The sequence below is a fragment of the Euphorbia lathyris genome, chromosome 2 (genome assembly GCF_963576675.1).
Source record: "Euphorbia lathyris chromosome 2, ddEupLath1.1, whole genome shotgun sequence".
Classification (NCBI taxonomy): Eukaryota; Viridiplantae; Streptophyta; class Magnoliopsida; order Malpighiales; family Euphorbiaceae; genus Euphorbia; species Euphorbia lathyris.
This window is the reverse complement of record NC_088911.1, coordinates 30321962-30394050: the sequence shown is the minus strand read 5'-3', so window position 1 is coordinate 30394050 and position 72089 is coordinate 30321962. Positions and strand designations below refer to the sequence as shown.

The 72089-nt window shown below is 37.0% G+C and overlaps 4 protein-coding genes across 8 annotated transcripts in view; 2 read left to right on the top strand and 2 right to left on the bottom strand.

The window, feature by feature from the left end:
* The window catches only part of LOC136217615 (probable glycerol-3-phosphate acyltransferase 3), a 4945-nt gene extending 3377 nt beyond the window's left edge, over positions 1–1568 (top strand). Inside the window, exon 2 of the mRNA XM_066004214.1 lies at positions 552–1568. Coding sequence (XP_065860286.1) covers positions 552–1454 — 903 coding nt within the window. The 3' untranslated portion in view covers positions 1455–1568. The remainder of the gene's footprint in view (positions 1–551) is intronic.
* A 10392-nt stretch (positions 1569–11960) lies between these two features.
* On the top strand, positions 11961–16611 carry LOC136217614 (probable pre-mRNA-splicing factor ATP-dependent RNA helicase DEAH2). 5 transcript variants are annotated; one of them, XM_066004212.1, is made up of 7 exons: positions 11973–12426; positions 13430–13632; positions 13737–14821; positions 15229–15354; positions 15454–15692; positions 15834–15952; positions 16113–16611. In XM_066004212.1, exons 1-7 carry the CDS (start codon positions 12127–12129, stop codon positions 16237–16239), a joined length of 2199 nt encoding a protein of 732 aa, XP_065860284.1. In that variant the 5' UTR covers positions 11973–12126; the 3' UTR covers positions 16240–16611. The 5 variants fall into 5 exon arrangements, 2 of the variants coding, with proteins under 2 accessions (XP_065860285.1, XP_065860284.1); XR_010683511.1 differs by lacking the exons at positions 15834–15952; positions 16113–16611 and having other exon boundaries at positions 11961–12426; positions 15122–15354; positions 15454–15476; XR_010683512.1 differs by lacking the exons at positions 15834–15952; positions 16113–16611 and having other exon boundaries at positions 11963–12426; positions 15128–15354; positions 15454–15476.
* A 237-nt stretch (positions 16612–16848) lies between these two features.
* On the bottom strand, positions 16849–18890 carry LOC136220364 (pentatricopeptide repeat-containing protein At4g16835, mitochondrial-like). The gene has a single exon (XM_066008179.1). The coding sequence runs from the start codon at positions 18853–18855 to the stop codon at positions 17236–17238; it is 1620 nt and encodes a 539-aa protein (XP_065864251.1). The 5' UTR covers positions 18856–18890; the 3' UTR covers positions 16849–17235.
* A 9116-nt stretch (positions 18891–28006) lies between these two features.
* Positions 28007–32511, bottom strand: LOC136217613 (long chain acyl-CoA synthetase 1-like). The gene is made up of 19 exons (XM_066004211.1): positions 32181–32511; positions 32035–32098; positions 31841–31930; positions 31553–31609; positions 31417–31465; positions 30826–30902; positions 30688–30727; positions 30520–30614; positions 30264–30431; positions 30057–30167; positions 29876–29963; positions 29721–29787; positions 29521–29596; positions 29326–29443; positions 28995–29240; positions 28773–28912; positions 28492–28674; positions 28297–28416; positions 28007–28218 (listed from the first exon to the last, which is right to left on the bottom strand). Exons 1-19 carry the CDS (start codon positions 32324–32326, stop codon positions 28177–28179), a joined length of 1977 nt encoding a protein of 658 aa, XP_065860283.1. The 5' UTR covers positions 32327–32511; the 3' UTR covers positions 28007–28176.
* Between the last annotated feature and the right edge of the window lie 39578 nt (positions 32512–72089).

Sequence of the window (72089 nt, the reverse complement as noted above, 5' to 3'; positions counted from 1 at the left end):
GGGTAGCCTACCCGTTTAGAGTAAATTCAACGAAAAAAAAAAGTTCGTTTCAAGTTAAATTCGTTAAATTTCAGATTATTGGTTAATACGAAACTTAGATGTTCAAGTATTTTTCATTGTTTTGGAGGCATGATTTTTCTTCGTTTTGTTCTTCGGAGTTGAGAGAATTTCATTTTTTTAAATGAAAATGCAAAAATGTCAAACAGGAGGCGACGGTAAGGAAAATAGGAGCGATGAATAGCAAAACCCTAATTAATTCGATTAGTTTGAGCGTTTCTACATATCATATACCTAGTTTTCAAAGCTATTGAATTTTATTTTTTTCAAGAACAAAGCTATTGAATTTTTCACAACCAGGTCAAAAATTTGGGTCAGGTCCAGCTAAATCGAATTGATCCGACCTGATTGGACTGGTTTTAACAACTTCAATTTTAATTTATCGTTTAAGTGTTTACTTGGATTCAGTTAAAAAAAAATAAAAATTACTTAACAGTTCAATAATTAAGCTTGTATTATTACTAATCATTGATTAAAATGTGTTGTAATTACAGGAAATTTACTTGGTTAGAAAGACAGATAAAAGAAGCTGGCAAACCCTACCCAAACAAAATTACCCAAAAGCCCTTATTTTCCACGATGGTAGATTGGCAAGCAGACCAACACCACTAGCTACTCTAGCATTGTTAATGTGGGTCCCATTCAGTTCCATCCTTGTTCTAATCAGAGCCGTTGCCGCCTTATCTCTCCCCCACTCTATCTCCTTCCCCATATTAGCCTTCTCTGGATTCCGCTGCACCATATCACAGCCCATTTCTTCCACCACGGAATTAAATAACAATAACAAAAACCCCCCTCAAAAAGGCCTCCTTTACGTGTGCAACCACAGAACATTACTCGACCCTCTCTACCTCTCCTACTCATTAAATAAAGATGTAACTGCGGTCACGTACAGCTTAAGTAGAATGTCGGAGATACTATCACCAATCAAGACCGTCCGATTGACACGTAATCGCGATGAAGATGGGAAGATGATGGAGAAACTATTAAATGAAGGTGATCTTGTGGTGTGCCCAGAAGGAACCACATGTAGAGAACCGTACCTCTTGAGATTTAGCCCTTTGTTTGCTGAAATGAGCGACAAAATTGTTCCCGTCGCCTTAAATACTCATGTGAGTATGTTTCACGGTACAACTGCGGGTGGGTTAAAGTGTCTTGACCCACTGTTCTTTCTCATGAACCCTCAACCTACTTACACCATTCAGATACTTGATAGCGTTTCTGGGCTGTCCGATCGAGATCAGAATTCGAGATTTGATGTTGCTAATTATGTGCAAAGTGAGATCGGGAAGACTTTGGGATTCGAGTGCACCAAACTTACGAGACGAGATAAGTACTTGATCCTGGCCGGTAATGAAGGATTTACAACTTCTCAAAGTAGTAAAAAACTTCATTAATGTGACAAAATTGAAATCAAGTCTGCAACTCTAATGGAGGCAGATGGTATATAATTTGTTTAATCACAATTCATAATTCTTAATTAATTAATTAATTAAATATAATTTCTTCAATTTCCCATTCTTCATTTTAATGTTGACAAATTGTACCCAAGAAATGAAACATATATGTCATGAATATAACTATAGATGTACTTTGTACTAACTCTAATATTAAATGATTTTGTGTATCTATCTATATAGGTTTTTTTTTTGTGTTCTTTTAAGCCGGTGTTCATATTTTTTTCGGATTTCTTTGTCTGTCTAAATTGTATTTGTTGTCTATTATATTCTTTTATTTATATCTTTCCGGATTTAGCAAAAGTCGTAGATCAACATATATATGTGTGCAACAAAAAAAATGACTTAGAACTAACTGTTCAGAATGACCTAAATGATATAGATTGAAATGCAATTGCTCTCTCGTGTATTTGGATTTCAAAGAAGTATATGTTTTTTTGTTTTTTTTGTACCTTTTATGGCTTTGTTTTTTGTATTCGTGTTCGTCATTTCGTGAATCTTGTGAGATTTTATTCCTTACCATTTTCTTATTATACTTATCCTTATTTCATCTAATAAAGATATAAACATTTTTATTAAAAAATACTTTTTATTATATATATCTTAAAATCTCTTAGCATGCATTTTATTCTAAGGTTAATACGCATATTTGCCTATGTATTTGTTCGTTTTCACACATATATCCCTATATCAAATAAACACACAAATGTATCCTTATATTTTTTAAATAACACCAATAATGCTTTAATCTAACAGGAGAAATTCTACTATGGTCCCGGTTCATTGGACCTTACCAATAGAAACATGAAAATTGTGGACTTTCTTTCCTTACACCAATCATCTCCCAATGAGGTAGCATGATTCTTTTTTTCATTGGCTGGGTCCATTGCACCCGGTCCACTATAGAAGTTCTCATCTAACAAACTAAACTTATTTGACCTAACATCATTAGTCTAGTCATTAAACCACTGCCATATCACAAACTAACACACTACACATCATTAAATAACACCAATAATGCCCTAATATGCTCAAGAGATGAAACTATCATCATTATTATCATTTCGCAAGTTTAAAGCATATAGAAACAATCCAGATCTCAGAACACAGACATTCTCCATATCTTTGGGCATAACAATAGATTTAAAATGTGGGCAGCGAGAATGGAAGATTGGGAGGGTGTTTTACCTGGTTCTCCTACTAGTAAAAAAACATCAATGTTATTGACCCTTATTATCTTCATGGAAATTCCTCAAATTTTGTAGAGAATTGGCTCTGTTTTCAACCCAAACCCCAACTTTTCACCAGCGGAGATGGAGGAGAAGCCGCAAATTTTTAATCTCGCTCTGTTATTGAAGAAGTTGATCTGATGTTGTTTGTGAAGATCATCTTTTTTGAGATCCTGCTATAGGTACTGTTAATTTGAAGTTTGACCATGTTTCAAGAAATTAAAATAAAAGAGAGCAGAAGACCTTCTACCATTTTTCCAAGCAAATATTTCTCCTTCATCAGTGAATAAAACACTACAAAAATTCTGAAATATAATTCTTCATTCTATCTTTGCTTGAATCCATTCCGATGATAGTCGCCAATTTCTTCCGGCCGGAAAATCTCTGTTGCCTCCCTAGTGGGTATCGACAGAGATGGTGTACTTGGTGATTCCGTCTTCCCCTCTCTTTCCCGGACGTGTTGTAGAAATAGTAATTGATTTTTTTTAATTTAAAAGTGGTACAGGTGTCATAAGATGAATCAGATGTCTTTTGTGTGAGATGGAACTCTGTTTGTGCCACATTTGATATTCTGTTAGATTGGGGTATATTTATTTGTTTTTAAAAAGTTTCAGAGTATATTTGTGGATTTATTTGATATAAGGACGTATTCTTTTAAATTTGATGAATCAAAAAAAGAGGGTTATACTTATGCTTTCTATGTCCTGACAAATAATGACTAGCTCTAGCAAAACAATGTGCTACCGTTTTTGTTTAACGACTAATAGAACTGACTTTCACATCAATAAATACACTTAATAAGAACTTACAATCATCAACCAAAAAATCATATGAAGATTGAAAACTTGACCCAGTTAAATGAGCAGCAAATGTCACAACATCCGACTTAACGTCAATCACATCCAACCTCTTAGTTGTTAACCAACTATTCGTATCTTGATTGCTCATACTATTTTGCATATCTTGTTGTACATTAAATGGATGTTAAAACTGCCTTTTTGAATGGTGATTACTGAAGGCTTTGTTGTTCCTGATCAAGCTCATAAAATGTGTAAATTAGATAAATCTTTGTATGGCTTGAAATAAGAAGTTAAGAAATGACATGAAAAGTTTGACAACCTCATTATATATCTCACATGGCTTCAAAGTGAATGAAAGTGATAAATGCATTTATTATAAATCTAAAAATGGCATAGGAACTATTAGACACCTATGTGAATATAGGAGTATGACCACTCCTTATGAAGTTTGGTAAAAAATTATAGAGCGTTCACTATATCGGGATAGACGTGCATGACTATAAAAACACGAGCTTTTTTAACTATGCTCTAAAAAGGTTTGTCGTGATACAATGTTAGAGATAGATTTTAAGATTATATGTCACTCTAGTAAAATCTAAGTTGTAATCACTATATAAATGTTCAAGTTGAAAGATGTCTTTGTTTATGCTCGGTCTTGCATTTTGAAGTTGATGCACAATGAAATGTTTTAAAAATTCAAGTGGCGGATATTGGGTTTGACCAAAATTTGGGACTTAATAAAATTTGACTAAGTGTCTAAAGCCTATTTATAAACCCATTAGAGTCCCATATGAGATCAAACAAGTGTTAAAAGTCCCACATAGAAAACTTATCATTTGTAAGAAGAGTTTATAAGGTGGCGCCTCATACCATTGGAGTGTGTCCAAGAGGTACCCACTTTTGTAGAAGGGAGATGACCAATATGGTTGCTTGTTTGACCTTTCAATATCACACACACATATGTGACTGTCGTCATCCATTCGACCAACAGTTCGGATTGACCCGAGCTTGGCTACACAAGGATGGTATGCTGGGGTGTAGTGTATACATTTTTATTTTTAGAGAATTTTTTCATTTAATTGAATAATTGTTTTTGTATTAATTTATTTTAATTTTTTTATTAATTATTTAAAAAAAAATTATATGATTATTATCTTTTTAATGAGTAAAAACATTTTTAAATGATGAGTTTCAATAAACTTGATTTTTTCCTAGAGAAATCTCCTATTAAGAAAAAGTTTATGCACATTCTTTTTTTCTTCCTTAAATATTTGAAACAAACTTTTGTAGAGAAAACACGTTCTTTTCAATTTCGAAAATCTTTTGAGCAATTTTTTCTTAACCCTTAGTGGTTATTAAACAATTCTAAATCGTGCATATCATAATCGATTTACAGATTGACATGGCTGTTTTATCCTCGAGGAAATCGACTGATAGTGTATTTACACATATTTGAGGTAGTGTCGTGAACGTTTTAAAAAGTGCGACCTCATCCACGACTCATACTAGACTTCATGTTCTGTATTTTTTCTATTCTTCTAAATATGCAAATATAATTCTTAGTAATTCCATAGATAGTTTTTATTATGGGAAGTTTAGGGGTTGGGTCTTATGAATCTCATGTTGAATGTGATGTCGAATGGAATATATTGGTTTGTTATGTTTGGAACTATGTTGTTTTAGAATTGGAAATGGAGGAGTGACAATGTCTTTGGCAAGACTCGTGAGTTTAATGTGTATGGTATTAAGTTTCTTAGAGCTCAAGCAACTTAATTTATCGAGGCTTTTTAATCTTTTAGCTCTCTCTAGATTGATTTATAAGGAGGTTTTGGTGGGCTAGAAGCCTTCAGGTGCATGGTGGATCAAAGTGAACTGTGATAGGGCTTGTAAGGTAACCTTAGTGTTGGGGGTTATTAGGGATAATATTGGTTAGTTGTTATCATCATTTTATACAAAGTCTTAGAGTATAGTATAGCACTATTTATATGTTTTTCTCATTGTTTTTCTCTGGTTTATAGTGTCTTGCCTTATATTTATATGATAAGATTTTCGAGTTATTTTATGTACAATCGGACCTTAAAAGGAGTGAAAAGGATAAAAGTCATAAGTGCAACTCGGTGAGCTATAAAAGCAACTCGGTGAGCTGGAATATTAATTCGACGAGGAGCCATAGTTCAGATTCAACCAAGGATAGAGAAGTCAACCTTCGAAGAATACGAAATACCCAGGTAGCTCGGCGAGCTGGTCATAGCAGCTCGGCGAGCTATGGCAGAAATAAGAATTGCTTCCTATCGAAACTCTACTCCAATAGGTTCGATCTTATCTGACTTAATCCACTTTATTCCGATCAGAAAGGGGGCTAGAAGACCTAATAAGATCAGAGGAAGACCAAGAGCATTATAAATAGGAGTTTTCATCATTATAATAGTATCAATTAGTTAACATAACTTAGATTTACATTACAATACACTTCTGTCTCCATTCCGTTTTAGTTTATATTTCATTTTACTTTAGTTCTATTGAAGTTATTTCGTTCCATTCATCAAGGAGCTAAACATTGGTTTGTCTTTCATCCCTTCTTATTCAATTTTAAGTTGTTATATTCAGGTTATCTTCATCTCAATTCTATCTCGTCTTATAACCTTGAATTGACATATACGTTATGAACCTATCATTAGTGATTTGATGTTTTTGTTCTTAATTTGGGCAGTTGCACTGTTGTTCTTGCTGAGCTCTAAGGGCTATATTTTGGGTTGGATTTGGCTCAGCGGCATGGTTTTTTAGCGCGTGATATCTCTTACCATGGTTCACATCTTTAATGATATCGAGTCCTAATTGGCCAGACTCTTCTAGATGCTTTATGAGTGTCGTCGATCTCAAGAGATTGGGATTGTGAGGTGATTGTGGTGCAGTCGTGTCGTGAAGTGAATATGATAGATGATTGGATGGGAAAGTTTACAAGAACGTGTTCATTAGGTTATCACGAGCGTGATATGCTGCCTACAGACATCCATGATTTAATTTATTTTCTTTATTATGATTTGTGTGGAATAATTTTCTCTTGTTTAGTTCGTTGTTAGTCTTTTTTTATTTCTTTGTCGTTTTGGAGCGTTCATCATTCCCTTATAAAAAAAACCTAATGGTTTTCGTTAAAAAATTTATCTTTGCAAATTGAAGAAATCTTAAACATATGTTGAAAAACTTCTAAATCATATGGATGTCATTGCAAATACACAAAATTAGAAGATTTATTTTTATAATTTTTCACTAATTTATATGTACAATAAATGAAGAGTATATTAGGAAGATAGAAAAATTATTAGTTTTTTTATAAAATAAGACCTACCAAAATGATAATGTGATTTATGTTTTGAGACGAAAGCGATATTTATTTAACTAATTGGTGGAGACAAATTATACTGGGTAAATTACATATGTGGTGTACAACCTTTATCTGTTTTCACACTTTGGTGTATAACAAAAAAAAAATCAAACTAAAGTATACAACCTTTTGGCGACCTCCCACTAAAGTGTACGTGTTGGAGTTTAGTGTCCTAAAGACAATTGTTTTAGGATATTAATATTAATGAATAAATTATTTATTTGATCATTTGTTTAATCAGATATATAGCATTAAAATGTAACTATATATAAAAGCACAAATCTTTTATAAAGAAAGTAACCCTAAGTTTATTTAAGTAGTTATAAAGTGTTCATACAAGCATGAAGTGAGACTGTACTTTATAATAGACCAATAGACTTAAAGTTAACCCAAGTCAAGTAATATGTTATAGGGGTTGGCATATTACTGTTGAGACTTGCATGTAACAGTGTTTTCTGTCGAGACAGAAAGCTGATCTCACAAGCTTTAGATATTCAGATATCTAGACAGTTACATGGATCCGGTGAAGGAGTTCATTAGGATTGGGACCCGACTTGAGATAACAGAATGGATTGGTTTATCTAATGTGTCAACTGTTCATCTCATTGGTATTAGTAGGTATAACTAATCCTCAGACTCAAACATTCGTTAATTAGTGATTCTGGATTATGGAGTCTGATACTTTGATTCTGTGCGAGCATGATCCAACAGGTGAGAGCCTGGGGTGTGTAAGAGCAGGGTTGGGTATCACACAAAGTAATTGCAGAATAGTTAATGTCAGATTGAGCATTCGTCACTCCCGATAAGTGGGAGATATATCCAAATGGCCGCTTGTGGTGAATTGACTGAAATCCTTGCAAGGTGATAGAGTTAAGAGTAGAAATGAACATTTCACTTAACTTATCTTTTCAGAGTGAATTCAACCTGTACAAGTAAAACCGGACTCTTCGTTATATGTAACCTTGACACGTTCCATGGTTATAAGGAATTGACCTACATGATATAGTTGATGAAGGATCATATTATACTGTACCTAATGCAGAAAGGTTAACGTCAGTTATCAACCTGACTTCTTAATTGCTCTGGGGGAATATCATAGGTTCTGCTAATAACAGCTCGCGATAGTATTCCGTTATATATATGTTGGAATTAATCATGATGAATAATTCAAAGGATATATACGGCTAGTGGCAATAAAGAACCTAATGGGTCGCATATGGGACTTGGAATCGGAGGACGAAAATGTAATTAGTGAGACATGTATATATGGGCCGAAATTTGTATATTAATTAGGGGATAAATTAATTTGATTAATAATTATAATTTGATTATGGTTATGATTTTTTTTATTAGAACTAGGTGTGGAGGTTACAGAACAGAGAATCCCAACTAGGTTGGCACCCGCTGCGACACTGAAAACCTCGAACCTGCTTTATTAAAAAAGAAAAATAAAAGTTTACAAAAGAATCGAAACCAAAAACTAAACAAACCGATAAACAGGATGGTCGTTAACATTCTCACAAATAAATTCTGAACAAACTGGAGGGGCGTTCTCCCACCATTGATTCGTTTGACTGGCCCTTCCCAGATTGGCTAGGTAGTCTGCCACTTTGTTGCCCTCACGAAAGATATGGGACACTACGACCTGCATTTGCTCTAAGTTATCAAGACAGTCTTCTCAATCATCTTTTAAAATCCAGGGTACCACCTTCACTCGATAACGGATCTGCCTTACAACGTAGGTTGAATCGCTTTCAATCCAAAGCGGATTAAAGCCGTTGTGCCTCGCGAAGATGATAGCTTGCATTGCCGCTTTTAGCTCGGCCAGATGCGCAAATGGCAAATCAGAAACAGCAGCAAAAGCTCCGACCGGGTGCCCTGCTTCGTTCCTGAAGATCCCGCCATAGCCCGATGTGCCGTTGGAAACCGACGCATCTGTGTTCGCCTTAGTCCAGCCCAAAGGAGGTCGATTATGGTTATGAATTAAATTAAATGATTATCTGATAATATTAATTAGAAGTTTTTATGTGATTGAAACTCTAATTAATTATCCCTAACATTAATTAATTATTAATTTGATTAATAATAATTATCTAGATATAATTAGTTATTATTTAGATAATAGTAAAGTGATTATTTAATTATCTAATTAGGAATCATATTCGGAATAAGATCCTAATTAATTAATTACCTAACACAACTAGGACTAGGGTTTTGAGAAGTCTATAAATAGACTCCCTAGCCTAGGAAATTCGGCCAACACACAAAGAATAAGAGGAGGAATCGTTCCGTCATCGTCTCGGCTAATTTACTTTATTTTTTACTCCCTCCTTGATCTCGTATCGATTTCTGTTAGAGGCAATCATTGCGATTTCTATACTTTAAAGGTTGATTACTGATTAGTTTTGTTTTTCTGTGTTGAACAAAAACATTCGTTGCTCACGGATTGATAATAAGAAGTTGTGGGCACTTCGTTTGCAACCGTAGATAGTTCTTCACTGAAGGTATTACTTTCTATCCCTCTTTATATGAAATAACAATTAACAGATCTTGGAAAAATGAAATATATAAAATAGATAAAATTTTATTATTCCGCTACGCCTAGGCTTGTCTATTTTCCTACAGTACGACCGATAAAAATGATCGGTCAATGGAAATCAAAGTTGCCACGCCGGCATTTTGACAACTTTAAAAGTAAAAAAATTACACCCCTAATATGGAATTACTAAAATAGCCTCATCCTTTCCAAATTGAAAAAAGTAAACTCACTCCCTCATTCCCTTCATTTTTCTGTATCTCATCTCTCCAACTTTTCAATCCAAGGAGCAAGGTTATCGAAACAATCCATCTTCCCTCACCTTGCAAGCCCGATGATAAGAATTGTGAGTGCAAGAGAAGTATTAGATTTTCTCACTGCTAATGTCAAAACAATAGATGTCTGAAAAGCAATAAATCTCAGAAAGCTCACCTGTTCAAATTCCAAAAAACCATCTTTGAACCTCACAGATATGACGAGATATCCCTTTTGTTTTGTCCAACAGTTCATCATTGAGTTTACTTGAACACTAGATTCCTTTGAAATACTGCTCTATAAATCTTCGGTCTTTCAGTTCCCCAAACATATTTTTTCATATACGATACCAAGGATTTCTGGGTTCAAAATGAGATCAAATAGTTAAAAAATGGTAGATACTTGAGACTTAAAATCTCATGCTAGAGGGTGTTGAGGTGAAGGATTTGAAAACAACACCACCTTCTCCGCCACCGATGACGACTCGACCGCCACCGGTTTTCACTAAGAATGAGAAAAAGAGAGGTAAGAATCTACTAATGACTCCGTTCAGGAAAAAGAAAAAGAAGCAGAGACAAAAGAGTGTCGAAAATCTCGAGAGCTTATTCGATCCTCAATCTTCATTCTATCAATCTTCGATTTCGCCACCATCTCCGGCTCCACCACCTCCACCGCCACCGCCACCATCACATTTCCTCCAAAATCTCTTCTCTACAAAGAAAAGCAGAGCTAAGAAAGCACATTTATCTCCAGCTCCTCCGCCGCCACCTCGACCAGTTACTTCGTCTTTTAGGGGATCGAGAACCATAGTGCAAGTAGTAGTAGTGACGATGCATAAACCTCCTAAATTAGTGAGAACCAGTGGTTTCATTGGCGCGGAAGAGAATGTGGAAATTGGAAATTTGTCACCGCTTAATCCAATTCCACCGCCTCCGCCGCTGCCACCGTTTAAGGTGAATTCGTGGAAGTTTGTGCGGGACGGGATGACAAGGAGAGAGGGAGTGGGTTTATTTTTTCAATTTGGAAGGGATGAGAGTATTTTAATAATTTCATATTAGGGGTGTGAATTTTTGACTTTTAAAGTGGGCTGACGTGGCAACGTTGACTTGCGTTGACCAGTTATTTTTATCGACGGTGCACTTCAGTGGGAGGTTACCAAAAGGTTGTATACTTTAGTGTGAAATTTTTTTGGTTAGACATCAAAGTGTGAAAACAGGTAAAAGTTGTACACCACGTATATAATTTACCCAAATTATACTTCCACGAGTTGTTGGGACTCAGTTGACAATACAATTTGAATTTGTAGTGAAATTAAATAAATCAGTGAACTTAAACAAATTATACCCCTAATTCTATAGATTTTTTTTGAAACAAACAACAACTTTTATTAACTTAAATCAGAAGATAACACATCAATAATAAACGGTGGTGGACAGACCCACTCACCACGAACAGAACTAGAAGTAACAGCTTTAGCTAGGCTATGGGCTGCTAAATTCGCTGATCGTTTAATAAAAGAGATCGAACAGGAGTTCAAATCTCGCAACAAATCACAACACTCACGTATCACATCAGATAAATAAGATAATTGACTTTTTTGGAGCTGAATAGCCCGTACCACCATCAGACAGTCGGACTGAACTTCAACATGGCTTAAGTTATAATTCTTGATCCATGATAGCGCTTCGCGGATTGCCATTGCCTCAGCCAAAGGTGGATCCGTTATCTCAGCAAGGTAACCCATGCTTGCCGCAAAGCATCGCCCCTGATAGTCGCGTAAAAGGAAACCAAAAGAGCAGAAATCATTTAACCCATTTACCCCTGCATCGACGTTACAGATGTAGCAGCCTGCAACCGGTTTCTTCCATTTACACAAAGCACTCGTGTATTGATTTTGTTGATCAGGGTGATGTCTTTGCACTGCCTCCCAAGCCGTCAGTTCAGCCGTGGCGGTTTGAAATATTTCCTCAGGCGTGTAAACTAATTCTATAGATTTATTATTGATGATAAGTGTAATTTACCCTAATGAATTTTTGTCTACCATAACCAAAAAAACAGAAGTATTGGGCTTACCTTCTATTAAAAAAAGAAAAATTAAAAAAGAGTATTGGGCTTAAAGTCTTGAATGTAAACGAGAAAAATATTGAGGGCCCAAAAGTAAGCCCTTCAAAAGAGAACACTTTAGGGACTAATCAGCAAAATCTCGACAGTTCATGTACCAACGTACCAGCTATATAACAACACGAGGCTCAGCTGCCGTCTCTCCTTTTTTCTCTTGCTCCCTCCTTTTTTTAGGGTTTATGCTGATTTAGCATCCAATATCATCTAGTCTGTTCTTATAGATTCGGATCCAAGTCCGTCTAATCGAGTCTACCACGGCTCTCTCCGATTAGGGTTTTCTGGGATTTGGATGGGTACGGAGAGGAAGAGGAAGCTGAGCTTGTTTGACGTCGTGGACGAGACATCGGTCTCGAAGATCAAAACGAACGGCGGTTGGGGAGGAGCTACAACAACGATGAGTCTCAATGGAAATACTAACAGCTCGGTTAATCCCTGGAATGGGAGGCCCTTTTCTCAGAGGTATTATGATATATTGGAGAAGAGGAAAACTTTGCCTGTTTGGCAGCAAAAGGAGGAGTTCTTGAAGGTTTTGAAGAGTAGCCAGGTTGTTGTTCTTGTCGGGGAGACTGGTAGCGGAAAAACTACTCAGGTTTGTCATGGACTTGGTTGGATAATGCCTTTTTCCCCATTTGCCCAATGCTCATGATTGTTCATTCTTTTTTTTTAATTATTGTGACTGAGCAGCTGTATTATTATTATTATTTCAATTTGATAAATACTAGGATGTTGTGATCGATAGCTGTCTGTTGTTGTTTCAATTTAGCAGTTCTGGAATCGGATGTTAAGGTATCAAAATTAAGATAATTTTACCTGAGGAATTTGAGCTGTGAGCTTCGCGTTGGCGAGTTTATTGTTTGGATATTCAGTAGAATATGCTCTGCTTAATTGGGAATCTCGGACTTCCCATTCTTTTTGTCACTGACTGTTAATGAATTCTATCACGTGAACATATAATTAAATTCCTTGCCGTTTCTCTTTTAGCACATGTCTGTCATTGGCACAGGCTTGGACAGTGAAGTGAACAAAACAAAATATTTCTGTTTTACTTTTTATGACTTAGGTGGATGGTTTTGTTCTTTACCCACTCTCTGTATTGTGACGTTTAACCTGTTCCTATGTTGTGGGAATTGTGCTGTGTTGCATTTTATTTTTTCTGTTTATTTAAAGATGACTACTGATTGCAGATTAGACAAAGCAAAATGTGCTTGCACGCATCTATTTTTTTTATTCCTTCTGTTGTAATGTACAAGTAGAAATCCTGAAAGGAAGTTTGATGGTAGTTATTAGTTCTCAAGAAAATCTTTCACTTCCCTTCTAATTCTCAAGCCTTTATGTTATTAAATGTATTTAATGATTGGATGCTATTGTTGAATGTTCTCAAGCTATGTTGCACGGACACCAGGAACCTTTTAAACATAGCCTGGAAACAGAAACTGAACTGAAACAGATAGGGGCACGAAACGCATAAACACTACTAAAGAGGAGTGCCCGTGCAACATAGTTCTAAAGCCTTTACAGTTTACAGAACTTCTAGCTGCTTGTGATTACTGATTCAAAATAGAAAACTTAGTGGGCCATGTTACATGTTGCAGATTCCTCAGTTTGTTTTGGAAGCAGTGGAGATAGAGACACCTGATAAACGTAGGAAGATGATGATTGGATGCACCCAGCCCCGTAGAGTGGCTGCAATGTCTGTCTCTCGACGTGTCGCTGAGGAGATGGATGTGACTATTGGTGAAGAGGTGGGTTACAGTATACGTTTTGAAGACTGTAGCAGTGCGAAAACACTTTTGAAGTGAGTTATGAATACAATCTGTTCTATTTGTCTTTCTACTATGCTGTAACTTTTGGTGTAAGACTTTTTTAGATTATTTACACATTCTGCTGCTTTTGTGGTAGGTATCTTACTGATGGTATGCTTTTAAGAGAAGCAATGACTGATCCGCTATTGGAACGATACAAAGTAATAATCCTTGATGAAGCCCACGAAAGAACATTGGCCACGGATGTACTATTTGGGCTTCTTAAAGAAGTTCTAAGAAATAGACCTGATATGAAGCTAGTTGTCATGAGTGCAACACTAGAGGCTGAGAAGTTTCAGGGTTATTTTAATGATGCTCCTCTAATGAGGGTTCCTGGTAGGCTACATCCGGTAGAAATTTTCTACACACAGGAACCAGAAAGGGATTACCTTGAGGCTGCAATTCGTACAGTTGTCCAGATACATATGTACGAAGGTCCTGGGGATATTCTTGTTTTCCTTACTGGTGAGGAGGAGATTGAAGATGCATGCCGCAAAATAAATAAAGAAGTTTCAAATATGGGGGAAGGGGTGGGTCCAGTGAAAGTAGTGCCACTTTATTCAACTCTTCCACCTGCTATGCAACAGAAAATTTTTGAGCCTGCCCCACCTCCATTGGTAGAGGGTGGTCCTGCTGGAAGGAAGATTGTTGTGTCAACTAACATAGCAGAAACTTCTTTGACCATAGATGGAATTGTTTATGTTATTGACCCAGGTTTTGCAAAACAAAAGGTTTATAACCCACGAGTACGGGTTGAATCCCTGTTGGTGTCCCCAATATCAAAAGCAAGTGCACATCAGAGGTCAGGACGTGCTGGAAGAACTCAGCCTGGAAAATGCTTCAGACTTTACACAGAAAGAAGTTTTAATCAAGATCTTCAACCACAGACATATCCAGAAATATTGCGCTCAAATCTTGCAAACACAGTTCTAACTCTTAAAAAACTTGGAATTGATGATCTGGTGCATTTTGATTTTATGGACCCTCCCGCTCCTGAGACATTGATGCGGGCTCTAGAGTTGTTAAATTATTTGGGAGCATTGGATGATGATGGGAACCTGACTAAGCTTGGGGAAATCATGAGTGAGTTTCCCTTGGATCCTCAGATGGGGAAGATGCTAGTTGTCAGTCCAGAATTCAACTGTTCTAATGAGATTCTGTCTATTTCTGCAATGCTCTCAGGTAACTATCACTTGCTATCTTATATCCGTATATGTCTCGAGTCTGGTCTAAGTAATTTAAAGAAATGCCATTGGATAGCATTTGTATGAATGCGTCGTACCAAATCTGGCACGTGCACAGTGGACATCCTGTGCATTGTATTAAGTTGTCCAACTGCTTGCATGTTAATGCAAATCTACATGCTGGCAGTTGAAAAATTGATGTGTCCAATTAGGTTGTCATCAGCCACTGTCTTGTATGGGTTCCATGCCCCCCGTTGGCATGCACCATCGGATTCTAAGTAAGTGCTGATGCCGATAGTTGCAGTTTCTCAGTATTATCTCATGAAGAAAATGGTGTCGTCTCGCCTGTATGCATCTGCTGACCTACAATGGGCCTCTTCTGTGATAACCAAATTCTTTCTTTAGTACCCAATTGCTTTGTCCGCCCTAGGGAGGCTCAAAAGGCTGCTGATGAAGCAAAAGCTAGGTTTGGGCACATAGATGGGGACCACCTGACGCTGTTGAATGTGTATCATGCCTACAAGCAGAACGGTGAGTGCTATCCTTTTTTTTTTTCAATCAATTTGTCTTTCTAACTGTATTGTCTAAATAGCCTGTATAATGCCTGACCTTTTCCTTACTGGGTTGTAGATGAGGACCCATCTTGGTGCTATGAGAATTTTGTCAATCAACGGGCTCTGAAGTCTGCTGATAATGTCAGACAACAGCTTGTACGCATCATGGCGAGGTTTAATCTCAAGTTATGCAGCACAGATTTCAACAGCCGGGATTACTATATCAACATAAGGAAGGCTATGTTAGCTGGATATTTTATGCAGGTTGCCCACCTTGAGCGAACTGGGCATTACCTGACAGTGAAAGACAATCAAGTACGCAAATTTAACTGAATCTTTTTGTTGTGTTCTACTACCATAAGTCTGCTTCTTTTCTGGTGATGGCCTTTTGTCTGCTTGTAGAGTTCGGTTATATGAGAACCTGATATGTTATCTCCTGCCAATTTATCCTTGCAGGTTGTGCACTTGCATCCATCAAATTGTCTGGATCACAAGCCAGAATGGGTTATATACAGCGAGTATGTACTAACAAGCAGGAATTTTATTCGTACAGTGACAGATATTCGCGGTGAATGGTTAGTCTTCACTCGAAAATGTGCTTTATTTTTCAAACCAGTTTTTTAGAGAGGAGACCCTAATATGCTTGTGATGGCGAACCTCAAAATTATTGTTTCACTATATGGATTACGAGATACATAGTGTAATGAAGTGCATGCAAATGTTATTTATTTACAGGCTTGTAGACATAGCACCACATTACTATGAGTTGGCGAACTTCCCAAATTGTGAAGCCAAGCGAGTTCTTGAGAAACTCTATAAGAAGCGGGAGAGAGAAAAGGAAGAGAGCAAGACCAAAAAATGACGTGGATACAGTCCGTGTATGCTGTTGAATTCGGTTTATTATTATTCCAATATCTTACTAGCTGGTGACGGTCAGATGGTGCTTGCGATTGCTATTGTATCAAAAAGGCCACAATTGTGTCTCACTTGGTTACTGCCCAGCTGTTCGAATTCTTCCTTGTATTTCTTTCAAATAGTAGGTTTAGTTATGATCGTTTTCAGTTGTACCCTTAGCATTACTACATTAATTTTTGGACGTGGTTCCATTGATATTAAAGTTTAGTAAACGTTTGATAAATGGAATGTGTGAATGTGAGCAAACAGCTACTCTCTGTCAGATTGGTAGACAGACTGCCATTTCTTTTTATGGAACTATGATAAGTTATTATATGAATTCTGGGGTTCATCATAGAGTCAGTCGCTTATGTTTGGGTAATGCTTCGAGGAGGATATAAAATTTATTTTCTCAATAAAATAAGGATTGATTAATATTTTATTGTATGTTAAATCAGTGTCGGTGTTATTTAAATTTTTTTTTTTCATATTACTTATTTTATACTTTTATAAATATAGGAAGACAGACAAAACATGAGGTCAGTGCAGTTTTAGCACTTTTGGCAACATTCCAACTTCAAATAATGTCATGTGTGATCAAACTATCAAGTAGAAGTCATTACAAAACTGACTTGATATCGTTGAGAAATGGCACATGCCGTTTCCAGATCTCGAGCATAGCCTTCTTCTTGAGCGCTCATCATAACCATGTCATCTATATATAAACATTGTCCCCAATATGTCCCTCATAAGTTGCACCCACATTTTTCAGCTCAAAGGGCACAAATGTTTAGCAAAATGTGTCTTTGCTAGTAACAAAAACTGTTTTCTCCGCGTCATCAGGATGCATGGGTATTTGGTAATCTCCTGCGATGGCACCCGGAATGGAAAGAATCTGGTGACTTGCCGGATGAACTCCTGAGCAAGAGATTCTGTAACGGTCCCATCCTGGTCCATATGGACACTACACAACTGGCTGGTATGTATTGCTGTAAGTTTGAAGCCAGCTACCTGCCTTCTCGTTACGGATACGTCGATGTTTCATCAATTGCCTCAACTCCATTACACCATTCCATTCCCCTCTTTCACCATGAATTTTTGACAACATTAAGTAAGCTGCAGGATGATCTCTTTTCAGCTTGTGAATTCCCTCTGCTGCAAACTCACCAAGTTCCAAACTTGAATGTAAACCACAGGCTCCAAGCAAAGCACCCCAGACAATCACATCGGGCTCAAACGGCATTCTCTTTATAACCTTTTCTGCTTCGTCTATCTGACCTGCTCTCCCATATAGGTCCACCATACACGTATAATGTTCAAGCTCTGCGTTTATTCCATACTTCGGTCCCATTGATTGGAAGTACTCTTCACCTTGTTCAACCAATCCTCCATGCGCACAAGCTGACAACAAGTTAACAAATGTAACTTCATCCGGCCTAAAACCACTGCTAATCATCCTCTTGAATTGCTCCAACGCTTGTGTTGCAAGTCCATGCCTAGCATAGCTTCCTATTATCGAATTCCAAGACATCACATTCTTCCTTTTTATAGACTCAAAAACACAAATTGCAGCATCAATGTAACCACATTTCCCATACATATCAACGAGTGAAGTCAATAAGATGACATCGTCGCGTACGCCAACCTTCAACATAAGAGAATGAACTTGCTGCCCTGTGAGAGGACAAGAACACCCTGCACAAGCATCTAAAACAGTTGATAAGGTAAATTGATTAGGTTTAGTCCCGGAATCCACCATTAATCGAAACAGCTTCAAGGCGTCCCAAAACCTCTCATTTTGTACATAGCCACTGATCATCACTGTCCAAGAAACTACATTTCTTTCACTCATCTTGTTGAACATAGACCTAGCCTTATTTATCCTTTTATTGGCAATGTACCCATTTATCAATATAGTCCAAGAAATGACATTCCTCTCAGACATTGTGTCAAAAACCCCTTGAGCTTCACTCATACATCCCAACTCCATATAACTCGAAATCAGTGCGTTCCAAGAAGTTACATCTTTCACCAAAATCTCATTGAATGCTCTATTTATTGCAATTTGATCTCCCATGGAAGCATATGCTCTTACCAAAGCAGAGCCGACGAAAACACTCGAATTAAGCCCTATTGAAATCAGATGAGCATGGATTTGAGGGACGAGAACATTGAAATTTATATCCACAACTGCGCTGAGCACAATTGAGATTGTGTACTCATTCGGTATGATTCCGAACCTTTGCATTTCGAGGAAATATTTATAGACTGCTAATAGGTTTTTACTTCTACTAAAGGCGGATAACATGGTGTTCCATGAAACAACATCTTTTAGAGGCATTTTATCGAACAGCTCCTCGGCGTGCTCAATTTGATGGTTTTGCACATAGAAAGAAAGTGTTTTGTTGAAAGACGAAATATTTTGGTTTTGCACATTTTGTCCAGAAGACGGACCTGCATTATCCAAATCACTGGTCTGGTGGAGTTGCCCGTCGACGGCGAGGTTGTTGAGATTGGCCGTTATATATCCACTGCATATCTGCCGGGAAAGTTTCAGACGGACGGCTCTCTCTAATATTCGCATTTTGCAATAGTGTTTTTGCTTTTTCAGTTTGTAGAATGCTACACAACGTAAGCGGTGTCGTTTCAACGTAAGTTGTGTCGTTTTAAATAAACAACGCAATTTCTCACGCATTAGCTAAGAATAACTTTGTGGGATAAAATGTGTATCTCCAAGGGGTTTGGAGGCTTGGATTTTCGCAAACTCCGTGAATTCAATCTAAGCCTCTTAGCGAAGCTGGGCTGATCTATTATGTGTGACTCATCCTCTCAGGCAGCCAAAGTTCTTAAGGCTCGATACTACGCTTATGGTTCCTTCCTTATTGCCTCTCTTGGATCCAACCCGAGCTATATTTGGCGCAGCTTGATGGCTGCTCAACCTCTTCTTTTAGCAGGCAACAGGATTCGAGTTGGTTAGGGAATAACTTTAACATTTGGGAAAGCCCTTGGCTTATGTCAGAAGGATCAAGCTTTCTTCAAACTCCTGTTTTGTCGGATCTCCAAAATGCAAAGGCTAATGACCTAATGAATGACTCTAGGACTGGGTGGAACGAAGGCATTCTTTCTCGTCTTGTTAACAAAGACCGTGATTTGATTCGTCAAATTCCTGTTGCAAGTCGGCCTAAAGAGGATGGCCGGTTGTGGCTATTTGATCGGAGGGGCACTTTTACTGTCAAAAGTGGGTATGATTTTCAGATGAGATCTCTTGCCGCCCGTTATGGTCGTCTATTTCCTTGGTGGTTTCAACTTTGGAATGCTGATGTTCCGTCCAAATTTAAAGAGTTTTGTTGGCGTGCCTCCTCCAATTTTCTTCCAACGACCTCCTCTCTTATATCCAAGGGTGTGAGCCTTGATCCTCTCTGCTTATTTTGTCACTCTCAAGTTGAGGATTCTTTCCATATTCTGGTGGGGTGTGATTTTGCAGGCTCCACTTGGCGTTTGGCGAATTTGGACATCAATTGTAATTTCTCTTGTCTCTCGGAATGGCTTGCTTGTATCTTCACTTCCAAGCCCAAAGAGATGATTTGTCAAGTTATGTCTATCCTATGGCATATTTGGCAAGCTAGGAACAAGAAGCTTTGGCAAAGGTTAACCCTCTCCCGGAATCAATCCTCCACTCGGCTCTTGGGGCCCTATCTTCATGGTAAGTTGTTCAGTCCCATCCTCCCGGCTCAGGTGTTGTTTCATCTCCCCATTCTCCCACTCGTTGGATCGCTCCCCCCATGAATTGGCTCAAATGCAACTTCGATGCGGCCTGTTTTAGCAATCTCAATTGCAGCGGTTTCGATTGTGTCATTCGAGATGCCAACGGTAGTTACATTGCTGACCACTCTTCTTGTATTTCTGGCCTTCCCGATACTCTTACTGCTGAAGTGATGAGTGTCGAATTCACCAAAAATAAAATACATACTCTTGGAATCCAAAAACTGTAGTAAATATGGAGTAGGGTCGAATCCTCAGAGACTGGTAGAATTATAACTTTTCAGAATTAACAATTAAAAGTAAAAAGGGAGTTTTTGGTTTGTAGAATGAAATAAATAGAAAATAACAAATAATAATAAAATAGGAGAAAAATTAAATAGTTGAGAAATATATATGAGAAAGATTCCAGCTAGAGGTTAGGTTTGAGTCTTGAATTGAACAATTGATCATCGATCATAGAAAATATAAATTTCAACCCTTCAAATAAATTAGCTATGGTTATTAAAAAGCATTAACAACCCATCTCTTCTTACCGATTGGACAATTAAGAAAAGCTCATTAATTTTCCATAATCAATTAAATAATTCCAAACAAGCTTCAGAATTTAATTTGATTGAAAGCATTAAAGTATGAAAGAGATACCAATTCTACTCAATAATCACTAAAGCAGGATTATTTAAAGCATATCAATTACATTCACAACATAGGTTAAAAGCTTGTCCACAATTAATTATGTTGTTTGCTACTTGCATTAGATGAATTAAACGATTACGTATTTAAACATCTAATTAGCAAAACGATTACAAGTAAATAATCAAATCAAGGATTCAATTAAATCATGCAATACGAACAAGAACAGAATAAAAATTGATTACTTGAAATAGATGAAAAAGATTAAGTACAGAATGATCTCCTAATTGATTGTTCAAGACCTAAAAACCTCTAGATAGAAATTGGAAATTAGTTCATATTGGAGGAAGAAGAAGCCATAGAAAAATGATGATGCATGAAGAGCCCTTGATATTTTTCTTGTTCTGTCTGTGTGTCTTCTTTTATGTGTGTGTCCTTCTCCCCAAATGTGGTTCTGATTGTCTCTTCTTATAGCTTTCACAATTGAGCCTCTTGGCTTTCAGGAGAGAGAAAACTGACTTTTATTAATTCCTCATAAAAATATTAAGAGAAACTCTCATTTAAAATTAAACTCTAAAAGAAACTCCCTTTTAGAATTAAACTCTAAAAGAAACGCATCTTTAGGATTAAACTCTAATTAGGAATATTTAAGAAAATCCTAATAGAGTTAAAATCTTATAAATATTATATATGTTAAGAATCTAATAACATAAGTCATCAATTCTCCATTAAATGCTCATTGATCCACAGGCATAGGTTAGGACAGATCATCATTTGAAACTCCTTTTCAGCACATGACTTGACAAGTTTCTTCAAATTCTCTTTAAACTCCATAGAATCACCATTTTAACCATCAATTTGAAATTGAGTCTCAAAAATACATACAAAACAGAAAACAAGGTAAACTTGCACCTAAACAATAAAACTAAAACTAAACCCTAAGGAATTAAGATATAAAAATATGTATAAATATGGACCTATCATGAAGCTCTGGGTTTTAGAGGCACGCTCAATTGGTTAAAAAGCTATAATCTTGATCATATTATTCTCGAAACTGATTCTCAGCTTCTGGTTTAAGCTTTTCACAGCAACAACTATACTAACTCCTATGTAGGAGTTGTTCTAGATGATTGTATATTTCTTTTGCAGTCTTTAAGATTTTTCATTGTTAAGTATGTTAAGCGGTCAGCGAACCAGGTGGCTCATGCTCTTGCACGAGCTTTTGGCTCTCAGTCTAATTCGTGTTCTTGGGAGGAATACCCTCCTCCTTGTATTATTAATCTTCTTCCTTTGGTATTTTAATGAAATATTTCTTTGTGCCAAAAAAAAAAAAAAACTTTGTTAAAAAAATATATAGACAAGTATACATTTGATGATTTGATGCTGCACACTAGTAAAATCATGCTTCAATTCTTAGGTTTTTTTTTTTTTTTTTTCTAGAGTTTGGAGGTTAAGGGAGTTATGAGTTAAATAAGTGATAGAAATAAAGTTAAAAATTAACCTTATTTGTAGTTTATGAAATGTAAATGAGAATTAAAAGTTTTAATTTATTTGAGAGTTTAAATATGGTAGAAAAAGGAAGTTAAAATTTATTCTAGAAAGATAAATATTTTAATTACTTTCATTAAGAGCATCTCTAAAGGACTTTTAGTCATCTCTCTAAAATTAATATAAAAAATCGATTCTTAGGGTCGTTTGTTTTTCATACTGTTTGCTGTTAGAAAAACTGATTTTCGAAAAAGCAGATATTTTCTGCTTTTATAAAAGGCTGTTTTTCAAAGATAAAGAACAAACAGAAAGTCAGTAACCAAATACATAAAACTCTTTTTTTTTAAAGTGAAAAGACAAACATGAGCATAGAAATGAGTTACCAAACACCCCCTTAGTGATTTAATGAGCGACTAATATATATCATTTCCAACAACACTCATCATATCACTCTTTATTTATTATTTTCAATAGTGAGAGGAGAGAGACTCTTCGATAGTAAATTATTAACAAAAAATGAATTAAGAGGGACTAGAAGTGGAGATATGCTCCTCAATAATAGAAAGGATGATGCTCTAACTCCCAATTTAGATACAGTAAAACCTCTATATACACTTGGGACCAGCCTATTTGTATAACAATTCGGAGGTTATTACTAAATAGAGTTTGGTATAATAAAATTTCTAATAAGAACTCTCTAATTATTATCATTTAGAAAATATTTATATAAAGTTGTTTGACACATTGATTTAGTTTTTATATTTGCTACTAAATCTTTGAACTTGCGGGTACTTAGTAACTCACTTGCATGAATATCTTCTTCTTTGAATCCAAAATGTTTCTAACCTTTCAAGAATATTGAAAGCTTCTTGGCATGTAACATTTTCTATTTCTACACTATCATCATATATATATAATTATTACTATATTGAGGCATAGTTTCTAAAGGTGGGACTTGAAAAGTGTATAACAAATAACGTTTGGGAGATTATTTCTATTTATAACTGGTCCAAGTTGGGACTGAGTTTTTTATAATAAAATAGAGGTTATTCCTATATAGAGTATTCATATACAGAGGTTTAACTGTATTAGAGTTTAAAGGCTAAAGAAAGTAAAAGTTTAACTTTCATTAACCTTTATTTACTCTCCAAGAAACGCTCAAATAAGGTTATTATGACATTTTATATTCTATTACTCTCATTTACATCTATTAATTTCATCTCAAACAACAGCTTAATATTTATATCTAAAATCTTAGATTGAATGATTTTTTTTTACTCCAAAGTCAAATAGTAAATTTCATCTGTTAAATTGGATTAGCGGGGTCATACACGTGTCCATCCAATATATTCACTAGGATAATGATTTATAAATTCATAATAATTATTATGAAAATACTATTTATAAATATATTTAAGGTTAAATGAACTAGGTTGGCAACATTTGTGTGCAGCGAAGAAGTTTGGAGGAATGGGATTCAGAAGGCTCCATCAGTTTAACATTGCATTACTCGCTAAACAAGGCTGGCGTTTCCTTACTTGCCCGGACTCTCTTGTTGCCCGTGTGTATAAGGCAAGGTATTTCCCGGATTGTTCGTTCTTTGAAGCGGACCTCACTGATCAGCCTAGCTTCATTTGGCGAAGTGTCGTAGCAGCAAAAGATCTTCTGACAGTAGGAATGCGTAAATTGGTCGGAGACGGTTCTACAGTCCATGTCTGGGAGGACCCTTGGCTTCTTGACAAAGAAAATCCAATGATTGAAAGCGAGAGGTTGGTTGATTTGGATATTAGTATGGTGGCGGACCTAAATGATGTAGAGACAGTCACTTGGGATACTAATCTGATTCGAGGTATCTTCACCGAGCGGGACAGTAATCAAATTGTGCAAATCCCTCTCAGTAGGAATCGGACTGCTGACTCGTGGTTCTGGTCGGATGAGCGTAACGACATCTATACTGTAAAGAGCGGCTATAAACGCCTGACAGCAAGAGTTGAAGAGAACCCGCCAACCACGCGAGCTAAGGTGTGGAACCTATTATGGGGGCTTCATCTTCCTCCAAAAGCAAAAAACCTGATGTGGAGAGCTCTAACTAACTGCCTTCTGGTTATGGCTGAGCTGCGATATAGACATGTGCCGGTGTCGGATGTCTGTCCTATTTGTGCTACCATGGAGGAAAGTATACATCATGCGTTATTTGGTTGTTTATGGGTTCGTCAGGTCTGGCGCCGTTCCGCTGTTGGAGAAATCGGAAGATCACGGGCGGACGTAATGGACTTTTGGCTGGCGGTGTCTACAAAACCGAGACAGCAGCTGGAGGTGGCGGTAATGCTGTGCCGGAAGATCTGGCTCAACAGAAACGAGCTTGTTTGGCAACAGAAATTAGCGCCTTCAGCAATCGTGTATGAAGGAGCTGTTGCGTTTTTGAAGGCTTGGAAGGAAGCTCAGAACAGGCTTTCGGTACTCGGGAATCCTTCGACTACGCCTGCTAGGACAAGTAAGTGGACCAAACCAGCGTCAGGCTTCCTTAAACTGAACGTTGATGCTGCGTGGTCGGCAGAAACGAACAAGGCAAGCTACGGCTGCGTTATCCGCAATGATGAGGGCGTTTTTGTCGCGGCCTGTAACGGCTTCCTACCGCATACACCGGATGCCACTTTTGCCGAAGCTCTGTCAATCCGCGAAGCCCTGAGCTGGATCAAAGACAATAATTGGAATAAGGTAATTGTCGAGTCTGATGCCCAAATAGTAACTCAGTCAATGGTCCACACATCGAAGGCAGTTTCGCCTTTCTTTGTCATAATCAGAGATTGTAAGCAGGCTCTCGATAACCTCTCGGGATGCTCTTTAGTTTTTACTAGGCGCTCTGCCAATAATTCAGTGCATATTCTTGCCAAGAATGTAATAGACAGTGATCACTGGGGTGTGTGGTACTCAATCCCACCTCCTTTCCTTTGTAACAGTCTTTCCATTCTTTAATTCCATTCATTCTTTCATTCAAAAAAAAAACTAGGTTGGCAGCATCCGTCAACTTGTAAAAAATGATATTGTTGAGAAGTGAAATAAGTATAGGGTTCCTTTTAGATATTTTTTTATTCTTGTCAGATAACTCAACATATCGTGCTTGAGTATAATACTATTGTAAGATATATTTCCTTTTTTTAACCAACTTCTTCTCTCAAAGTTGCAATATGGTATCAAACCATTGGTTGAGCTCCATCCAAGTGTGCTTGTTCTTCTCTCGTAATTAGGGATTATGAGAAGAAAAAGCTCTACAAACATAAGACGAGAAAGTGGAAGTCGATCCAATAGAATTCACAAAATCTGTTGAATCTACATAAAATTCAAGATAAAAAACAATGACCACAAATCCAGAAAAACATGATTGCATTTCTTCTCACTCTCATCACGACAATCCAAGCTTAGTGTTTGTGAGTTCGGTTCTTACAGGGAAGAATTTTATATCATGGGAACGCTCTATGTTATTCGCATTGAGGGCAAAATGCAAGACGAGTTTTATCCTCAAAGATGAAGCACCAGCTGGCAAAAACTCTGTGGAACATGCTCAGTGGAAAGAGAAGGATGATTTGGTTTTTTTTTTTTTTTTAAGACCATGATTCTCTGAGTCGCGAATTAGCATATGTTTTCCTCTTCGCATCATCTTTTAAAAATCTATGGAATGAAATAGATGAGAGGTATGGGGAATGTAATGGACCTCTTGTTTTTCATTTACATTATGAAATCTATAGAATTACTCAGAGAAATACGTCGATTGTTGAATTTTTTAACAAAATTAATCGGAAGTGGGATGAATATGCTTCTCTAAAATCAGTTATATCCTATACATGTGGTGAGGCTTGTAAGCTAATTTGGGAACAAATTGAAGAGGAGCGTCTTATGCAATTTCTGTTCTGTCAGGCTTGAATCCAGTTTTCGATCACATTCGAGACCAAATTCTTCTTATGGATCCTCTGCCACCTGTTATTAAGGCGTATTTGATGTTTCTGCTTATTGAGAAGTAAGGAAATGTAACTACAGAGATTCAACAAGATTTTGCTAACATTACAATGACATCAACTAAAACTTAGAATAATCGTTTTAGTTCCGACAAACAAAAGAGTTTTAAGCCAAGGCAAAACAGGGATGATAAGTTTTGTTCTTATTGCTGCAAGGGTGGACATGAGAAGAGTGAATGTTTTTTATTGGGAGATTATCCTGATTGGTATAAAGGAAAAAGAGTTTAAGGACCTGGATCTGTTTCAGGCATTCAGGATAATCTAAGTTTTGATCAAGCTACTCCACTACAACAACAACAACAACAACAACAAAGCCTTAGTCCCGAAATGATTCGGCCTAAGTTTTGATCAAGCTACTCCACTAGAGGATACAAATTCAGATGCAGAAACGGAGAATCAATCTCCAAACACTCAAATATGTAAATGCTAATTCAGAAAGAAGTTCAGCGATGTCAGAGATTAATATAAGATATATGATTGAGCCTTAACTAAAAGCTCGAGTTTTTAGTTCAATCGGTTCCATGACATGGTATCAGAGCCTCGAGGACCAAACGGTCGAGGGTTCGAGTCCTGGCAACCTCATTAATTTGTGGTATTAAAAACATAAGGCGGGTTGGGCCTATGTTGTACACGCTGCAAGCCCAATGGACATTTGCGTATGGGGGTGTGTCAGAGATTAAGATATATGATTGGGCCTTAACTATCAGCTCGAGCTTTTAGTTCAATCGGTTCCATGACAAGCGAGTTATGAGAGGCAAAAGAAAGCATTCAGTTGATTCTTCTCTACCTTCTGCATCTAAAACAAATTTTACAACATTTGTTGGAGATTTTTTGTGCAGGTTAGTCTCACTCTCATTTTACTCCTGAATCTGGGATATCAATACTGATGCTACTACACATATAAGCAACACACTCGCAGGCATGCAAAACATTGTTAAACTTGCTGGTGGTAGAAAAGTGTTCTTGCTTGATAATTCTATATATACTGTGTATTATACTAGTGGTGATGTGAAATTCAAAACATGACTTATTTTTAATCATGTCCTTTATGAGCCAACCTTTCAAGACAATTTATTATCGGTAAGTTAAATATTTCAGATGAGTGTTATGTTTTGCAGGACTAGAGTTCTAGAATATTCTTGGCTATAAGCAGTTTACACAAGGGGCTTTATTATCTTACCAGTTCATCCTTCGATAATAATGTTTTACATGCTTTCTCTAGGTAAAGGCTATGATTACTTTGTTTTTTACAAAGTAAGCCTTACTTTGTGTGTTTTCACCATTAGATTAATTTTATACTCCATCATCCAATGGTGAAAACATACCAAGTAATGGTACTTTGTTAAAAACAAAGTAAGCCTTACTTTGTGTGTTTTCACCATTGGATTAATTTTATACTCCATCATCCAATGGTGAAAACATACCAAGTAATGGTACTTTGTTAAAAACAAAGTAACCATAGAAGACACCGCTTTTCTCTATTAGTGGAAATGCATATTTTACTTCAGTTTTAGTCAATGTTGTAGCTACTAGTGTTGATTTTTGGCATAAAAGGTTATGACATAGGTTTAATGTCAAAATGCACCAGGTCAACTTGTTTAAGACCAGGCATTGTTAAACTTTAACACCAATTTATTTAATTTGTAGATCAAATTGTGTGGTAATATCATAACCGATCATGACAGTCCCTAACCCACCCAAGTTATATAATTGTCATCTTATCATAATAAGTTCGAAGTGTTACCTCAACATTGGATTGACTTCGAAGTGTTACCTCAACATCGGATTGACCCGAGCAGTCGTTTTTTTTCTTTTGAGATGATATTTTTTTTAACACCAATATAAAAAATACTAATATACACATTTTTACATATAAAACTTATGCTCACAAATAGGAATACTTAACATAAAAATCCATTATTGTTCACATAGAATTTTATAAAAGATGCAAAAACTGAAGGCAAAGTAGCACAATCCGCAAGCAAGACTTTGAGATAGATAACAGATTACACTCATTTTGCACTCAATTTCTTATAAAGCTGATCAATTTCCTCCTGCAATATTAATATTCGTTACACAATATTAGCGACGAAACTGGAGCTAACATAACAGAATAAGTCTTCACATTTTACCTGATAATACTCGAGCAATTTATTTCTTTTCTTCTTCAAAGTTGCAGTCACTAAATCTCGTTCCATGTCGAACAGGCGAGATTCGACTATCAATCCTTTCACCGATTCAAAGCCTCTCAGCTGGATATCATACATAGAATTGAAGTTACATACATGTAGAAAAGTAAAATGAACCTTCAGAAAAAGCATAGATACCTTTTTGCTTAAAGCTGTAGACTTCAATTCTGAGAGAATGTATTCATTTAGCTGATCAAGAAGACAAAGCTCAGAAAATGAACCCATATGACCCTTTGAATGTGCCCATTTTTTGGTGGTTTCTTCATGGGGTTTAACTACTGCTACTAGCATTGATTTGAAGCTGTTTCCATATACCCATATCTGAGAAGATTAAACACAAATGAATCAGAATTTCGATATCCGAAAGAAAAATGAAAGCAAGGAAAAAGATGTTTTTATGATTTATGTTTTATGTTTACGTCTTCAACAATTGGGGTGATTCCATAAACGTTCTCCAAGTACTCAAGTGCAACATATTCTCCTTGAGAGAGTTTTATCATATTCTTTTTCCTGTCAATGATCTTCAGTACTCCATTCGGGAAAAATTCACCTATGTCTCCTGAAGAGAGGGGAAAAAAAGAGAGGGTAAGATTATGAAATCTGCAGAACTCGGTTTGACATCATTAGGCTGATGAATTAACCTGTATGGAACCATCCATCTTTGATGGATTCGTTCGTCAATTGAGGATTCTTGTAGTACCCGGAAAAGAGTGTCTTTCCTCTCACACAAATCTCCCCGCGAGGAGGATTGGCAAGTGGATTATAGCCCATATCCGGAACCTCCTCCAGACGCAACTCATTGTACACGGCTGGAACACCAACATTACCCATCATGCACATTTCATCCGGAAACCCAAGGGAGGCCGGTCCGCAGCTTTCAGTCAAACCTGAATGAACAATGTTACATTGATCAATGTCATCTGCATAGCATATGAAATGTTAGACAATTGCATCATTTATTTCCTTCTTTACCATAGCCTTGGACTACAAAAGCACAGCAAGTAACTCGCAAGAATTCTTCCACCTCGGTGCTCAAAGGTGCAGCTCCGGATACAATCAGTCGAATTCGACCTCCTAACTTAGCTTTCACCTAATGAAATAAGAAACATTAAACTTAGAACTCATTGCTGAAAAGAAAGATGACATGAAAATGATGCAAGATTTTACCTTCCTGAAGGCCAATAAATCTGCCAATGGTGAAGCATATTTCTGTTTATAACCCCGATTCATCCAACCGAGTTTACTGCATAAGAAAAACATATAAAACAAGGATCATCACCCGACTACATTTACAGTTTACTAGAGCTATGAAAAAGTGAATATTACATAATTAGAGAGACAGCAGAATCAATAGGAGAGCAACTTACTACTTGTACAAAGCATGGAAAATTCGCCTCCTCACAGGATTCAATTCCTCTAATGCCGTTTGAATACCTGAAATACGGATAAGCGCTCAGTCTATATAACCGGACAACTAAAACCAATTGATGTATGAATATTTATATAGTGATAAGTAGCATGCCTTCATGTATTTTTTCAAATACTCTAGGTACACCAGCTAAAAAGGTTGGCTTCAACTCCATTATGTCATCCCTCAGTGCATTCAAATCCTTCAAACAAAAATAAATTCGAGCCACGAGGTTGTTAAACTACTTATCGGGTTAAAAAAAAAGGTACACCGCGAGAGATTCTGGTTCATATACCCCATGATAGTAGCCAATAGAAGCACCATTCTTGAAAAAGTATTCCTCAATCACGCGATCAAGTACATGAGCAAGGGGCAGGAAAGATAGATACACGTCGTCCACCGTCATCTACATGGAACAAAAACTGTTTGTCACAATAACAATAGACTTTTTAAGGATCAAAGCCAAACATGAAAAGGAGAATGTAAGTGCAGATTTTGTTACCTTGTCATCAAATTGTTCCAAAAACAAATCAATGCCTCTAACAAAAGTTGCTAATGTTTCATGTGTTAGCACAACTCCTTTAGGGTCGCCGCTCGTGCCACTTGTATACATTATTGTGCAAATGCTAAAAGAATTAGGCGGCATTATCTCCGACGGATTCTCCTTTCCCTGATGGATAATACTCTCAAAGATTAACTATAATGAAGATCAGGAAACACATGACAACATAATAATCTAGATTTCAGGAAGAACAAACCAAGTGCATAAACTCCTCCCAAGAGTATGGTTTTATATCTAGTTTAGCCGCCTTCTCTTTCTCTTCATCCGTAAACGAAGTGAAACAAATGATTGCTGCAACCATAGTGAATATTAGAGAATACAATTTCCAGTAACAGCACATTAACATTTATCTACCAATTCTTACATTTGAGCCGCGAAGCACATTCACAGTCGGGATTTAACAACTGAAAACATGAGAAAAAGTTTAATTAGAAATCTGCTTGCAAGATTCTGAAAGCAAGAAAATGTAATTTGGAGTGCAGGTTAAGGTTAGTAGACGTACTTCTTTCACTTTCTTATCTTGGATGAAAACAAAATCAATCTCTGCATGATCTATTATAAAATTTACAGCTCCAGGACCTGCATCCAAGAAATCCATTCAACTAAACTTTTACAGAAAAGATCTAAAATGCCAAATAGCTGTTGCTAAACTAGAATTAGGCAGGACAGGACCAAAGGTGGTTCTTAAACCTCAGAAATTGGGAATTGGTAATTGGATTCAAGTAATATAAACTATGAACAAACAAGCAGAGCAACTATGAAACTAGAAATTCAGCTTAAACTTGTCAATATTTGTTGTTTAGTACTAGTACTTGGAACTATTATACACCTAAACTTATCAATTTTGGACTTCCGACGTACTTATTTGCCGGCCGACTCAAACTTTCATCTTAACACATTATCTACCATGTCAGCAAATAAGGGTATCGGAGGTACAAAATTGACAAGTTAAGATGTGGCATAGGTCTAAGTAAAGTGGCAAAAAATTGTGAAGTTTTAGGTTAAGCCTATAAATTAAGCTACTAAAAATAGCAATTTCATGGTATTGTTTCATATTTAAACAAGAAACGTTAAGCAAAATTTAGAAGAATACCAAGTGTATCATATAGAGGCACGCAGACCAAACTGTGGGCGTTACAAGCCTAGACAAAGTCATAAATACAAAATTAGAGAAAACAAAAGAACAGATACCAGCATAAATCAGACAAATGTTAAATGTGAAAACAGACCTCCATTGCCTCGATCCATTGGGGACAATTTGATCCATAAATTCCAATCCGACAGCCCTGCCAATAAATAGATTAAAAACAAATTGGTATACAGAAGAAACTGAAACTTTATTTCTAAAAAGACACAAGCTTGGAGACTGAAAAAAACAGTAATTCCGAAAATGTTAATGAAAAAGAGTTTGGTGCGGGTAATATGGGCCTTCTGGGCCCAAAAGCTAACTCAACTCCTGAATTCAACCCCCAAAACTAGCTCAAAAATGAGTTTAAAGGTTCGAAATTTAAACTTACAGGTTGAGCACCAGATGCTCGCAAAGCAGAACCCAGTTGCAAAACTTCATCATAAACTTCCTTGTATGTTTTCCAAACATAAGGCCCCACCTAAACAAACAACCCCAACTTCTATTATTAAAAAAAAAAAAAAAGGAAAAACAGACATTTATTAGTATAATAATATGAACTTGATGATCTCTTGAATTCCTTACCTTGCCATTAACAAATTTTCGCCATCCAAGCATTCTATTCCCAGGAAACTTCTTGGCAGCTACACTGAAAACACAAAGACAACACATTTCAATTCCAATGTGAAAAAGATCAAATTCTGAGATAGAAAAAAAAGCATCAAAAGTACCTGAAAAGATCCCAGGTTGTAGTCATAGAAGGATCAGGAGGAGGAAATTCATCTTTTGATAGGAGATTACGATAAACAGGACCAACTGATAGATTTCCATCTTTACCTTCTTTTCCTTCCTCAACCTGAGCTGCAAAAAGCTTCATTTTTTTTTTCTTTTGTGTGTTTGTTGTTTGAGATACCTGTAGCTAGAAAGGGTCTTTATGTACTGCCCCAAAACAAGAGTAGGAATGAATCTTCAATGCATTTAATAGCGGTCTATTTCAGCTGATGAAAAATTTAAATGCCATTCAGACAAACAAGTAGTTTTACATTAGGAACTACTGATGACTATGTTTAGGCTTATCTAAGCTTGGGAAGATAAACAATATATTACCAAATTCATGACATCACCCCCACTTTAACAGTTAATAAACGCCAAAATTATTTTTCTTTACCCAAAAAATAGAGTAGCTTTATATTATACGGGGATAATGTACCAAAATAGTCTTAAGGTTCCGGAGAAGTATCAATTTAATCCGAACGAATAAGATATTAGTGTTTTAGTTTTAACTGTTGCAAAATAATATAAATTTATCTTTGAATAACGAAACTCGGTGCCTCAAAATGATACCAATTTGATTAAATCGATACAATTTCAAAAAAATTTGAGACTAAATTAGTGTTATGTACATTCAGACTAAATTTACATTTAAAAAAAAGTTCAAACATACCCCTCGTGATAAGAAATTGTAACATTTTATTCTTAATATTTTTAATTAAATCCAAATATCACAACGATTCAGAATTTTTATATGAACCAAAGACCCAAGAAGAAAACATGTATACTCTTGATCAAGGAGAATCACTTCTTATTATCCACCCTTTCATCTTTATCGGCGGGATATTAATCATAAACTAGGGTATGTTTTGTTAACTTTATTTTTTTATCTGGTTTGTTTTTTCAATTTAAAAAAAAAGAGTTTTAAATATTTGGTTATAGATTTATTGTTTGCTTTTTATATACTTTATAAAAGTAAAAATGCTTATTTTTTTAAAAATAAACTTTTTCAATAATATCAAATAACAAGTAAACCAAATCAATTTCAATATAAAAGGTTATTAAGAGTTAAAACAATGTCCAACTGAATAAGACAAGAAAAATCCAATGGATTTTTTTTTTTTTTTTTTACTATTTAAAACCGTTATGTTTAAATCCAAAATTACTCTAAAATAGAAATATTGAATAAAGGGAGAAGAAAATATACCTTTCAGAAAACGCCAAAGAAAGTGAAAGTTGCAATGAAGGAAAGGATAGGTTAGCTATACAATTAAAAAATGGGTAAATTAATAATAATCCAAAAGTTAAAGAGCATGAAAGCGTAGAAGCAGCAAGTTTAGGTCCATAGAAATGATACAGCCCCACAAAATCCTCCTAAAACTTGATAATTAAATTAATTACTAACATAAAATAAGAAAAAAAAGTCATTTTTATATGATGGTCCACAAGAAGACACATATCAAGCATAAAGAGTGATGATGGAAGTCTTGAAATAAATGTGAGAGAGAGAGAGTGAAATGATGACAATTATTTCTCAGAATTCAATTTAAATGACAGATGTTAGATGAGTTAGATGATGAATTCAACCGCTCACTTAATTTTTGTTAGAAAAATATCTATACTGTTGTTGGATTAAATGTTTAGATTTTAAAAGGGTAGAAAAAATTTATTTTCCTACCCAAATACCAGAAAATTAGGAAAAGATTTTCCAGCACAATATTATCCGGCAAACAATCGACGTCTTAATGTTGATATATTTGGTTAATTTTAAACAATCATCATTTTCAAGTCATGAATCTTGTTATCTTCATTATATCAATGTATGTTATGTTTGTAGGTTTTATATCTTATAGACAATTATTTTAGGATGTAAAATATTTATAAATGAATTGTTCTTTTATCAATCATTTGTTTTAATGAGATATAGTAAGTTTAACTATATAAAGACATTGATCTTTTATCACAACTAAACAAGTTAAACAAAAAGAAATCTGGAGTTTGTATCAGTAACCATAAATTATTCATACAAGCATGAAGTGAGACTATACCTTATAATTCTAAACTAATAAGTTGATAAACTTAAATTGCCCAAGTCAAGTATTATGTTTAGAGATTAACATAATATTGTTGAGACTTGCATGTAATAATGTCTTCAGTTGTGAACAGAAAGTTGATCTCACAAGTTTTAGGTATTCAGATATCTAGACAGTTACATGGATCCGATGAAGGAGTCCATTAGGATTGGGGACCCAACTTGAGATGACAGGATGGATAAATTTATCAATTGTCACATGTTTCGTCTCAAATGTATTAGTAGGTATAAGTAATCCCCATACTCAAACAAACATTAATTAGTGATTCTGGATTATGGAGTGTGGTGCTTTGACTCTACTTCTAACACGATCCATACCGACAGGATGTCTGGGGTGTGTCCGGGCAAGCGTTTGGTATCACATAAAATAATTGCAGGATAGTTAATGTTAGATTGAGCATTTATTGCTCCTGATAAGTTGGAGATATACTCATGGCCTTTTGTGGAGAATTAACTTGAAATCATTGCAAGGTGATAGAGTTAAAGGTTAAAATAGAGATTTCACTTAACCTATCTATTCAGAGTTAATTCTACATAGACAAGTAAAACAAACGTCTCATTATGTGTAACTTGACATATTTCATAGTTACACATTCGTTTAAGGATATAGCTGATGAATGATCGAATTATACTAGACCTAATATGGAAAGATAAACGTCAGTATCAACCTGACTTCTTATCGTTCTAGGAGAATATTTATGGTTCTGCTTTTCACAGTCTACGTACTCATTTTGTTATACGTTTAGCTGAAACTAATTTGTTTAAATTAATTATAGTAAACGTATATGACTAGTTACGGTAAGAACCTAATGGGTCACACATAAGACTAGGAGCGGATGACGATATGGTAATTTGAGAGTGACTTGTAGAAAGGGGCCCAAATTTATATATAAAGGGGGATTATTTGATTAATTGATTTATTGAATAATTGTAATTTGATTATTTTTTTTGGTAGGAAAGGGAAAGAAAAAAAATAAACAAAAAAACAGCCCAAAAACCTAACCCGGGATTAGTCTAGGAAAGCTAACCCCCACAACATCATCCAAAAGAAGAGAAGACAGGAACTCAAGAGGTGAAGAGAAGGTTGAGACTCCCAACATCCTCTCATGGCCCTCGGCCGCAAGACGGTCGGCCACCCGATTCTGCTCCCTGAAGACATAGCAGAAGCTGATGGTATCAAAGGAAGAACAAACCCTTCTGATCTCTTTGATTAAATTCTGGCTATTTAAACAAATAACATTATTATCAGAGATCATTTTGACAGCTTCGAGGTTGTCAGATTCCACAAGCAGCTTCTTCAAGCCCAAATTCTTAGCAAGCCTGAGGCCAGAAAAAATCCCCCAAAGCTCCGCAGAAAAGGAAGAACCCATACCCAGATTCTGAGCAAACCCAGACACCCAAGCACCACCAGCATCCCTCAGAACCCCTCCAGCAGCAATTTTACTGTCATTTAGACAAGAACCATCAGTATTTAACTTCACCACCCCTTCACCAGGCCTACTCCAGCCAAAGATATGAACAACCTTCCTCTGGATAGACCTAGCTAAAATATCCTCTTTGAAGTTATCTGCAATAGTAAAAATCTTTTTAGAAAAGAAATCAAACAAATTAGGAATAACAACAGTTTCTCCTCCAAAAATCTCATCATTCCTCCACTTCCAAATCTGGTGACAGACAACTGCAAAGAGGATAGCACCATGCTCCAGATCGGCCAACAGCTTCCCACTAACACTATCCATAAACCAATCAAGATCAGAATGGGACAAGAAAGCAGACAGCAACTGGTTAGGGAGAACTTTCCTCCACACATCTTTACTTCTAGCACAATCTCTAAGAGCATGACAAATGGTTTCCTCATGCCCTCTGCATCTACTACACGCACCAGACTCTGCCAAATGACGTCTTTTCCTAAAAATATTCGTAAGCAACCTATTTTTGACACCAAGCCACAGGAAACTCCTAATACGATACAGAACTTTTAAGGCCCAAATATTCTTCCAAATAACTGAGTGCGGAGCCTCCAAATTCTGATTGAAGGCCTCGAAAGCAGATTTACAAGAATAAGCACCGTTATTTGTCAAAGACCAACAGTGACTATCCCCATCTTCCTCCTTACTACTAATTTTAACTCCCCTAATTTTCAGGAGTGTTTCCAGACTGAGGCAAGAATCGAACCTCGACCAAATCCAATCACCCTCCGAATCCACAACATCAACAATCCTCCAATTACGAATCTCAAGAAGCGGTGGGGAGTTACACACCTCTAATAAAGGCTTTTTACCAATCCAGATATCATTCCAAAAGCTTATTGATTTAATCCCAGAGCAAAACTCTGAAAACACAGCACTAAGACCTTTCCATAAAAAAGAACAATTAATAACTCTCTCCTTAGGACCCCCAAAAATCCTATCCTTTCTATATTTTCTGCACAATAACCGAACCCAAAGAGAAGACGAGAGCTGCCACATCCTCCAAAGAAGTTTCATTAATAACACTTTATTATTGTCCCTGGCTTGTCTTATTAATTATAGGATTATAAATTAATTAAGTATCAAGAGATTATATCTTTAATTAAATTAAATTATTATCCTAATATAAATAAGTATTCTAATGGGATTAGAATTAGAATTATTAATTATATTTACACTAGTATTATGCCCGCGCGTTGCGCGGGTGGATAAATTTTTTTGTACATAAATTTAACATTTTAAAATTTTTAAAATTTTATATCATTTACCTATAGTGATATTAATATTTTGTTTTAAATTAATTTAAATTTACAAACATATCTTTATAATTGCTTGATAATAGTGTTTGGAAGTTGTTGAAGTCATAATCTATCGTCCTTATTGACATGTTTGCAAGGGTCATTTCTTTCTGTTCTTGTATAATATTTTTTCTATATAATTTTCCAATTTAAAAATATTTACTACACTTTGTGGCGATATATTTTCAATCAAATTTTAACTCTCCTCAAAATTATTTTTCTTGTGCTTTCTAAAACCTTTGATAAATCCATGAATTTGAAATAAGAATTTCTTTTCTTTTTAAATTTTATTTGATTTATACAGTAGTTTGGAGGTTTAAATATTGTGTTAATTATTACAACGTAAAATTAAATGTGTTATAATTTTTTTCAGTTATATTGATTTTAATGTTATTTATTAAAGTTGGTTGAATGGAATTTAAATGGATCCTTACATATTTTTTATAGTTATATAATTTGTTTTCATTGAGATATTTTGTAAGTTATTTTATTATAAATATAAATATATCTTTTGTCCAGATATATTGGTTTTAATGTTATTTATTAAAGTTAAATGAATGGAATTTGAATTGATCCTTACATTTTTTTTTATCAATATGTTATAATTTTTTTTTTATTTATATTGGTTTTAATGTTATTTATTAAAATTAAATAAAGGGATTTTGAATGGATCATTAAATAATTTTTATCGTTATATAATTGTTTGTTCGTTGAGATATTTTATAAGTTATTTTATTATATCTATTAAATATAAATATAAAAATTTTCAGTAATATTAATTTTAATGATATTTATTAAAATTAAATGAATAGAATTTGAATGGATCCTTACATATTTTTTGTCATTGTATAATTTTTTTGTTGGGATATTTTGTAAATTATTTTTATTATATCTATTCAATATAAATTAGATTAAATGTAATATTTTTTATTTTTCTTTGTTATTATTTTGACAATTCATCAAAACGCATATAAAACTCTCCTCATTAATTTCTTTCTACTTCCACTATTATATATAGTATAGATATAGAATACATCACTAAAAATAAGAAGGAAACTTAGAATGGTAATCATAACAAAACGCGATTTATAATTGAAATAAATTTCACTGTATGTATAATGTTTCAATACATCTTTAATTATTTTTTTCAATATGTCTTCAACTTCAATAAACAACTATCATGTGAAATTTTATATCTATTCGTACAAAAAATGCATAAAAATAAAAAATTCAATCAATATGAGTTTTTTTTATAAAATCAATATGAGTTATATATAAACCCAAATTAAAAAAATCAGTGTATTTCATCAGGTTTAAAATTTGGAAAATTAATCTAACTCCAATTAAACATAACAATCGAGTTCATATAAAGCCGAAAGTCCAAATTTAGTTAGAGCTAACAATCGAAACGATTACACCTAGCAACTTATACAAAAAAAAAAATGAAAATATATTATTTAGTCATTTTGAAGAAAAAAAATAAATAAAAAAGAAAACATAGATAAGACAGCGAGAGGTGTGGAACAACACAATTGAGAATAAAATAACTATTACATATGGAAAAAAAATTGAATGCTTACCTCCAGAAACATGACGCTTTCCTGTAATTTTTGACAAATTTGCTTTTCCCGATTTCAGCTGTTTATACCTCATCTATTTCCATCAGATTTCTTCAATTGGAGATATAAAAGACTAAATTCTCTAAATTTTTGAAAAAAATGCTATTAATACAGTTTATCAACGGAAAGCGCTCATAAATAAATCTGAATCTGTTAATGAAGTAAGAACAAAATTATAAGACTATATTATTTGAAGTAATAACAAAATTATAAGATTAAAAAAAAAACTAATACATAATCAAAATTAAAGGTCGGGGATGTCTTTCATTTTCGGTGTCCAATAAATATAATGATGGAATACTATATATCATGCTTTATATATAAATGATTATTTGTGACTTTTGGATTTCCTTCGCTTTATGTTTTTTCATCTTTCTGTAACTCTTACTTTTTTTATTACTTTAATTAATGGGCTAGTAATTGATAATAAATAATGTATTAATATAGTATTCATGATACAGAGATAATTAGCACTCATTAACTCATTTATTCTTTTTGCTCCTACGATGCCAACTAAGCGAAAAAGATAAGATTAATAATTATATATAGTATAGATTTATATTAGATATAGATATAGATAAGATTAATAATTATACTTGTTTATTTAATTAGTAAATCTAATGAGACTAGAATTTTAATTAACTGTTTTAATCTAATCATACTAGGGTTAGGAATTGAAAACACTATAAATACTCCCCCATTCTCCCTGCTGATGATGCTCCCATTGAGGAAATTGATGCTTACCAGAAGCATAAGGCTGATGATGATCATGCCGGATGCATCATACTTGCATCGATGACACCGGAATTACAAAGGCAACATGAGGAAATGGATGCCTATTCCATCATCATGCACCTAAAGGAATTGTTTGGGAAACAAACCAGGTGCGAACGCTACGAGATATCCAAGTTGCTATATCGTAGTAGGATGCAAGAGGGCACATCTGTCATGACGCATTATGTCAAGATGATTGGCTACATTACCAAACTTTCTAGTATTGGATTTGCGATGGATAACGAATTAAGTATAGACTTAATTCTTCAATCCCTCCCAGAAAGTTATTCACAGTTCATTATGAACTATCAGATGAATGACTTGCAAACCTCTCTTGAAGAGCTTGCAAATATGCTCAAGTCAGTTGAGCCCAATATGAAGAAAGACAAAGCCATACCGGCTCTTGTCATTGAGGGATCAAAGAAAAGGAAAGGGAGCTATCCCAATCCTAATTATCCCAAGAAAGGTAATAAAGCCGTGCCCTACAAAGCTAAGGGAAAGGAAGTGAAGAAGCCCAAAGGAGAGTGCCACTTCTGTGGTAAAGACGGTCATTGGAAGAGGAACTGCAAGGAGTACCTAGCCTCCCTCAAGAAGGGAAATGGCGGTACTTCAACATCTGGTATGTTTTATATTGAAATTTCACAGTCTGAATCTTTTGGTACTTGATACCGGATGCAGCCTGAGGATATTCCAGGAATATCTAGAAATATTATTTCTATTAGCCGCCTTGTTGACGACGACTTTTCATATTTCAATAAAAGACAAGAGTTGCAATTTTTATAAAGATTCGATCTTTTATTTTTCAGGAATATCACAAAATGGGATTTATGTGTTAGATAACAAAATTCCTGCTTTTGCAATTGATACCAAAAGACATAAGCTAGATAATTCAACTTACTTGTGGCATTGTCGTTTAGGCCACATAAACAAGAGACGCATGCTAAAGCTACATTTAGATGGGCTTATAGATCCAATCGATCCCGAATCATTGGAAACATGCGAATCATGTTTAAAAGGTAAAATGACAAAGACACCCTTTAGCAATAAAGGTGAGCGTGTATCAGACACTCTAGGACTCATTCATTCAGATGTATGTGGTCCTATGTCAGTCCAAGCAAGAGGAGGATTCGGATACTTCATTAGCTTCATAGATGACCATACTCGCTATGGTTATATCTACTTGATGAGGCACAAATCAGAAGCTTTTGACAAGTTCAAATGCTTCAAGAATGAAGTGGAAAATCAATTAGGAAAGAAAATAAAAACACTTCGATCTGATCGAGGTGGCGAATATCTTTCTGATGATTTTCTGAATTATCTAACTGAATGTGGGATATGCTCACAATGGACACCTCCCTATACACCACAACACAATGGTGTGTCTGAGAGGAGAAACCGTACCCTATTAGATATGGTACGATCCATGATGAGCATGGCCTTACTTCCAAAGACGTTCTGGGGCTATGCCTTAGAAACTGCCCTCTTCACCCTAAATCGAGTACCAACTAAATCCGCTAGTTCCACACTATATGAATTGTTCGTTGGTAGGAAACCCGTGTTTTCATTTATGAGAGTATGGGGTTGTTCAGCCTTTGTCAAATGCATTGCGTCCGACAAACTAGATTCGAAATCTGATAAATGTTTCTTCATTGGATACCCTAAGGAAACTATGGGATATTACTTCTATCATCCAGATGATCAGAAAGTGATCGTATCCAAACATGCAACCTTCTTAGAGAAAGAATTTCTCGAAGAAACACAAAAGGGAAGCGTGATTGAACTCGATGAAGTTCAAGAGAAAGAAACACCGACTGAAACAACGGAGGCGGTCGAGGTACCCGAAGAAGTCCCATTAGATGAGACTCCAGTGGAACCTATTCGTAGATCACGAAGAGTTCGTGAACTCCCAGTTAGATATGGTTTTCTAGTGGGAGATGATGACGAGGTTCCCGTATTAGACGACGAACCCGAAAACTACGAAGAGGCTCTTACTAGTCCAGATTCTAAAGCATGGCTTGAGGCCATGGATTCTGAAATGGATTCCATGTATACTAACCAAGTGTGGACTTTGGTTGATCCACCCGAAGGGATAATACCCATTGGGTGCAGGTGGATCTTCAAAAAGAAGACAGACATGGATGGAAAGGTTAGCACCTACAAAGCTAGGTTAGTAGCGAAAGGATATCGTTAGAAGCAAGGAATTGATTATGACGAAAATTTCTCTCCTGTGGCTAAGTCCAAATCAATCAGAATCATACTTGCAATTGCCGCTCATTTCGATTATGAGATTTGGCAAATGGATGTGAAAACAGCTTTCCTAAACGGAAACCTGCTTGAGGATGTATATATGATGCAGCCTGAAGGTTTCATATCAAAGGATACAAATAAAGTTTGCAAACTTTAGAGATCCATTTATGGACTCAAGCAAGCATCAAGAAGCTGGAATAAGCGTTTTGACGAAACCATAAAACAATTTGGTTTCGAACAAAATTGCGAAGAAGCTTGCATTTACAAGAAAGCAAGTGGGAGCTCTATAGCATTTCTCATACTATATGTGGACGATATATTATTAATGGGAAATGACGTTGCTCTCTTACAGTCAGTGAAAGTATGGTTATCTGGTAACTTCTCAATGAAAGACCTTGGTGAAGCAGCTTATATACTTGGTATAAAGATCTATAGAGATAGATCGAGAAGACTGCTTGGTCTTTCACAGGCTACATACATTGAAAAGGTGCTAAATCGGTTTAGCATTCTTGAATCGAAACGAGGTAACTTACCCATGTTACATGGAGTAAAGTTAAACAATCATCAATGTCCTAAAACCGATGATGATAAACGACGCATGGCTGTAGTCCCGTACGCCAGCACAATCGGTTCGATTATGTATGCTATGCTATGCACTAGACCTGACGTAGCGTTCGTGTTATCTGTAACGAGTCGTTACCAAGGGAATCCGGGAGACGAGCATTGGATTGCCGTCAAAAACATTCTTAAGTACTTGAGAAGAACTAAAGATATGTTTCTAGTGTACGGAGAAGGAGATCTGAAAATACAAGGATTTTCAGACGCTAGTCATCTCACAGATGAGAATGATTTTAAATCCCAATCAGGATACCTGTTTATCCTAAATGGGGGCGCGGTCAGTTGGAAAAGTTCCAAGCAGGGAAGCGTAGCTTTCTCTACGACCGAGTCAGAGTACATCGCTGCTGCGGAAGCAGCAAAGGAAGCAGTTTGGATTAGAAAGTTCATTACAGAACTAGGTGTGGTGCCTGACATTGTCAATCCCATTACTCTGTACTGTGATAACAATGGAGCCATTGCGCAAGCAAAGGAACCACGGTCTCATAATGCATCCAAGCACTACCTAAAGCGATACCACATCATAAGAGAGATTGTGGCTAGAGGAGATGTGAGAATAGAAAGAGTACCTACAGAGGACAACGTTGCAGATCCGTTGACAAAGCCTTTAACCCAGAAAGTACATGATCATCATTTAACTTCTACTGGGATAAGTTTTAGAAACAATTGGCTTTAGTCCAAGTGGGAGTATGTTGGGGTTTTGTGTCCTATAGTCAATTGTTGCAGGATACAAACTTATTGTAAATGAATTGTTCTTTATATCATTTTCTTTAATGAGATATATGTTTTATAACTATATAAAGGCAATCCCTTTTAAGCACTAAATAAAGTCTAATAAAAGGAAATCGTAAGTTTGTTTAAAGTGATTATAAAGTGTTCATACAAGCATGAAGTGAGACAAAACTTTATAATAAACTAATAAACTTAAAACCACCCCAAGTCGAGTGATATGTTTAGGATTGATATATCACTGTTGAGACTTGTATGTAACAATGTCTTCTGTCCGACAGAAAGCTGATCTCACAAGCTTCATATATACAGATATCTGGACAGTTACATAGATCCGATGAAACATTGTTCATTAGGATTGGGGATCCGATTTGAGATAACAGGATGGGTAGATTCATCCTTGTCAACTGTTCATCTCATTGGTATTAATAGGTATAACTAATCCTCAGACTCAAAGGAATGTTAATTGGTCATCCTGAATTACTGAATGTGAGACTTTGATCCTGTGGTTATATATTGGATTGAGCATTTATCACTCCCGATAAATGGGAGATACATCCATGGATCGCTTGTGGAAGACTCGACTCTAAATCCTTGCAAGGTGATAGCTTAAGAGTAAGAAATACAGATTTCACTTAACCTATCTTTTTGAGTTGACTCGGCCTGTACAAGTAAAACGAACGTCTCGCTATATGTGACTTGACATCAGTCATAAGATTCAGTTCAAGGATGTAGTTGATAAAGGATCGAATTATACTGTAACTAATACGGAAAGGTTAACGACAGAATCAACATGTCTTCTTATAGCTCTGGGGGAATGATTACGGACTTGCTAATCACATACTCTGTACATCATTCCGTTATGCAAAGATTAAATATAATTCTTTGAAAATTAATTTAATAACGTTGCATACGGCTAGAAGCAATAAGAACCTAATGGATCACACATAAGACTTGGAACCTAAAAGAGAGATAGATGTTAATTAATTGATAGAAGCCCAATTGAGCCCAATAAGGCCCATGGACATAAGGGGGTCGAAATTCATGTAGTGACATACATGAATAATTAATTTGATTTTGTTAATCCTAATTAGATTAGGAATATGAATTAAATTAATTAAGAGATAATTAAGTTAGGAGTTTTAATTAGATTAATATACTCCTATTATTATTATCCAATGAGGTTATTATTATTATCCTTAATATATTAGATATATAGTGAGATAATAATTAGGAATTCTATTCCGAATGGAATTCCTATTCAGTAACCTAATTCTATCTAACTAGGGATTAGATACAAGAGATTATAAATATCCATTCCCTTGAGATTTTCGAAATCCAAGCAAGCCATACCCTACTTGTGATTTTCGAAATTCACCTAGTCCAAGAGAGAGAAAATTCGACACCCCTAGTTCGAGGACGAGATTTCTCTATGGCTTCGTTTGATCAATTGATTTTCATCTATTTCTTTTATCCTTGATCTTGTGTTGATTAGTTAGAGGCAATCTACTTTGGTTGCTATTCAACGGTTGATACTAAATTAATCTTCCCGTGTTTTATTTCGTGTTTGGGAACTCGAAGAAGAAAAACAAACAAAAGGGGAGAAATTCGTTTTACTACTCCTACATCAGGTCAGTTCACGATTTCGCGGATTCCTGGAGATTGAACCGTCAGATCGTCGCGATTTTTGGACAGGAGCTTCTAGACATATTCTTCCACATTTCCACCGAAGGGATTGCGTTCGGTGGTCTGGAAGGTCTATTTTGGATAGGGGCAGATTGGTAGACAGTTTCTATCTCTTTTGAAGTTGTGGGCACTTCGTCTGCAACGGTAGATAGAACTTCTAAAAGGTATTTCTTCTTATCCTTCTTTATATAAAATAACGGTTAACGGATCTTGTGGTTAAATGTAAATAGGTTAAAATTTTATATTTCCGCTGCTATACCTTAACCTAATTTCCAACAGTTTGCCTGTGCTGTCCTTGTTGGTTTGAGAAGGGGGGTCAGCAGCAATAGAGTCAAGTGATTCAGAGGCAGAGATAGGACCAAGGTCAGCATCAAGGCCTTCCACAACCTTGTCCTGTACTTGTTGCTCAGTTCGATTCTCAGTCTGCTCAGCATCAACTGTTTTATTTTGCTCAGCAGCAACTTTCTCACTTGTCTCAGCAGAGCCTGTCTTATCAGCATGAAACTGACCTCCAATATCACCCAGTTCTTCTTCTTGGTAAGTAGGATTTTTCTCAAGATCAATTTATTGACTTCTCACGAAGTGTGAGTCTTCAGAGACTACAAAGTCAAGAGGAGGTGCATCAATCGGTTTCAACCCAGAAGTCTTCTTCTTCTTTTTCAAAGGTTGCTCAGGGGTTTCCTCACTTTCTTCCTCAGGCTCAACTTGCCTTTTCAGTTTCTCCGCTGACTTAGGTTCCTCTTGCGCTTGTGCAGCAGCAGCTTTGCTAGAGATTATTCCCAGCTTCCTTGGAGTTGTGTTGACATCCCTTGCGGATTGGTCAGCTTTCCGCTTCTTATCTTGCCTTGTTCGGTCAGCGGGTTCAACCATTACCTTCTTTCCTTTCTTGGTTGGCACATCCTGTGCTGCTTCAACCATATTATCCCCTTCTTCATTTTCTTCTGCACCTTTTCCTTTCTTGGATTTAATCGGCTGGTTATAGGCTAATCCAAATAGCAGTGCCACTGTGATTTCTATTCCCCAAGTCTTAACTTCTTCAACCGTGCTTACTTGGTGGTCCTGAAGAATTTTCGTGATGAGGGAACCATCCTGAGTTTCCCGGTACTTCGTTGGAATCCGCCGACAAGAAAGACGGGCATATTGAGTGGTTGATAGGTCAGCATATGCCAAATGAAGCATTGCTCAAAGTTTGAGGCCGATGAGGAGGAGTTGACCTTTGGGAATAGGAAGTTGGTCACGATGTAATGAGCCATTTTCTGAGGCTGACCCATGCACGTGCTGGCTATTTCTCCCTTGTGGGTCTTTGGCTTACAGAACTCAACAGGATAGTCAATTTTGGCATGGTCGTTTGTGGTCCTGAATTCTGTACCTTTGGCCAACAGCTTTAGCAGAGTTGCTAGATAGGATGGAGTGATCGTGATGTCCTTGCCTTTGACACTGGTCACTAAGTGGTCAACATTGTCCTCGTTAACTCTGAGGTTTGTGTAAAATTCCCTTACCAGTTGTGGATAGGTGTTACCGGGGAGAGAAAAGAGATCAGACCAGCCGTTTTTGGAGATCCATTCACAGAAGGGTTTCTCAGCCTCTACGAACCCTTTAGAGAACCAACGACAGCGGAGTACCTCACAACCCTTAACGTTGTTGTATACATGGAGGAATACCTTCTCCTTAGGTGGCTTGTTCTTCTTTTCCTTCTTCTTTTTTGAAGGTGTTGCTTGGTCAGCTTTAGGGTTTTTGCTCGGAGTGTTGACCTTAGATTGGTCATGCTGACCATCCCCTTGAGACTCACTTAAAGTCTCTTCATAGTCCTGCTGAGCAGGGGAAGGAGGATTTTCATCGGAGCGATTGTCATCGTAATCGGCACCGAAGATGTTTTGAGAATTGTCAGACATGATTCTTTTGAAAGATTTTGAGAGGATTTTAGGATTTAAGAGAGAGAGAGAGAGATTAAATTCCAAAGCTTTCAGATGTAAAGAGGGATAAGTGGGAACTCGTCCACTATTTATAGAGGTGCCGAGTTGATCTGATAGGTCGGAATGGCGGTTTGGCATCGAGATGATCAATCGACAGTTATCCCTGGCATTTATGACACATTCAGTGCATGTTTTTTCTAATTATTACGCTTACGTCATCCTAGGTGGCTATTTAATGTGCATGCTAACATTTATTGTTTTTACTGGCTTCACTCAGTATCTAGAATACTAAACGTTTTTGTCATTCTGAGTGCACAGTTTTACATAGAGGAAGTATTTGTATGCTTAGTAACTCAGCTTATGATAATCACTCAATACGCATGTCTACTCAGCATAAGGTGATTTTATATAATTCATATTTAGCTCAGCATGCAATAGTTCCTGATCAAGCACAAATCACTCAGCATGATAATCACTCAACATTCAATTAAACATAGAATTTTATTGAAGAGGATTAGAAATACCGATAGCTTCCCTTAGTATGTTAAATTGCTCACGAGCCAAGGGCTTCGTAAAGATATCCGCGATCTGTTCATCTGTTGGAACATAGGTCAGCTTGATCTCACCTTTGAGTACATGGTGTCTAATGAAGTGATGTCGAATGCTAACATGCTTCATCCTGCTATGTTGGATTGGATTTTTGGATAAGTCAATGGCACTCTTATTGTCGCATTTGACTTCGATTGTTTCAGTTTTTACTCCATAATCCTCCAGCTGTTGCCTAATCCATAGGACCTGGGCCACACAGCTTTCAGCCGCAATGTACTCAGCTTCAGTTGTTGACAGGGCCACTGGCGATTGCTTCTTGCTGAACCAAGATACTAGACAGCTTCCAAGGAAGTGACAACCTCCTGAAGTACTCTTACGCTCTAGCTTATCTCATCCATAGTTAGCATCAGTGTATCCAATGAGTGTGAAGTCATTTGTATTTGGATACCATAAACCTGCATTAACTGAGCTCTGCAAATATCTAAAAATTCTTTTTACAGCTATAAGATGAGATTCCCTGGGGTCAGCTTGATATCTTGCACAATAACATACTGAGTACTGAATGTCAGGCCTACTGGCAGTAAGATAAAGTAGAGAGCCAATCATACCTCGATATAACTTACTGTCTACTGACTTACCTTTCTCGTCAGCGCAAAGGACAGTGTCAGTACCCATTGGGGTAGATATGGGCTTACATTCTTCCATATCGAATTTCTTTAATATTTCTTTGGCATACTGATAGCGTGTTTCGTCTAGCGTAGTGTTTTCTACGACAAAATATGTATGATAAGTGCGTTACGACTATGGATGTGATCTTTCTAAATGCTCTATCTTTACTAGATGTCACTACTTAGGGGCAAGTGTACCCCATCGTATCAAGTAATAATCCGGTTAAGACCGGGTATCGAATCCACGGGATTTATAATTGCAAGTATTAAACGACTCGGTTTTATACGTTATTTAAGCGGTGAATACTTTGAGGTTGATATGGGGACCAACTACAAACTACTCCTAACTACGGGTGAGGCGAATTTATATAACAAAACTCTATGAAATGATGTGGATGCGATAAGATATAAATATGACAAATAACGACTTCTAATGTTTATACGGTTGATGGTTTGTTCTTGCAATGACGACTACGTGTAGTGTGACCGACCCGTGAAGTACTTAGACTACGTGGTTCCTAGTCAAGGCGTGTCTAATGCTTGGGATCAGAAATTAGGGCCCGTAAGTTCCGTGGCTTGTCAATTCCTACGGTTTCCGGTTTGTCACTTCTGGTAAGGCACCTATATGAATCCCTAAAGATAGCCCGAATGGCGTCGGAAATCGCGTTCTCCTACACAATAATCAATTATGAATATCAAAACAAGTAACGAACATCAACACATATATAGAAAAGAAGATTATAAATCATAAATTATAAATATGGAGAATGTAAATATGAATTACAACCAAGCCTAGTACATAGGATGAGTGCAAGCTAATTAGCAAGTGTAAAGGGAAGAATCCACCCTCGGAACTAGCTAACCGGACTCAAAGCCGTCTCTTAAGACTTGGATGGTGGAGCTTTCGAGCTTGGTGCACGGAGATGGAGCGGAACTTTGATGGAATGTCAGAATCAACGAACAAGCTCTCAAGGTGGAAGAGTTTGGCTATATAAAGCCTAAAAACAAAATCTAAAACTACAAGAATTTAATCTCAAGAAGGTGTATGTTACAAGGTGTCTAAGGTCTTGTAAGGTGTAAGATGTTTCAAATGAGTGCTAGTCACTCTTATTTATACATATCAAGCTAAGGGTAAAATTGTAATTCCACAAGGTGCAATCATGGAGGAGCATGATTTTGTGCAGAATTCCCATAATACGCCTCACGTAGGGTGTGGAACGCCCCGTGTGTTTGCCCATTCCGTCAGAAATCTCCTGCATGTGGACCAATTCCAGATCTTGTTGTCTCAAACACGCCCCGCGTATGGTGGGATGCGCCTCGCGTGTTTGAGTTTCTGAGTTTTTATTGCTTGAATTGGGTCTTTTACGCCGTGCGTAGCTGAAGCACGCCCCGCGTATGGATAGTTTGTTGGGGTTTTGTGTCCTATAGTCAATTGTTGCAGGATACAAACTTATTGTAAATGAATTGTTCTTTATATCATTTGTTTTAATGAGATATATGTTTTATAACTATATAAAGGCAATCCCTTTTAAGCACTAAATAAAGTCTAATAAAAGGAAATCCGTAAGTTTGTTTAAAGTGATTATAAAGTGTTCATACAAGCATGAAGTGAGACAAAACTTTATAATAAACTAATAAACTTAAAACCACCCCAAGTCGAGTGATATGTTTAGGATTGATATATCACTGTTGAGACTTGTATGTAACAATGTCTTCTGTCCGACAGAAAGATGATCTCACAAGCTTCATATATACAGATATCTGGACAGTTACATAGATCCGATGAAATGTTGTTCATTAGGATTGGGGATCCGATTTGAGATAACAGGATGGGTAGATTCATCCTTGTCAACTGTTCATCTCATTGGTATTAATAGGTATAACTAATCCTCAGACTCAAAGGAATGTTAATTGGTCATCCTGAATTACTGAATGTGAGACTTTGATCCTGTGGTCCCACGATCCTTAACAGAGATGACTCTGGGGTGTGAACTGCAAAGGTTGGGTGTCACAGGAAGTAATTTCAGGATAGTTATACATTGGATTGAGCATTTATCACTCCCGATTAATGGGAGATACATCCAAGGATCGCTTGTGGAAGACTTGACTCTAAACCCTTGCAAGGTGATAGCTTAAGAGTAGAAATACAGATTTCACTTAACCTATCTTTTTGAGTTGACTCGGCCAATAACAAGTAAAACAAACGTCTCGCTATATGTGACTTGACATTACCCATAGTCATAAGATTCAGTTCAAGGATGTAGTTGATAAAGGATCGTATTATACCGTAACTAATACGGAAGGGTTAACGACAGAATCAACCTATCTTCTTAACGGACTCTGGGGGAATGATTACAGACTTGCCAATAACATACTCTGTACATCATTCCGTTATGCAAGGGATTAAATATAATTCTTGAAGAAATTAATTTAATAGGTTGCATACGGCCAGAAGTAGTAAGGACCTAATGGATCACACATAAGACTTGGAACCAAAAGAGAGATGGATGTGATTAATAGATGGAAGCCCAATTGAGCCCAGTAAGGCCCAAATACAAGGAGGGGGCCGAAATTTGTATGTATTAGTAAGGGATTGATTTTATTCCATTAATCCTAATTTGATTAGGATTATGAATTAAATTAATTAAGAGATAATTTAATTAGGAGTTTTAATTAGATTAATATTCTCCTATTATTATCCAATTAGGTTATTTATTATTATCCTAAATATATTAGATATATAGTGAGATAATAATTAGGAATCCTTTTCCGAATTGGATTCCTATTAAGTAACCTATTCCTATCTAACTAGGGTTTAGATACAAGCTAATATATATACCCCTCCCTATAGTGAATTTCGACCAAGCCCTAAGCCTCAACATTGTGATTTTCGAAATTGCTTAGAGAGAGAGAGAAAAGAATTCTATTCCCCAAGTTCGTGGACAAGAATTCATACGACATTCCATCGATTGATTAATCTTATTCATCCCTCTTTCTCCTTGATCTTGTGTTGGTTAATTAGAGGCAATCTATTTTGGTTGCATCTCATAAGGGTTGATTTTATCTTAACCTCACCGTATTCTACTTTGTGGTTGGAACCTCGGAGAAGAATTGTGGGCGCTTCTTTAACAACGGTAGATTGTTCATCGAAAGGTATTCCTTCTTATCCCTCTTTATATGAAATAACGATTAACGGATCCTATGGTTAAAAGGAAATAGGCTAAAAATTTTATATTTCCGCTGCTATACCTTAGCCCTAATTTCCTCCAGTGGTATCAGAGCCATCGTTAAATCCGTTATTTCATATATGAAAATATAGAAGTTGTCAATAGGATTGAATAAATATTTATGGTTAGGATTAATTAACAAATTGTTTGGTTAATTAATTCTAAAGATAAATAAAGTTTTGATTAATTGTTAATTAAAACTGATTATGCTTATGTTCCTAATTATTTCGGTTGATAATCATTATAACAAAATCTATTAGTTTTATAGTTAGGTTGATAAAATTAGTTTTATTAATTCTAAATGATAAAACGGAAATCTATTGTAGATTATCCTATTTCTGAAAACCGTTTTAAAATTATTTTAGAACTGATATATATATATAAATATATATATATATATAATATAAAAAAAATATGACAGCAGCCCGAGTCGCGTCTCACGGCGCGACTAGCCGCGTGCGGCGCAGGTGCGCCGCTGCCGCAAGGCGGCAGCGCCTCGCGTGCCCTAAGGGCTGCTGCCAACCGGCAGCAGCCCGCCCTCGGGCCCGGCTCGATACCCACTTGATTTTAAAATAGGTTTAAAATCGTTTTATGTTAAATGTATATATATGTTTCAGAAATTAATAGTTTTCTGTTTTGATTATCGAATGAATAATTCGTTTAAATGGTTGTTTTTACAAATATGTAAATCAAAGTGTTAAATGAATTAAAATTAAAATAAATGGGATGAGCATAATCAACGTTTTATATGGTTATATTAATCTAAGGATTAATATAAAGATACAAAACGATTAGAAGTAAAATTGGATGAAAGTTAATTTGACGAGTTAATGTGATTAACCTAAATATTACATAAGCCGGTTATGTAATCAACCAATTAAATTTATTTAATTGAGTCTATGCATGTTTGGAGTTATGGACATATTTGGACCCTCTTTTAGTCTTTTGGTATTTTTGAAATAGGGCTTGCGCGTCCTGCCTTTCTACTATCTATTGTAATTTCTCCTCTCATCTGATTCCTTTCAATTCAATTGAAGTTTTCTTATAGTAGTATAGAAATTAATATGTAATTTCAAGGCGCCATGGAGAAGACGGAGGACCTAAAGAGAAATATGTAATAGTTAGTATTTCCTTAGGTTTGGCCTTTTATTCCGTCTCTGGCTCGACGGAATAATTTAGATAATGTGTCCATAACGCCAATGTATGTGAATGTATGTATGTCTGATGTATGCTAAAGCAAATCAAGACTAAGTTAGATTATGAGACTTAAATAAAATCCCTCATTAAAAAGTTAAGTAAATAAGTAAGTTATTAAAATCGGTTGCCCCTCCCTAATATTATAATTCAGCCGGCAGTACTGGGGGCCTTTGGGTTGTTGAGTAAACTCAAGCTCGGGGTCTTATGATAACACCTGAATTATCGAAAATCATTTTTTCATGAATATGTGGTAATACTTAAATTAGATTATGATAATTGGATGAGTAAACTCATGTTGTCATAAACTAATGGGCAAAACGGTTGGGATTAATATGAATAGCATATTAGTTACTAATGTGGTTAGTAACCCAATAACCTAGGAATCACATTAGAGATGTGATTGATTATATGAATCTACCTAATGAATGAGACTAGCTTGTTGAGTAAACTCAAGGCGAAATCTCAGGAGTTAGGATCCTAGCTCACTAAAGGATTTGTGAAATTCTTCGAATTAATATGGAGGGTTATTAATTTGGCAAAATAGTGGGAGCAATCTGAAATAAATTAAAAGGCCTATAATTTTAGATTGTTAAACTTTAAAGCAAATGAATGACATACGTTTACTCTTTCTCACTCTCAGGTTTTGTTTAAACACACACTCTTAAAATCATGACTAAAACCAATCTACAAAACATCCTTACCGATAACAAATTGAATGGTTCAAACTTCACCGACTGGTTTCGTAACCTCAAAATTGTTTTGAAGTTCGAGAAAATTGGGTATGTACTTGATACATCGATACCCCCTGTCCCTGAAGATGATGCTCCCATCGAGGAAATTGATGCTTATCAGAAGCACAAGGCTGATGATGATCATGCCGCTTGCATCATACTTGCATCGATGACGTCGGAATTACAAAGGCAACATGAGGAGATGAATGCCTATTCCATCATCATGCACCTAAAGGAATTGTTTGGGAAACAAACCAGGTGCGAACGCTACGAGATATCAAAATTTTTATATCGTTGCAGGATGCAAGTGGGCACATCTGTCATGACACATTGTGTCAAGATGATAGGCTATATTACCAAACATTCTAGTATTGGATTTGTGATGGACAACGAATTAAGTACCGACTTGGTTCTTCAGTCCCTCCCAGAGAGTTATTCACAGTTCATCATGAACTACCAAATGAATGACTTGCAAACCTCTCTTGAAGAGCTTGCAAACATGCTCAAATCAGTTGAGCCCAATATGAAGAAAGACAAGGCCATACCGGCTCTTGTAATCGAGGGATCGAAGAAAAGAAAAGGGAACTTTCCCAATTCTAAACATCCCAAGAAAGGTAAGAAAGATGTGTCCAAGGGAAAGGAAGTTAAGAAGCCCAAAGGAGAGTGCCACTTCTGTGGTAAAGACGGGCATTGGAAGAGAAACTGCAAGGAGTATCTAGCCACCCTCAAGAAGGGAAAAGGTGGTGCTTCTACGTCTGGTATGTTCTATATTGAAATAAATATGGTTTCATTGTCTGAATCTTGGGTACTTGATACCGGATGTGGATCTCATATTTGTACAAATATGCAGGAGCTAAAACAGACTAAGGAACTAAAGAAAGGAAGCATAAACTTGCGAGTGGGAAATGGAGCAAGAGTTGCCGCCCTCGCAATTGGAGATTATGTTTTACTTTTGCCCTCTGGGCTTGTAATAGAATTAAGGAATTGTTTATACGTTCCTGAGATGTCTCGTAACATTATTTCTATTAGCCGTCTCGTTGACGACGGCTTTCATATTTCAATAAAGAACAATAGTTGCAATTTTTATAAAGATTCGATCTTTTATTTTTCAGGAATATCACAAAATGGGATTTATGTGTTAGATGATAAAACTCCTGTTTTTGCAATTGATACCAAAAGACATAAGCTAGATAATTCAACTTACTTGTGGCATTGTCGTTTAGGCCATATAAACAAGAGACGCATGCTAAAGCTACATTCAGATGGGCTTATAGATCCAATCGATTCTGAATCATTGGAAACATGCGAATCATGTTTAAAAGGTAAAATGACAAAGACACCCTTTAGCAATAAAGGTGAGCGTGTATCAGACACTCTAGGACTCATTCATTCAGATGTATGTGGTCCTATGTCAGTCCAAGCAAGAAGAGGATTCAGATACTTCATTAGCTTCATAGATGACCATACTCGCTATGGTTATATCTACTTGATGAGGCACAAATCAGAAGCTTTTGACAAGTTCAAATGCTTCAAGAATGAAGTGGAAAATCAATTAGGAAAGAAAATAAAAACACTTCGATCTGATCGAGGTGGCGAATATCTTTCTGATGATTTTCTGAATTATCTAACTGAATGTGGGATATGCTCACAATGGACACCTCCCTATACGCCACAACACAATGGTGTATCCGAGAGGAGAAACCGTACCCTATTAGATATGGTACGATCCATGATGAGCATGGCCTTACTTCCAAAGACGTTTTGGGGCTATGCCTTAGAAACTGCCCTCTTCACCCTAAATCGAGTACCAACTAAATCCGCTAGTTCCACGCCATATGAATTGTTCGTTGGTAGGAAACCCGTGTTCTCTTTCATGAGAGTATGGGGTTGTTCAGCATATGTCAAACGCGTTGCGTCCGACAAATTAGATTCTAAATCTGATAAATGTTTCTTCATTGGATACCCTAAGGAAACTATGGGATATTACTTCTATCATCCAGATGATCAGAAAGTGATCGTATCCAAACATGCAACCTTCTTAGAGAAAGAATTTCTCGAAGAAACACAAAAGGGAAGCGTGATTGAACTCGATGAAGTTCAAGAGGAAGAAACACCGACTGAAACAACGGAGGCGGTCGATTATGTATGCTATGCTATGCACTAGACCTGACGTAGCGTTCGTGTTATCTGTAACGAGTCGTTACCAAGGGAATCCGGGAGACGAGCATTGGATTGCCGTCAAAAACATTCTTAAGTACTTGAGAAGAACTAAAGATATGTTTCTAGTGTACGGAGAAGGAGATCTGAAAATACAAGGATTTTCAGACGCTAGTCATCTCACAGATGAGAATGATTTTAAATCCCAATCAGGATACCTGTTTATCCTAAATGGGGGCGCGGTCAGTTGGAAAAGTTCCAAGCAGGGAAGCGTAGCTTTCTCTACGACCGAGTCAGAGTACATCGCTGCTGCGGAAGCAGCAAAGGAAGCAGTTTGGATTAGAAAGTTCATTACAGAACTAGGTGTGGTGCCTGACATTGTCAATCCCATTACTCTGTACTGTGATAACAATGGAGCCATTGCGCAAGCAAAGGAACCACGGTCTCATAATGCATCCAAGCACTACCTAAAGCGATACCACATCATAAGAGAGATTGTGGCTAGAGGAGATGTGAGAATAGAAAGAGTACCTACAGAGGACAACGTTGCAGATCCGTTGACAAAGCCTTTAACCCAGAAAGTACATGATCATCATTTAACTTCTACTGGGATAAGTTTTAGAAACAATTGGCTTTAGTCCAAGTGGGAGTATGTTGGGGTTTTGTGTCCTATAGTCAATTGTTGCAGGATACAAACTTATTGTAAATGAATTGTTCTTTATATCATTTTCTTTAATGAGATATATGTTTTATAACTATATAAAGGCAATCCCTTTTAAGCACTAAATAAAGTCTAATAAAAGGAAATCCGTAAGTTTGTTTAAAGTGATTATAAAGTGTTCATACAAGCATGAAGTGAGACAAAACTTTATAATAAACTAATAAACTTAAAACCACCCCAAGTCGAGTGATATGTTTAGGATTGATATATCACTGTTGAGACTTGTATGTAACAATGTCTTCTGTCCGACAGAAAGCTAATCTCACAAGCTTCATATATACATATATCTGGACAGTTACATAGATCCGATGAAACGTTGTTCATTAGGATTGGGGATCCAATTTGAGATAACAGGATGGGTAGATTCATCCTTGTCAACTGTTCATCTCATTGGTATTAATATGTATAACTAATCCTCAGACTCAAAGGAATGTTAATTGGTCATCCTGAATTACTGAATGTGAGACTTTGATCCTGTGGTCCCACGATCCTTAACAGAGATGACTCTGGGGTGTGAACTGCAAAGGTTGGGTGTCACAGGAAGTAATTTCAGGGTAGTTATACATTGGATTGAGCATTTATCACTCCCGATTAATGGGAGATACATCCAAGGATCGCTTGTGGAAGACTTGACTCTAAACCCTTGCAAGGTGATAGCTTAAGAGTAGAAATACAGATTTCACTTAACCTATCTTTTTGAGTTGACTCGGCCAATAACAAGTAAAACAAACGTCTCGCTATATGTGACTTGACATTACCCATAGTCATAAGATTCAGTTCAAGGATGTAGTTGATAAAGGATCGTATTATACCGTAACTAATACGAAAGGGTTAACGACAGAATCAACCTGTCTTCTTAACGAACTCTGGGGGAATGATTACAGACTTGCCAATAACATACTCTGTACATCATTCCGTTATGCAAGGGATTAAATATAATTCTTGAAGAAATTAATTTAATAGGTTGCATACGGCCAGAAGTAGTAAGGACCTAATGGATCACACATAAGACTTGGAACCAAAAGAGAGATGGATGTGATTAATAGATGGAAGCCCAATTGAGCCCAGTAAGGCCCAAATACAAGGAGGGGGGCGAAATTTGTATGTATTAGTAAGGGATTGATTTTATTCCATTAATCCTAATTTGATTAGGATTATGAATTAAATTAATTAAGAGATAATTTAATTAGGAGTTTTAATTAGATTAATATTCTCCTATTATTATCCAATTAGGTTATTTATTATTATCCTAAATATATTAGATATATAGTGAGATAATAATTAGGAATCCTTTTCCGAATTGGATTCCTATTAAGTAACCTATTCCTATCTAACTAGGGTTTAGATACAAGCTAATATATATACCCCTCCCTATAGTGAATTTCGACCAAGCCCTAAGCCTCAACATTGTGATTTTCGAAATTGCTTAGAGAGAGAGAGAAAAGAATTATATTCCCCAAGTTCGTGGACAAGAATTCATACGACATTCCATCGATTGATTAATCTTATTCATCCCTCTTTCTCCTTGATCTTGTGTTGGTTAATTAGAGGCAATCTATTTTGGTTGCATCTCATAAGGGTTGATTTTATCTTAACCTCACCGTATTCTACTTTGTGGTTGGAACCTCGGAGAAGAATTGTGGGCGCTTCTTTAACAACGGTAGATTGTTCATCGAAAGGTATTCCTTCTTATCCCTCTTTATATGAAATAACGATTAACGGATCCTATGGTTAAAAGGAAATAGGCTAAAATTTTTATATTTCCGCTGCTATACCTTAGCCCTAATTTCCTTCATAGTTGACTCAGGGAGACCGTGCAGTCTGACTTTCAGGATTAGGTTAATCATTTCTGACACATGTTCCACGCCCCGCGTATGGTGGTACACGCCTCGCGTATTGATGACTGGATCCCACGTGGTGCCTGTGGATAAGTCAATTATTTCTGATCCAATGTTTCACGCCTCGCGTGAGGATTGATGCGCCTCGCGTGTATGGGTGGATTTTCACTTCTTGCTCGTACCTGAAATACAATTCTCGGGAGCCGAGTTAGCTTGACATTTTATTTACTAATATTAATAAAAAAATACGGAAAATTAACCGAAAGTACGGAATTTATTTTTATTTCGTTATTTTATTAAAACACTCTATTTTTGTAATTAAACTTATTTATTTCTTCTAAAATTGAACCGTAAATCACGCTAAAAATAGGGGTAAAATACCCCTATCACATACTTAGACTGACTAATGAAGATGATGTTCTTCCCTTGCTTAATTTGAAGTCCAAGGAAGAAGTTGAGCTCGCCCATCATAGACATTTCGAACTCAGTTTGCATCTGCTTACTAAATTCCTTGCACATAGTTTCATTAGTAGCACCAAAGATAATATCATCTACGTAAATTTGTGCCAGCAGGGTATCTTTACCCTTTTTCTTAATGAATAAGGTTGTGTCAGCTTTGCCTCTGACATAGTTCCTGGTCAGCAGGAAATTGGTCAACCTCTCGTACCAAGCACGTGGTGCTTGTTTCAGGCCGTACAGGGCCTTCTTGAGTTTATAAACGTGGTTTGGAAATTTTGGATCTTCAAACCCTGGAGGCTGACTTACATATACCTCTTCGTTTATAAATCCATTAAGAAATGCACTCTTAACATCCATTTGATATAGTTTGAAATTCATGAAACTAGCATATGCATATAATATTCGTATAGCCTCTAACCTAGCAACGGGAGCAAAGGTCTCACCATAGTCAATGCCTTCTTGCTGACTATAGCCTTGAGCTACAAGTTGGGCTTTGTTCCTGACTACATTGCCTTGCTCATCTAGTTTATTTCTAAAGACCCATTTAGTTCCTATGGTCTTTTGATTCCTAGGTTTTGGTACTAAATCCCATACCTCATTTCTTTTGAATTGATCAAGCTCCTCTTGCACATTGATCCAGAGTTCGTCGTGCTCAGCATCGGTGAAATTCTTCGGTTCATGTACTGAGACGAACGCAACATTGCTAAGATATCTCCTGAGTTGATTTCTTGTCATCAGGTTGTTCTCAACAGCATCAAGAATGGACAACAAGATCTGGATTTGGTCCACATGCAGAAGATTTCTGACGGAATGGGCAAATACGCGGGGCGTACTCCACCATACGCGAGGCGTATCATGGGAAATCTACAGAAAATCATGTTCCTCCATGCTTGTATTTTGTGAAATTACAAATCTACCCTAGCTTGATGTGTATAAATAGGGGCTGAACCATAAACCTTGAGACACCTTAGAGATACAATTTTACTTTAAAGCTCTTGTTATTTTTTGTTTGAGATTGTATTTGTAGAGCAAAACTCTTCCACCTTGAGAGCTTGTTCGTTGATTCCGGCGTTCCATCAAAATTCCGCTCCATCTCCACTCACCAAGCTCGAAAGCTCCACCTCCAAGTCCTAAGAGACGGCCTTGAGTCCGGTTAGCTAGTTCTGAGGGTGAATTCTTCCCTTTTTACTTGCTAACTAGCTTGCACTCTTCCTATGTACTAGGCTTGGTTGTATTCCATATTTACGCTTTCCATATTTATAATATATGATTTGCAATTTCCGTTTCTATATACGTGTTGATGTTTATTGCTTGTTTTGATACTCGTAATTGATTATTGTGTAGGAGAACACGATTTCCGATGCCATTCGGGCTATCTTTAGGGATTCATATAGGTGTTGCCTTATCGGAAGTGATGCTCCGGAAACCGTAGGAATTGACAAGCCACGGAACTTACGGGCCCTAATTTCTGATCCCGAGCATTAGACACGCCTTGACTAGGAACCACGTAGTCTAAGTACTTCACGGGTCGGTCATACTACACGTAGTCATCATTGCAAGAGTAAACCGTTAACCGTATATATAAATTGGGAGTCATTGTTTGTCATATTTATAACTTATCGCCATCCGCATCATTTCGTAGAGTTTTTGTTATATAAATCTGTCTCAACCGTATTTAGGAGTAGTTTGTAGTTGTTCCCCGAATCAACTCAAAGTATTCACCGCCTAGATAACGTATAAAACCGAGTCGTCTAATACTTGTAGTTATAAATCCCGTGGATTCGATACCCGGTCTTAACCGGATTATTACTTGATACGACGGGGTACACTTGCCCCTAAGTAGTGGCATCTAGTAGAGATAGAGCATTTAGAAAGATCACATCCATAGTCGTAACGCACTCATCATAATACACATTTCGTCATATTTAGAGCTCTACCGCACGCCCCATCAAGTTTTTGGCACCGTTGCCGGGGATTTATAATTTCTTACAATATTAGACAAAAACGTTTTATTGTTAGTCTAAGCATTATTTGTATAAATTGTTTATATATACTTTTCACTAACAATATTCTTTCTTGTTTATAATTTATTTCATTTATTTATTTTATGCACACCCGATCTCGGAGTGATTCTCTCGTTCCTATTGATCTTGAAATTGAACGTACTCTTTGTAGGATTCGGAGAGAGAAAATGGCAAACCTCAACAATGAAGCTAACCAGCCTGAGGTCAACCAAAGGCCGCCGGTGCAGCCCATGAACAACAACCGCAATGGTGGAGACATGCGCTCGATGATGGAGATTCTTGCTCTGCATCATCCTCAAAACCGCAACGGAATCGTTGCCCCCACCATTCCGGCCAACACATATGAAATCAAGACTAGCATGATCCAACTCATCCAACAACTTGGCCAGTTCGGAGGAGAACCTCATGAAAACCCTAACGAGCATTTAGATAAATTTCTTATGTGTGCCGAAATGTCTCGGCAAAACGGTGTACCGGTTGAGGCCGTCCGACTAAAGTTATTTCCTTTCTCTTTGACAGGACAAGCGTTGGAGTGGTTGCACTCGTTGGAGGCGGGTTCGATTACATCATGGGTGGAACTTGAGAAGGAGTTCCTTTCTTACTACTTCCCGCCCTCTAAAACAGTCAAGTTGAGGAACGACATCACTAACCTTCTGGCAGCTCAAACACGAAGCCCTTCATGCGACTTGGGCAAGATTCCGCAAGCTGCTTCGAAGCTGCCCGCACCACGATATCCCCAAGCACGATTTGGTAAGCACTTTTTTTTATCACGGATTAACACCTACTAATCGTGCCACCATGGATTCCGCAGCAGGTGGGGACCTGTTTAGGAAGTCGGCCAGTGAAGCATACGAGCTCATTCACGAGCTCGCAAGGAAAAGCGTACAGTGGCAAGAAGATCGGCTTGCCGGACCTTCGCGACATCAAACGTTCGCCGTGGAGAAAGAGGCTCTGAAAAGTTCCATAGTGGAAATGAATAAAAAACTTGACGCTCTGATAGCCCAGTTGAGCCTTAACAAGGTTGCACAGGTCTTGATGTGCAATCACTGTGGTGGAGACCATGATGGACTTAATTGCCAAGCCGGTAGTCCCTTCACCGGCGATACCGAAAATGTAAGTTACATAGGAGGCAATCAAAGGTACAATCCTAACCCGAACTCCTATCACCACCACAATAATAATAACGGCGGATGGAGGCCTCGATACCAACACCCGAACTTGTCATATGGAAATAAAGCCCCCATCCGACTTTGATCGAGAATATCTGGAAAACGGGCTAGGGCAGTCACAAGCCATGCCCGGTAATCGGAACGCTCCGCTTCCCGACAATGTACATGGCCAGTCGGTCACGTCTTTGTTGAAGGATATATTAACCTGTCTTTTCGATAGTGAGGTGTTTTGCAGGGACCTTAGCCGCCAAGTAGCCCACTTGAATCGTCAGCAACAGGAGAGGCCACTAGGAACCCTCCCAGCAAACACCGAACAAAACCCGCGGGGCAAAAATAGGGAGTCCAGACAGGCGATAACGCTCCTAAATAGTAGAAGTTCGGACCCGTCGAGCTCCAACTCGGACAACTTGCAGTAAGCCGCTGCATGAGGAAGTCGAGCTACTTCGACTCTAAACGTAGCCTCGGTTTGAATTTCTCAAACCCCGTGTTTATATGTATCATAACCGTTTTTCAACTTATTTTTATTTATTCTTATTTGTTATCTCTTTTATGTTATTTTTAGTTTTCTCTCTTTTATGTTATTTGTTTTCTATTTTTATTTTTACCTTTATTTTTATTTTTCATAAAAGAAAAACAAATCCCACTTTTAATCCAAAGAAAATAAGCCACGCGAGGCGTACACATTATACGTCCCGCGCATCTGCGTCTCTGACCCCTTTGCTCGCAGTAGAAGGCATGTTACGCGAGGCGTTTACCCTTCCACGCCCCGCGTAACATCCGACAATTAGTTGCCCCGAAATAAACGCCACGTGTTGGGACACGCGGGGCGCCTTATAGGGCACGCCCCGCGTATCCTCGGGGAGTTGTGAATTACAACTCCCCATGGCAGCTTTTTCCTCCTCCATTCTTCCCATCACTCTCTCCTCTTCCCCATAAATCTTTCCCACTTCACCACTCCACCTCTTCTTCTCTCCAATCACATCCCACCTTTTCAAATTCAAATCTCTTCAACCTCCCTCCATAATAAATTTTGTCTTAACTACCCTCTTAATTATAATTTAAAAAAAATATAAAAACATTAAAAAGAATTAACAAATCATAAAAACATTAAATAAGTAATTAAAACCCATAAAAATTCAAAAAAACTCCTTAAAAAACCGAAAACCTATTCATTCCGCGCGGTGCGTACCTCCATTTACGCCCCGCGTCCTCGCCCATCTCCCTTCAAATTAGGGTCAGGAGGTGCATTACGCGAGGCGTGCTCTCCCGCACGCCTCGCGTACCGTGCTATTTGCGTGTCAAATAACGGGCAGGAGGTGGGATACGCGTGGCGTGGCCTCTTCACGCCCCGCGTACCCCTCTGGGAATCCGAGTTTTCCTTGGATTCCCCACTCCTCCCCTATAAATAACTCCCCTTTTTTCCCTTCTTCTTCCTCGCAAATCATTCTCACTTCCCACAACCTTCCTACACACTCTCTCAATCCCTCACTCACACCATGGCTAGGCGAAAACAGGTTGCCGACATGCGCCCCCCGCGGTCCACTCGGGCCCGTACCTTCCGCACCCAAAATCAACAACCACCACCACCACCCGAATGGGAAGAAACACCACCACTCACCCGCCAATACCGGGCTCCCTTCCATTTTCTCACCGAAGAGGAAGCCCAATCCTACCAAACACTCTCCGCCGCCCACATGATGGAGCTCCTATACATTGAACGTAGCGTTCTCGATCGCTACAATGTTGGAGGTGCCTTCGAGGACCGCCTCCGTGCTCAAATTTGCCCGATCACTATCGGGCACGCCACCACGTCTACTCTTCATTGGTCGTGGAATTCTACACCTCCCTAGAATCCAACAATGTTCCGGGAGCCGCCCTCTTCAACTTTCGCCTTCACAACCAACCTTTCACCATTGACACCCAATGGCTCCGCAATCATTTCACCAAACAAGAGGAGGCGGGCATTGCACATTGGCCCGAGGGTGTCTCCCCTCGTGATTTTTGGACCTCCATCACCGGGTCCGATGATTACGATATCTCCAACCTCCGCCCGGCATGCATCCGTGATCCAATCCTCCAACTTCTCCACCGCTTCATCTCCTTCTACTTCTCGGGGAAGTCCGAGTCCACAAAGGTCAATAAGCACGAGCTTTCCTACCTCGTGGCCGTCCAACTCCACCACATGCCCACCCGAAAACGTGGGAGAATCGGGTTGGGCCATCTCATCACCATCTTCGCCACCTCCGCTCTTGGCGAAGCTGCCTTTGATCGCCTTCCAAGTCTTGAGCCTCGGCCCTTGGAGAAAAATGCTTTCAAATCTCTCAAGCGCCCTACCTCCGGCCCGGGTGAAACTTCGGGGGCGGCCCACTCAAACGAGGAGGAGGGCTCGGACTCGGACATGGGCCTCAATTTCAGTCCACCACCCCTCCACGACTTCAACTCCCTCTATGCTCGGTTGGATATTTTGGAGGACAACCAACGTCGTGATCGGGCTCACTTCGACTCCCGCTTCGATGCCATCGATGCTCGCCTTGACGCCTCCGAGGTTCAAAGGCGTGAGGATCGGGCCCATCTCGATGCTCACTTCGACGCCCTCACCAACTCCTTCGCCTCATACTTCAACATCCACGGAAATCCTCCTCTGCCTCAACCGTAGTTTCCATTTTTTGTTTTTATGTTTTCCTTTGTTTTGTGTTTAGTTTAGTTCGTCTTTCTTTTGTTGTTTTTGTTTTCTTTTTGTGTTTTTATTGTACTTTCTTTTGTTCTTTTAATATATTTCCGATTTTCCTTTATGTCTCGTTTTATTTACTTTTCTCTTTTCGTGATCATTTTTCATTGTTTATGCACCATTAATGACCTTCACGCAGGGCGTACTCCCTTTTACGCCTCGCGTGTTAGTCATTTTTCTTGCATAAAAATCTCAGAAACTCAAACACGCGGGACGTCCCTCTTACTGCGCCCCGCGTATTTGAGTCTCTGGTCCAAAATGGCTAAAAATGCACCTCTTACACGGGGCGCCTCCCTGGGCACGCCTCGCGTAGGACCTGACCTTCAAGGGTCCTATTTTTAATTTAAATTTCATCTTTATTTTTGTTTTTATTTTTCTTCTCTTTTGCGACGTCCTTGGAATAGACGTCATTTTAATAACGCGGAGGGTCGTGCAACCCCGCACTCACCGTTTGTTTTGCACTAACAAAAACAAAAATAAAAATCAAATAAACAACAAAATAATTAAACTAATTTATTGATTCTTTAATTTTTCCGACACACTACCCCCTCGGAAATTAATTAAAAGTTCCGTTATTTGTCCTTAGATGTAAAGACATTAATACAAAGGATCGGTTTTAGTAAGAAATTTTAGTCTTAATTCTGAAACTCTAGAATTTATGCAAAACCTAGGTTCGTACTAAACAAAAGCATTGAGTCCTAACCCACATGTCATCTCCATAATGAAATTCAAAAAGGCAATAAAAACGGGATAGTTGAAAATTTGACGAGAACTTAAATGTACATAATTAACCCGAAATTTTGTGAGGTAATCTTGAGCCTAAAAGAGTTCGTACGAGAACTCTATTTCTTTCACAACTTTTTGAGAGCTTTGACTTCACTCGACTCATAGAGTTTGCACCTAATACCGGGTTAAGTACACTTATTTTGGTTAAAATGGCAATAGATGATAAAACGAACCCACTTAGTCTAATTCTTTTCTTAAATTTTCTTTTCTCATTTTCATCAACCTCTAGGAAACCCCCTCGAGCCTACTAACCTACTTTTCTTGTTAATATCCTTTTTAACAATTAACCCTTTTTCCTCTTGTTTAAATACCAACAAAATTAAATCGCACCCGAAATAAGCCAAGGCCTTGATAAGTAAGCATCATAAGCTTTCGAAATCGTTTTTGTGCCGCTCCCAAAACAAAAAAAGAAAAAGAAAAACACAATAAAGAGAAAAAAGGCATTCTCAAGCTCCACCCGAGCAATTTCAAGTTATATTTTATGAACTTACTAAGGCCAAAATAAAAGCACGGTGCGATCATCAAAATGGTGTTTAAACTCGAGTTCTTAAAAAATTAACCACTAAAAAACCACCCACATTACAAACCCCCTCCGGATTCGTCTTTAATATTGCCTAGACCATAACATAGGAGGAAAAACCCGGATGAAAATGCAAACTCAAAGTGACTTCGAGTAAGTGCAAAGAAGAGTGCAAAAACACCGACCCACCAAAATTTGAGCGTAAGAGTGAAATCCCTTGGTGAGGTACTATCGGGTTCTCAAAAGATAATCGACCCCCGTTAATATTGCCTATTAAATTTGATCATGGAGGTTTCAAACAAGTTTTGGTCACTCATTTGTTTGCGTAGGTACTTGTCGAAAACTTTGCATAAAACTTTAGCTTCGGAATCACGCACTTGGTAAAACCAACCGACGGTTTGTTTCTTAATAATCTCAATCCCTTGTCTTTCGATTTATTTTACTTGAGAACAAGTAAAACTTTAAAGTCCGAGGAGGTTTGATAGGGGCGTTTCGTCCCTATCTTTTAGCGTGATTTACGGTTTAATTTTAGATGAAATAAATAAGTTTAATTGCAAAAATAGAGTGTTTTAATAAAATAACGAAATTAAAATAAATTCTGTACTTTCAGTTAATTTTCCTTATTTTTGATTAATTTAGAAAATAAAAAACGTCAAGCTAACTCGGCTCCCGAGAATTGTATTTCAGGTACGAGCAAGGAGTAAAATTCCATCAACATACGCGGGGCGTATTTCCCTTCACGCGGGGCGTGGAACACTTGGTCAGAAATAATTGCTCAATCCACAGACACCACGTGGAATCTAGTCACCAATACGCGGGGCGTACCAACAACCACGCAAGGCGTGGAACATGTGTCAGAAATGATGAGCCTAATCCTGAAAGTCAGACTGCATGGTCTCCCTGAGTCAACTACCCTACGCGGGACGTACCACCTTACACGCGGGGCGTGTAAGGAAGTTCTTCAATCCAAAAAGCTCAGAGACTCATTTACGCGGGGCGTGCCTCAGCTATGCGGTGCGTAAATGACCCAATTCAAGCAATAAAATCTCAGAAACTCAAACACGCGAGGCGCATCCCAGTCTATGCGGTGCGTGGTTGAGATAACAAGATCTGGATTTGGTCCGCATGTAAAAGATTTCTGACGGAATGGGCAAATACGCGGGGCGTACTCCACCATACGCGAGGCGTATCATGGGAAATCTGTAGAAAATCATGTTCCTCCATGCTTATATTTTGTGAAATTACAAATCTACCCTAGCTTGATGTGTATAAATAGGGGTTGAACCATAAACCTTGAGACACCTTAGAGATACAATTTTACTTTAAAGCTCTTGTTATTTTTTGTTTGAGATTGTATTTGTAGAGCAAAACTCTTCCACCTTGAGAGCTTGTTCGTTGATTCCGGCGTTCCATCAAAATTCCGCTCCATCTCCACTCACCAAGCTCGAAAGCTCCACCTCCAAGTCCTAAGAGACGGCCTTGAGTCCGGTTAGCTAGTTCCGAGGGTGAATTCTTCCCTTTTTACTTGCTAACTAGCTTGCACTCTTCCTATGTACTAGGCTTGGTTGTATTTCGTATTTACGCTTTCCATATTTATAATATATGCTTTGCAATTTTCGTTTCTATATACGTGTTGATGTTTATTGCTTGTTTTGATACTCGTAATTGATTATTGTGTAGGAGAACACGATTTCCGACGCCATTCGGGCTATCTTTAGGGATTCATATAGGTGTTGCCTTATCGGAAGTGACGCTCTAGAAACCGTAGGAATTGACAAGCCACTGAACTTATGGGCCCTAATTTCTGATCCCGAGCATTAGACACGCCTTGACTAGGAACCACGTAGTCTAAGTACTTCACGGGTCGGTCACACTACACGTAGTCATCATTGCAAGAGTAAACCGTTAACCGTATATATAAATTGGGAGTCATTGTTTGTCATATTTATAACTTATCGCCATCCGCATCATTTCGTAGAGTTTTTGTTATATAAATCTGTCTCAACCGTATTTAGGAGTAGTTTGTAGTTGTTCCCCGAATCAAGTCAAAGTATTCACCGCCTAGATAACGTATAAAACCGAGTCGTCTATTACTTGTAGTTATAAATCCCGTGGATTCGATACCCGGTCTTAACCGGATTATTACTTGATACGACGGGGTACACTTGCCCCTAAGTAGTGGCGTCTAGTAGAGATAGAGAATTTAGAAAGATCACATCCATAGTCGTAACGCACTCATCATAATACACATTTCGTCATATTTAGAGCTCTACCGCACGCCCCATCAATGTCCATAACGCCAATGTATGTGTCTGATGTATGCTAAAGCAAATCAAGACTAAGTTAGATTATGAGACTTAAAATAAAAATCCATCACTAATTAAAAGTTAAGTAAATAAGCAAGTTATTAAAATCGGTTGCCCCTCCCTAATATTATAATTCAGCCGGCAGTACTGGGGGCCTTTGGGTTGTTGAGCAAACTCAAGCTCGGGGTCTTATGGTAACACCTGAATTATCGTAAATCATTCTTTCATGAATATGGGGTAATACTTAAATTAGATTATGATAATTGGTTGAGAAAACTCATGTTGTCATAAACTAATGAGCAATATGGTTGGGATTAATATGAATAGCATATTAGTTACTAATGTGGTTAGTAACCCAATAACCTAGGAATCACATCAAAGATGTGATTGATTACATGAATCTACCTAACAAATGAGACTAGCTTGTTGAGCAAACTCAAGGTGAAATCTAAGGAGTTAGGATCCTAGCTCACTAAAGGATTTGCAAAATTCTTCGAATTAATATGGAGGGCTATTAATTTGGCAAAATAGTGGGAGCAATCTAAAATAAACAAAAGGCCTATAATTTTAGATTGATATATTTTAAAGAAAATGAATAACGTACGTTTACTCTTTCTCACTCTCATGTTATATTAAAACACTCTTAAAATCATGACTAACACCAATCTGCAAAATATACTTACCGATAACAAGTTGAACGGTTCAAACTTCACCGACTGGTATCGCAACCTCAAAATCGTTTTGAAGTTCGAGAAGAAATGGTATGTACTTGATACACCGATACCCCCTTACCCGGCGTAGGGAGCACCATCCGTCGGGTAAGGGGGTATCGGTGTATCAAGTACATACCCTTTCTTCTCGAACTTCAAAACAATTTTGAGGTTACGAAACCAGTCGTTGAAGTTTGAACCGTTCAACTTGTTATCGGTAAGAATGTTTTGTAGATTGGTTTTAGTCATGATTTTAAGAGTGTTTAATTTAAACCTGAGAGTGAGAAAGAGTAAACATATGTTATTCATTTGCTTTAAAGTATATCAATCTAAAATTATAGGCCTTTTAGTTTATTTTAGATTGCTCCCACTATTTTGCCAAATTAATAGCCCTCCATATTAATTCGAAGAATTTCACAAATCCTTTAGTGAGCTAGGATCCTAACTCCTGAGATTTCGCCTTGAGTTTACTCAACAAGCTACTCTCATTCGTTAGGTAGATTCATGTAATCAATCACATCTTTAATGTGATTCCTAGGTTATTGGGTTACTAACCACATTAGTAACTAATATGCTATTCATATTAATCCCAACCATATTGCCCATTAGTTTATGAAAACATGAGTTTACTCATCCAATTATCATAATCTAATTTAAGTATTACCCCATATTCATGAAAAGATTATTTTCAATAATTCAGGTGTTACCATAAGACCCCGAGCTTGAGTTTACTCAACAACCCAAAGGCCCCAGTACTGCCGGCTGAATTATAATATTAGGGAGGGGCAACCGATTTTAATAACTTGCTTATTTACTTAACTTTTAATGAGGGATTTTATTTTTTAAGTCTCATAATCTAACTTAGTCTTGATTTGCTTTAGCATACATCAGACACATACATTGGCGTTATGGACATATCATCTAAATTATTCCGTCGAGCCAGAGACGGAATAAAAGGCCAAACCTAAGGAAATACTAACTATTACATATTTCTCTTTAGGTCCTCCGTCTTCTCCATGGCGCCTTGAAATTACATATTAATTTCTATTCTACTAAAGAAAACTTCAATTAACTTGAAGGGAATTAGATGAGAGGAGAAATTACAATAGATAGTAGAGAGGCAGGACTCGCAGGCCCTATTTCAAAAATACCAAAAGACTAAAAGAGGGTCCAAATATGTCCATAACTCCAAACATGCATTGACTCAATTAAATAAATTTAATTGGTTTATTACATAATTACTTTATGTAATATTTAGGTTAATCACATTAACACATCAAATTAACTTTCATCCAATTTTACTTCTAATAGTTTCGTATCTTCTATATTAATCTTTTAGATTAATATAACTATATGAAACTTTAATTTATGCACGTCCCAATTATTTTGATTTCAATTCATTTAATACTTTTGATTTACAAATAGGTAAAACAAACTTTTAAATAAATTTTCATTCGATAATCAAAACAGAAAACTATTAATTTCTGAAACATATATATATAAATATATTTAAAACTAATTTTAAAACAGTTTTAAAATAAGTGGGTCTCGGGCCGGACCCGAGGGTGGGCTGCTGCCGTTTGGCAGCAGCCCTAAAACATCTGGCCCGCCGCTGCCTTGCGGCAGCGGTGGCCAGACGCCGCGTGCGGTTGCTGCCGCGAGGCAGCAGCCGCGCGACAGCAGCCGGGTTGCGCCGTGAGGCGCGACCCGAGCTACTGTCAATTTTTTTTAAATATAATTATATATATATATATATATCAGTTCTAAAACGGTTTTAAAACGATTTTCAGAAAATAAGAAAACCTATTATAGATTTTCCGTTTTATCTTTATGTTGGTGTGCCCTAGTTCATAGGCATTGGTTCTTATAAAATGTATTTGTGTCACATTAATAAAGGCATTAATCTAATTCATTTATATCTTGTGCTATAATATGAATAGAGAATCCATTGATTGATAATCGTAAAACCATATCCCAAGTCTATTCTATCATGGGAATGATTAGGACCACAGACTTGTATATTCGATGACTGTATGGTAGTAATTGATACTAGCCATAGCACTTGATAAGTAAGTTGTGAATATGGGTACATGTTGTATACATGTTACTGGATCGATCCGCTCGAGAAAACTACATGGTGGTTGTGTCATTAGTTTTCTTAAGTAGGTCTCTAACCGTCTTCAGACCAGATTTCATTATAATATCGATGTGGGATCCGGTTCACTTTGACATACGCCTAACAGGTCTGTAACAGGATGCCAAATACGGGTATGATTGGGTGAACAGGTGAACACATTAGTATTGATAGTGAAGTGATGGAATTACCACTCACATAACAGTGAGATGATATCACAGGCCACTTGATAAGTGAGATTGATAAGTGTGTGGCCACACCCTGATAAGTAGTTTACTTATCTGATTCATTAATCTACTTAAGATCAAGAAATATCATAAACATCAGAGAGGATGACAGTCGCCATGCCTCTAGTTTATAATATCGATATCGAATGGTAAAAGACGTTAAGAGATAACTACAGGGTCTCTGCATCTTTAGACTGTTGAAACTCTGTCTTAGTTAGGGGCAGTAATGGTTTGCTAGAACCCACTTACTGTCTGTGAGCCATAAGCCCACTGCTAGCTAAGGACAGTCCCATAGGATCGTGCACATCGAACATCTGAGTTAGAACTTATAGAACGGTACATTGGAGAGATAGAATTAATTAATTGATTGACAATAAAATGTCAAGGTAATTAATTAGTGGTTGATTAATTGATACTTTGTATCAAGGTAATTAATTAATGGATTTAGGAGTTGAGTATTTAATTGATTAATTAGTTTGCGGAATGTAATTAATTACATTCGGTGAACAATTAATTAAATTAATACGTCAATTTATTAATTAGTGTCATTTATTTAATTGGGGTAATTAAATTTAATCTAATTATAACTAATTGCATAGAATAAATACTATTGGTATTTATTTAAGTGATTAGGTTAGGATTGGATTAGTTTTGTAATTAACCAATTAACCCTAAACCTAGGTTTAAGAATACACTATATATATAAATTAAACTCCCTAAACTTAATTAGAACTACATTGATATTCGGCCACCAAAATACACACAACATATGTATTCGGCCAACAAATGGAATAGTGGGATTTTTATTGGCTATTTATAAAATCTCTCCAGTTCTTCTTCATTCTTCGGCTAGCACCGGTTCTAGCTCAATAGCTGTTCGTGCACCTGACTACGGAGATCTTACTACTTTGTGGATTCTTCAGCCGTCTCTAGAAGAGACAATCCGGGTAAGTTTTTACCCTTAAACGGATCCAAAAGGTTTTATTCAATCAATGGTTAACGGACAAAGATCAACCTAAAAGGGATTAGAAATAAATTTTAAACCGCAATTCCACTGCGCTACAGTTAATTAACTGGCAATAATCCCTAACAGTGGTATCAGAGTCATGGTTTAGTCCGTTTTGATTGATTGAAATATTAAATAAGATTTGGTTTTTACCATTTTTCCAAATCGGTTTTAAAATTCCTATTAACTCCTATATTTAGTAATTAGTTTAGGAAGTCCTGTTTATATTTTTCTGTTTCGTTTTTTATCTGTTTGTGCTAATATTTTATT

What these genes read in the sequence shown, in the direction of transcription:
- LOC136217614 (XM_066004212.1), top strand. Translation starts at nt 12,127, where the DNA reads ATGGGTACGGAGAGGAAGAGGAAGCTGAGCTTGTTTGACGTCGTGGAC. An exon ending in GTAGCGGAAAAACTACTCAG is followed by an intron (nt 12,427 to 13,429) that starts GTTTGTCATGGA and finishes TACATGTTGCAG; the next exon opens with ATTCCTCAGTTTGTTTTGGA. An exon ending in TCATGCCTACAAGCAGAACG is followed by an intron (nt 15,355 to 15,453) that starts GTGAGTGCTATC and finishes ACTGGGTTGTAG; the next exon opens with ATGAGGACCCATCTTGGTGC.
- LOC136217613 (XM_066004211.1), bottom strand. Translation starts at nt 32,326, where the DNA reads ATGAAGCTTTTTGCAGCTCAGGTTGAGGAAGGAAAAGAAGGTAAAGAT. An exon ending in AAGATAAGAAAGTGAAAGAA is followed by an intron (nt 30,728 to 30,825) that starts GTACGTCTACTA and finishes TCATGTTTTCAG; the next exon opens with TTGTTAAATCCCGACTGTGA. An exon ending in TCACCCCAATTGTTGAAGAC is followed by an intron (nt 28,675 to 28,772) that starts GTAAACATAAAA and finishes TAATCTTCTCAG; the next exon opens with ATATGGGTATATGGAAACAG.
- LOC136220364 (XM_066008179.1), bottom strand. Translation starts at nt 18,855, where the DNA reads ATGCGAATATTAGAGAGAGCCGTCCGTCTGAAACTTTCCCGGCAGATA.